General features: G+C 36.9%; 4 long non-coding RNA genes and 2 pseudogenes across 4 annotated transcripts in view; 2 read left to right on the top strand and 4 right to left on the bottom strand.

Annotated features, from left to right (window-relative positions):
• Nucleotides 1-4,199, bottom strand: part of LOC140818844 (uncharacterized) — a 6,370-nt gene extending 2,171 nt beyond the window's left edge. Inside the window, exon 1 of the long non-coding RNA XR_012115080.1 lies at nt 3,464-4,199. This is a non-coding gene — a long non-coding RNA (uncharacterized lncRNA). The remainder of the gene's footprint in view (nt 1-3,463) is intronic.
• Nucleotides 4,200-8,123: 3,924 nt separating this feature from the next.
• Nucleotides 8,124-11,288, bottom strand: LOC140817671 (uncharacterized). Its single transcript, XR_012114861.1, has 2 exons — nt 10,489-11,288; nt 8,124-8,494 (listed from the first exon to the last, which is right to left on the bottom strand). It is a non-coding gene; the product is annotated as an uncharacterized lncRNA (long non-coding RNA).
• Nucleotides 11,289-33,640: 22,352 nt separating this feature from the next.
• On the top strand, nt 33,641-40,695 carry LOC140817693 (putative wall-associated receptor kinase-like 16; annotated as a pseudogene).
• A 532-nt stretch (nt 40,696-41,227) lies between these two features.
• LOC140817692 (putative wall-associated receptor kinase-like 16) lies at nt 41,228-46,332 on the bottom strand (annotated as a pseudogene).
• Nucleotides 45,167-61,565, top strand: LOC140817695 (uncharacterized). Its single transcript, XR_012114868.1, has 4 exons — nt 45,167-45,264; nt 46,339-46,432; nt 61,052-61,190; nt 61,269-61,565. It is a non-coding gene; the product is annotated as an uncharacterized lncRNA (long non-coding RNA).
• On the bottom strand, nt 46,339-49,869 carry LOC140817696 (uncharacterized). Its single transcript, XR_012114869.1, has 3 exons — nt 48,387-49,869; nt 46,693-48,288; nt 46,339-46,511 (listed from the first exon to the last, which is right to left on the bottom strand). It is a non-coding gene; the product is annotated as an uncharacterized lncRNA (long non-coding RNA).
• Nucleotides 61,566-72,089: the final 10,524 nt, after the last annotated feature.

Here is a 72,089-nt window from a genome sequence, read left to right as displayed (position 1 = left end):
TTAACATCTCCTATATCATTCACCTTCATTACCTACATTTCCTACATCCATATGCTCGAAAATTATCAGAAGAATCAGCTGAGAAAATCGTAAGAACAGCAGCAGGAAAATTAAGAAAGAAAAGAATCCTCAACTCCGATCCCGTCGCGTCGTATTGTCGTTTTGATTTGTTTTTCTTCAAAACAAATTACAGGCATGTACATGTTGTTTCTTTGCTCTTCAATCAAGTCATATTAGATATTTAAATAAGTATATTATCAAGATTCATGAGACAAACCGAAAATGACAGCAAGTAAATGGTTTTAAGGAAATTCTGTACAGGCCCCTCGGCCATATTGTTTTTGTTATTCATGGTTGCTGAGTTTTGCTGAATCCAGGTGGGTGCTTCGGTTCCAGGCTGTCATGCCTGCATATAGGCATGCTTCAGAGCGTGTTAGGGTGTTGATAGTCCATTTGTTTAAGTCCATACACCCAGTATAAAGAATTGACAGCAACAATCCCATTAAGTTGCAGATTTTGTGTCAAAATTGTGTTATGTGGTTGCTTGGGATGAGAGTTCGAATCATGGCTGTCCTAGGGACTGTAGCCATGGTTAGAACCCTCCTTTAGCATGTCTAGGATGTGGCTAAGGAGTCCTTTCCAAGTTTGGTTCATGGGTCCATCATAATTTCATCAAAACAATACAGCTGCATTATGTTTCTTCAAAATTCTGCATGAGCACACTTTCGGTTTTGGGTGTTTTGTTTGGATTATGGTTGGCTTCTAGCCCATAGCCATGGTTTATACAACACTCCATCATGTCTAGGTCGAGCCATGGTTGATCAAATTGCCATTGGAACGACCCAAGACAGTAAAACAAGTTAATACATCTCAAGACACAGCATGCTGTATTTCTCGGCTAGTATGATGCATTGTCCTAGGTGTTGGCTCGGTTTATGGTTGGCATTTAGCCCTTAACCATGGTCCAAGCCATGCCTTAGGATGTTGATAAGATTCTAGGGTTGATGGTTCAAGCCAAGTGTCAAAATATTTCAGAGTTTGAACCCAAGCAAGCAACATAGCCGCTGCTGTATTTTTCTGATTTTTGACAGCAACTTGGGTCACGGTTTTTGGTGTTGTTTGAGTCCTTGGTTGGCTTTTAGCCCATGGCCTTGGACTGGACAGTACCTCAATGAGTTAGGAAGGTCATGTTTTTGGCCGTTCGTGATTTGGTCGAGTTTAGAGGTCGTACGAGAATTTACGGCGAAAGGTGCCAAAATGACTCTCGAAAGAGCGTTTTATGTTTTTGGACTCCTTTCACCTATTTTCGTGTTTTACACTTATTATGCATATTTTTCAGTATGTTTGTGGTATTTTAATCATGGTTAAACGTCGGTTTAATGTTGGTTCGGGTTGGTACGAAGCCATGGTTAAAAATCAAGTTGTTGGTCCGAATCGTCTCGTTTTTGGTTCCATTGTTAAATTTTTGTCAAATTAAGATTTATTGCATGTGTCCCATATTAGAAAGTCGCAGCAAGCCTGGGAGTGATCCAACTCATCCGGTAAAATAAGGTTATAATTATATTACGTGCATAAAAATATAAAATGTTTATTTTGAGATATATGCGATATGTCTTGTGGCCACCTTATGCTTATGGGTTTGGAAGTCGGTAGGCGCAACCGAGGACCTCTCCGCCCGGTGACTTACGACCGGTTTATGATTATGTATGGGTACGGACATCCAGTCCAAGAGCTGTGATTGATCTCTACCGCCCAGTATACTGTGGTTTAGTCTGATCAGGCGCTTACGCTATGTTATGGGACACTTGCTTAAAAACATTATCTCTACAGAAAATTATGACATGTTATGACAGAGCTCTATGGAGCAAAGCTTTTACGTATGATTTTCAGATATGCACGTAGTTATAATTATTCATGATACGATTTTCACCGTACGCCTTACGATACTTTATTTTTAAGTTGCACGTGATTTTACGATATATTTACTTGTTATTCACGATATATACATGTTGAGTCTTTAGACTCACTAGACTTGATTGTTGTAGGTATTGACGAGGTCGAGACCGCGGGCGGAGACCAGTGAGCGATCTTGGGACAGCAGTAGTAAACCTGAGGACCTCATGATTTAATTTATGCACTTTTTATTATTCAAACTCAGTTTTAATACGTTGGATTATTTTTAAATTGATACGTTGGATTATTTTTAAGTGATGTTTACGTTGGATTATTTTTAAATTTTTGGTTGAAAACAATATTTGCTTCCGCTGTTATTTTAAAGTTAAAATTATTTACACGTTTATTTTAATTAAATAAGACAAGATAATTATTTATTTAGAAAAATTTAATAATTCCGCAAAATTATGAATACGAAATACGGGCCTTTACATAAAAACTTAGACTTCTAATAATTATTTCAGCTTAAATATAATTTCCCATAATTTCATTAAGCGTAAATCTAGGCGTTTCAATTTATCCTTTAAATTACGTTTCGTGCGGTGATTAAATCTCGGATAATTCCAAAACTAATTATTTTGACCCTAAACTTACCAAACTTCTTAAAACATCCCAAAACTTATTTATAATCATTCCTAGACGTAAAATCGAGCTCATTTTATAACTTAACCGAATTGTTTTAAAACTTAGACCGAGATCCCATTTTTTACCCGATTCGATTCAACATTTATCCAAATCTTTCCGAACTTTGACCATATTTTAAAAACCACTTAAAAGGTCCTAACCACCCCAAAACTAAGCCCCTAAATCCCACGGACAGAACCTGCAAGGTGCTGGACCCATCTTCCTTCCCACACCCAACACTCCCATGTGCATCATAGTCACGTTTTTCTTTCCTACCTCAAAACCATTCGGACCAGCCCTTGCTCAACTTATCCTAGACCATCATAGGACTCCTCTGAACCTAAGGCAACCACGGCTACAACCCCATGCACGGAACGCAGCTCATACGCTCGAGGCTCACTCGCACAAGCTAGGCGCAACCAATCTCCCTAAACCAAGCTCGATCACTTACGGGGCTTGTCCAGCAGCGCTCGGCCTCCCTAAACCGTGTCTCAGACCCACAAGGACCTGGTCCATGGCTTGTTTCAGCCCCCTGTGCCACTGGTCCAAGCAAATCAGCCGAAACCCCTACCAGCTATCCTAATCCAACAAGAACCGAACCACCCCCTCAAAACCTTACTCTCGGCCTTTTCCTTGCAGCGTCCAGCAACTGATCTAACTCACAAGGCAACTCCTTGACATTAAATACAGCCCCTTAGCAACCCAAGTCGCAGCCCCGTGCACACCCAAACTAGAAAACGTGAGTTTAAAAGCATGGAATGCACAATTACATGTAAAAACTGAAAACCATTCTTACTCATGCTTGGTTCGAAAGTTTTCTTACACAAACCCATTCAACAGCATATATAACATGTGAGATGCAGAAAAAAATAGATACAATGCGTGCCTTGATGTATTAGACGCGAGGAGATCGAAGAACCAACGCCGGAAGAATTTCTTTTGCAAGCACAAGAAGTAACCGAGGGAAGTTTCAGCTGGGGGAGGATAAACAATGATGGAAACCGTGGGAATAATTGAGAATGAAGAGGATGTCGGTTGGTGATGGTTAAATAGGTGTGGGGTAGGCAATAATACAATAATTAACTAATTAACAATTAGGTTAATGGAAGTTTATTTGTTAATTTAAAGTTTAAAAAGATATTTAAGCCCAATAAGCTTAAAACTAGTCTCATTAAATCTAAACATACTCCCGAAAAATATTTCGTATTGAAAAGATTTTGAAAATATTAGTCGAACCCTCAAAAAGTCCCCGATTTCATAAAAATTACGTACCGGTAAAAATTAAAATCTTGCGGGTAAAAATACTCAATAAATCCAAATTCTTGAAAAATAACTTTAGAATATTTTATATTAATTAATAAAAATTAATCATGTAATAAAATAATTTTCTTGAAAATTTCTCGGTCTCCATTCCTCGTTCGAGTGCGAAATGCAACTTAAAAATCTTTAATGCATGAACCTTTAAAATTTCATGAAATAAATTCTATTATGCAATAATAATGCATAAAATAATTAAACCCATAATTTATGAAATAAACATGTATTTAACGCTTTAAAATAAATTCATAAAATACCAAGAAATTTAATAAATTGCATGCATGCGGTTTACGTGAACTTTCCGATTTTCGGGACGTTACAATCTCCCCCCCCCCCCCCCCCCCCTAAATTGAATTTCGTCCCTGAAATTCGATTATCCTAGATAATCACAAAGTCTAGACTTAGTTCTAGTATCCCAATGCTCCATGCTTCCGCAGCGCTACTCTGATAAAAATAATAAATCTTAAGATGTTCTTATGTCTCATCGGTCCCTATAAATTCAACCTTCTAAATCCTTGTTTGCGAAAATTAACTTATAATGACCCATGGTGACATAGTTTCATTTTTCTATAACTTCGAATTTCAACTTTTCTTAAACTTCCCAATATTAGAAATGATAGTCCGAATTTTATTGGGTCTTATTTTCTTATACTATACTCAGGATATTCATTGACCTATTATATTAGCATTTATTCAGTTAAACTTGAAAAACCTTAGCACCTAAAAATTACTGATCGACTTCTATCCTCGATAATACACTTAAAAGTTAACCTTATCTCAACTCCATAATAATATTAACCTAAGATCCTTGAATCAAATCTTTATCTTACGACACCAAACTTACGTCACTTAATTGTTTAAGAATGCATCCCAAATATTAAATTGTTACAAATCTTAAATTTCGAGTAGTGATAATCCATAACACCCAAAATATACAATATCAATCTTCTACCTAAACAATCATTCTAGCACCAATTACATGCTTAAACTATTATCTTCCCAATTGCAATATAGTCGAGGCCTAAAATCCTTGGACTTTCCTCGTTGGAACAAATGTCGCATTCTTACGTATCCTTAGTGCTTAATTAATATTAGCGTATAAAACTTAATAAGTTATTCCATGATAGCATTAGACTAACTTCAATAAATCACTTCACTTAATTATAATCCATAGAATTCTAGAACTCCCACATCAAGATTTTTAGATTTCTTACTCGATAAAAATCTTAACATTCGTCCTTTGGTAACCTAAATTGAATACAACTAATTCTATTTTTTTGTTTTTACCCAAAATTTCTGTATGAACAAATATTCCATAAATTTGAATTTCAAACTTACGCAACCCAAATAGTTTTGAATAACATAATTCCAACACGCATATTCACTTATTCCCAATTTGCTCAATGACTTACAAAATTCCTCAAGACAAGGTGTTTACCTCACCTCTTACATACGTCTATCAAACATCCCAACCATCAATCACACCCAACTTTCTAGAAAAATTAAATTCCAACAAAGGTATAATTTTAACTCCAAAGATTGCGATTAAAAATTATGATACATCAAACTTAAGTTCCCAAAATTTTGTTAGCTCCATGTTTACTCTTATAACTTAACTAGCTGATCAACTTCACCTTAAATTGTTATCACTCTAAATTCTTAATTTTTCCACTGTCTTACTCCATTAACACTTAGATTTTCAAACCCAATATTGAATTATCCTACAATGCCCTTGATTGTCATTCCTTATTAAATTATAACCCAGAATAACCAAGTTCTAATTATCTCTTCAAGCTCAAATCACCGAAAAGTCTTATCATTTAAATCATTCAATTCTCACTTACTGCTAAACAAATCCCTAAATTTCTTAAAAATTTCAAAATTAGTTCTTATTTTCCTCGAATATTATCCGAATTTGTCCTTAATCTCGAGAATCCAACAATTACCCATAAGTTCTTGGCGTTCCTAATCCCATTTTATCGGTTTCTTAAACATAAAGTTCAATAATCTTAAGATTATTAGACCCAAGATCAATTCCCATAACCTCGAAAAATTATTGATTTAACCCAAGTGTTCCTCAAAATGTACATTTTTTTTTCCACATAAAATCCTCTACTTAGCCTCTTTAAACCTTAAAATTATCGAAACTAAAAATTTAATCCCGAAGTTTGGTAAATTCGTAAATAGTTCCTTAGATTTTATTTTTGCACTTGGGTCCTCAAATTATTAGTTATTACAATTAGGTTCTTAAAATTCTCAATTCATGCAATCAAATCCTTAAATCCAACTAGGTAGAGCATGCATCCTAAATAAATTCTACGTTTTTATACTTCCAAAGATCGTCGTAGTCTTCGAATCATTAATCCTTACATGGAATCATCAAAAATTAATTCAACTACCAACCCCGAACCATCAATAATTTCTTAGAAATTCTACAAGTTCCAAAAGCATTCGTAATTTTCAAGATTAACTTATTATCCAAAAGGGTAGAACATCAGTACTTCTAACCTAAAAATCGGTATAAGCAAATCATTATAAACTTCTCATAAAGACCAATATTCGAATTCTTAAACACGTCCAATTCCAAACGTAACCAACATGCAATTTAATCTAGTTTTTCTAAAACAGTAAATCCTTATAAATCATAAAAATAGTTAAACATATACCGTAGATCATCATAAAGCGTAAATCATGTTAACAAGCAGGTGATATGAGTAAATCATTTAAATCATAAAAGCTTACAGACTTGAGGCTTGAAGACTGAGCTGCAGAAACTGGCGGTGGCACAACCCTATACACACTACAAGAAAAATGCTATACGACAACGGATTTTATCCGTTGTCGTAGTCATTTTAAAACTGTTGTTGAAGCCAGTGTTGTTAAATGTTCGCTCAAAGACAACGGTTTATAAGTGTTGTCGTAGCTACAATTTGCGACGGTTTTGAAAACCGTCGCAAATAAAAAACCGTCGTCGTAGAAACATTTTGCGACGGTTTAAAAAACCGTCTCTAATTATATTAGCGACGGATTATTAAACCGTCGCAAACTATAGTGGTGACGGATGCCTATATAAATCGTCGCTAAATATAGCGACAGTGTTCATGTGGAACAATGTCGCTAAATAGCGACAGTTTATAAGTCCGTCGCTAATATTTTAGGAAAAATAAAAAAAATTAATAATTTAATAAATCTGTATTGTAAATTGGTATTATTTTATAAAAGATAAAATATTTAAGTGTCGTGAAATAATAATATCGTTTAAAAAACAAAAATTTTAATTGTTTTTATGTGGTAAAAAAATTGTGTAAAAGATAAAAAATTAAGTGTTGTGAAGTGGTAAGTAAAATCATGTAAGAAATAAAAAATTTAAGTATTGTGAAGTTGTAAAATCGAGTAAGTGAGAAAACTTTTAATTGTTGTGAAGTGAAGTGGAAGAAATTGAATGAAATGTGTATGTATTTATAGAGAGTGATGAAAAACAGTGGCGGGAAGAATTGGTGGGAACGAATTTTTGAAATTAGCGACGGTGTTGACTTAAACCGTCGCAACATTTCAAATCGGCGACGGTTAATTTTTTTGTCGCTAGATGTAGCGACGGATTAAATAAAACGTTGCAACATTTAGCGACGAGTATTCTTAAACTGTCGCAAAATTAAAACATGCGACAGTTTTTATCGCGACGGTTTGAATTTAACCGTCGCCGATTTATTATTTTGCAACAGTTATTTTATACTGTCGCTATTATTAGCGACGGTTAAAGAAACAACCGTCGCTAAATATGCCACAAAACGCATTTTTTTAGAAAACCGTTGTCGAATATACCAAAAAAAGCGCTAATAGACAACGGTTCTGTAAACCGTTGTCTTTGACCCTAAAAAACACTCAAAGACAACGTTTTTAAAACCGTTGTCTTTGACCCGAAAAACCGTTGTCTTTTTTACGCAAAAGACAACGGTTTTTACAAAACCGTTGTGGTTTGCCCCTAAAAGACAACGGTTTTATAAAAACCGTTGTCTTTTTCTTAAGAAACACACTTTTAACAACGGTTTTCGTAAAAACCGTTGTTAAAAGTTTTTTAACAACGGTTTTAACAAAAACCGTTGTTAAAAGTGTGTTGTTGTTTGACTTTTTCCTTGTAGTGACAGGACGCTTGCTCTGATACCAACTGAAACGTCTCACTCCCTTTTTTTTTTTTTTAAAATTCTACTAGACATTTTTTTAAAAAAATAAAAGCTCGCATTTTCTAAATATCATTAAAAATAATCGTCTTTATTTTACAATAAAAATATCACATTTTAAAATGACTAACATCAAACATAAACATAAAGGAGTAAAAATCGTAATAGAAAAATATAACATTTAAAAATGATTTTTTATTTGTCATTAAAAATAACGCAGTTTAAAATAACCCAACTCGTCTAAAATCATACGTAAACATAAACGTATAAAATTTTTAAAATCATCAACGTATGAAAATATTCATCTTCTCTCAATCTCATAAATCGTAATGCGGAACACATGTGGTCCTCGGGTCGTGTCACCATACCAGGTCTGCCTACTCAGAGTTCGACATCTCAAGTCTCCTCATCATGAAGCTCACCTGCATCACACACGTCTAGTGAGTCTAAAGACTCAACACACCTGCACCGTTAATAGCAAATACATATACATAGCACACAACAGTGAAAAATACCATACTCAACATATCTTTCATGAACTTTAAAAACGTAACATAAACATGTCGTGTAAAATCATGAAGTGTCAAAACAGCTCATCGTTAATCATCATTCATCGTTCATCGTTATCATTTATCGTTCATCGTTCATAATTCATCATTCATTTATCGTTCATCATTGATCGTTCATCATTCATCTTTCATCATTTATCATTGGTGAATTCAGTTCATTAGAGGTGACTATCGTACATCATTTACGATGGATCCATCATACATAGAACCGCGGTACCCGGCGGCTGTCGGACAATCAGTGACAGGATCACCCATCCACTGTGCCTAGGCCTCATCATCAGCATTTACATATATGTCTTAACCATTTACATATACTTCGATAGCCACAACTAATTCGCATCATTCAAAACATTATCATTTTCATCACTTATAAAATTCATGTATAAATGCAATTTCCTTTAAATTCAAGCATGCAACGTATATTTTTATAAAATCTTAAAAATCATGAATCATGATGCGTGAACATTTAAAATATCATGAATTTGTGCTCAGGGCGCTGCCAGGACCAACATCTCACCCCAGGTGTAAAATGACCATTTTGCCCCTGGAAACCCAAAAATTACCATTTTGCCTACATACGTAAAATTTCACTTCTTTGACATTTTCTTAATTCCATTGCCTCTAACACGTCTCAAATAATTATTTAAGCTTACAAGAACTTTCCCATATTTTTATTTGGCTTAAATCTATGACTTTTAAATTAATCTTTAAATATAACCTATTAACGCGTTTTAATCCCAAATTAAACCAAACATTAGCATAAAATTCCCAAATTAAAAACTTAGACTTCTAATAATTATTTCAGCTTAAATATAATTTCCCATAATTTCATTAAGCTTAAATCTAGGCGTTTCAATTTATCCTTTAAATTACGTTTCGTGCGGTGATTAAATCTCGGATAATTCCAAAACTAATTATTTTGACCCGAAACTTACCAAACTTCTTAAAACATCCCAAAACTTATTTATAATCATTCCTAGACGTAAAATCGAACTCATTTTATAACTTAACCGAATTGTTTTAAAACTTAGACCGAGATCCCATTTTTTACCCGATTCGATTCAACATTTATCCAAATCTTTCCCAACTTTGACCATATTTTAAAAACCACTTAAAAGGTCCTAACCACCCCAAAACTAAGCCCCTAAATCCCACGGACAGAACCTGCAAGGTGCTGGACCCATCTTCCTTCCCACACCCAACACTCCCATGTGCATCATAGTCACGTTTTCTTTCCTACCTCAAAACCATTCGGACCAGCCCTTGCTCAACTTATCCTAGACCATCATAGGACTCCTCTGAACCTAAGGCAACCACGGCTACAACCCCATGCACGGAACGCAGCTCATACGCTCGAGGCTCACTCGCACAAGCTAGGCGCAACCAATCTCCCTAAACCAAGCTCGATCACTTACGGGGCTTGTCCAGCAGCGCTCGGCCTCCCTAAACCGTGTCTCAGACCCACAAGGACCTGGTCCATGGCTTGTTTCAGCCCCCTGTGCCACTGGTCCAAGCAAATCAGCCGAAACCCCTACCAGCTATCCTAATCCAACAAGAACCGAACCACCCCCTCAAAACCTTACTCTCGGCCTTTTCCTTGCAGCGTCCAGCAACTGATCTAACTCACAAGGCAACTCCTTGACATTAAATACAGCCCCTTAGCAACCCAAGTCGCAGCCCCGTGCACACCCAAACTAGAAAACGTGAGTTTAAAAGCATGGAATGCACAATTACATGTAAAAACTGAAAACCATTCTTACTCATGCTTGGTTCGAAAGTTTTCTTACACAAACCCATTCAACAGCATATGCATGTGAGATGCAGAAAAAAATAGATACAATGCGTGCCTTGATGTATTAGACGCGAGGAGATCGAAGAACCAACGCCGGAAGAATTTCTTTTGCAAGCACAAGAAGTAACCGAGGGAAGTTTCAGCTGGGGGAGGATAAACAATGATGGAAACCGTGGGAATAATTGAGAATGAAGAGGATGTCGGTTGGTGATGGTTAAATAGGTGTGGGGTAGGCAATAATACAATAATTAACTAATTAACAATTAGGTTAATGGAAGTTTATTTGTTAATTTAAAGTTTAAAAAGATATTTAAGCCCAATAAGCTTAAAACTAGTCTCATTAAATCTAAACATACTCCCGAAAAATATTTCGTATTGAAAAGATTTTGAAAATATTAGTCGAACCCTCAAAAAGTCCCCGATTTCATAAAAATTACGTACCGGTAAAAATTAAAATCTTGCGGGTAAAAATACTCAATAAATCCAAATTCTTGAAAAATAACTTTAGAATATTTTATATTAATTAATAAAAATTAATCATGTAATAAAATAATTTTCTTGAAAATTTCTCGGTCTCCATTCCTCGTTCGAGTGCGAAATGCAACTTAAAAATCTTTAATGCATGAACCTTTAAAATTTCATGAAATAAATTCTATTATGCAATAATAATGCATAAAATAATTAAACCCATAATTTATGAAATAAACATGTATTTAACGCTTTAAAATAAATTCATAAAATACCAAGAAATTTAATAAATTGCATGCATGCGGTTTACGTGAACTTTCCGATTTTCGGGACGTTACAATCTCCCCCCCCCCCCCCCTAAATTGAATTTCGTCCCTGAAATTCGATTATCCTAGATAATCACAAAGTCTAGACTTAGTTCTAGTATCCCAATGCTCCATGCTTCCGCAGCGCTACTCTGATAAAAATAATAAATCTTAAGATGTTCTTATGTCTCATCGGTCCCTATAAATTCAACCTTCTAAATCCTTGTTTGCGAAAATTAACTTATAATGACCCATGGTGACATAGTTTCATTTTTCTATAACTTCGAATTTCAACTTTTCTTAAACTTCCCAATATTAGAAATGATAGTCCGAATTTTATTGGGTCTTATTTTCTTATACTATACTCAGGATATTCATTGACCTATTATATTAGCATTTATTCAGTTAAACTTGAAAAACCTTAGCACCTAAAAATTACTGATCGACTTCTATCCTCGATAATACACTTAAAAGTTAACCTTATCTCAACTCCATAATAATATTAACCTAAGATCCTTGAATCAAATCTTTATCTTACGACACCAAACTTACGTCACTTAATTGTTTAAGAATGCATCCCAAATATTAAATTGTTACAAATCTTAAATTTCGAGTAGTGATAATCCATAACACCCAAAATATACAATATCAATCTTCTACCTAAACAATCATTCTAGCACCAATTACATGCTTAAACTATTATCTTCCCAATTGCAATATAGTCGAGGCCTAAAATCCTTGGACTTTCCTCGTTGGAACAAATGTCGCATTCTTACGTATCCTTAGTGCTTAATTAATATTAGCGTATAAAACTTAATAAGTTATTCCATGATAGCATTAGACTAACTTCAATAAATCACTTCACTTAATTATAATCCATAGAATTCTAGAACTCCCACATCAAGATTTTTAGATTTCTTACTCGATAAAAATCTTAACATTCGTCCTTTGGTAACCTAAATTGAATACAACTAATTCTATTTTTTTGTTTTTACCCAAAATTTCTGTATGAACAAATATTCCATAAATTTGAATTTCAAACTTACGCAACCCAAATAGTTTTGAATAACATAATTCCAACACGCATATTCACTTATTCCCAATTTGCTCAATGACTTACAAAATTCCTCAAGACAAGGTGTTTACCTCACCTCTTACATACGTCTATCAAACATCCCAACCATCAATCACACCCAACTTTCTAGAAAAATTAAATTCCAACAAAGGTATAATTTTAACTCCAAAGATTGCGATTAAAAATTATGATACATCAAACTTAAGTTCCCAAAATTTTGTTAGCTCCATGTTTACTCTTATAACTTAACTAGCTGATCAACTTCACCTTAAATTGTTATCACTCTAAATTCTTAATTTTTCCACTGTCTTACTCCATTAACACTTAGATTTTCAAACCCAATATTGAATTATCCTACAATGCCCTTGATTGTCATTCCTTATTAAATTATAACCCAGAATAACCAAGTTCTAATTATCTCTTCAAGCTCAAATCACCGAAAAGTCTTATCATTTAAATCATTCAATTCTCACTTACTGCTAAACAAATCCCTAAATTTCTTAAAAATTTCAAAATTAGTTCTTATTTTCCTCGAATATTATCCGAATTTGTCCTTAATCTCGAGAATCCAACAATTACCCATAAGTTCTTGGCGTTCCTAATCCCATTTTATCGGTTTCTTAAACATAAAGTTCAATAATCTTAAGATTATTAGACCCAAGATCAATTCCCATAACCTCGAAAAATTATTGATTTAACCCAAGTGTTCCTCAAAATGTACATTTTTTTTTCCACATAAAATCCTCTACTTAGCCTCTTTAAACCTTAAAATTATCGAAACTAAAAATTTAATCCCGAAGTTTGGTAAATTCGTAAATAGTTCCTTAGATTTTATTTTTGCACTTGGGTCCTCAAATTATTAGTTATTACAATTAGGTTCTTAAAATTCTCAATTCATGCAATCAAATCCTTAAATCCAACTAGGTAGAGCATGCATCCTAAATAAATTCTACGTTTTTATACTTCCAAAGATCGTCGTAGTCTTCGAATCATTAATCCTTACATGGAATCATCAAAAATTAATTCAACTACCAACCCCGAACCATCAATAATTTCTTAGAAATTCTACAAGTTCCAAAAGCATTCGTAATTTTCAAGATTAACTTATTATCCAAAAGGGTAGAACATCAGTACTTCTAACCTAAAAATCGGTATAAGCAAATCATTATAAACTTCTCATAAAGACCAATATTCGAATTCTTAAACACGTCCAATTCCAAACGTAACCAACATGCAATTTAATCTAGTTTTTCTAAAACAGTAAATCCTTATAAATCATAAAAATAGTTAAACATATACCGTAGATCATCATAAAGCGTAAATCATGTTAACAAGCAGGTGATATGAGTAAATCATTTAAATCATAAAAGCTTACAGACTTGAGGCTTGAAGACTGAGCTGCAGAAACTGGCGGTGGCACAACCCTATACACACTACAAGAAAAATGCTATACGACAACGGATTTTATCCGTTGTCGTAGTCATTTTAAAACTGTTTTTGAAGCCAGTGTTGTTAAATGTTCGCTCAAAGACAACGGTTTATAAGTGTTGTCGTAGCTACAATTTGCGACGGTTTTGAAAACCGTCGCAAATAAAAAACCGTCGTCGTAGAAACATTTTGCGACGGTTTAAAAAACCGTCTCTAATTATATTAGCGACGGATTATTAAACCGTCGCAAACTATAGTGGTGACGGATGCCTATATAAATCGTCGCTAAATATAGCGACAGTGTTCATGTGGAACAATGTCGCTAAATAGCGACAGTTTATAAGTCCGTCGCTAATATTTTAGGAAAAATAAAAAAAATTAATAATTTAATAAATCTGTATTGTAAATTGGTATTATTTTATAAAAGATAAAATATTTAAGTGTCGTGAAATAATAATATCGTTTAAAAAACAAAAATTTTAATTGTTTTTATGTGGTAAAAAAATTGTGTAAAAGATAAAAAAATTAAGTGTTGTGAAGTGGTAAGTAAAATCATGTAAGAAATAAAAAATTTAAGTATTGTGAAGTTGTAAAATCGAGTAAGTGAGAAAACTTTTAATTGTTGTGAAGTGAAGTGGAAGAAATTGAATGAAATGTGTATGTATTTATAGAGAGTGATGAAAAACAGTGGCGGGAAGAATTGGTGGGAACGAATTTTTTGAAATTAGCGACGGTGTTGACTTAAACCGTCGCAACATTTCAAATCGGCGACGGTTAATTTTTTTTGTCGCTAGATGTAGCGACGGATTAAATAAAACGTTGCAACATTTAGCGACGAGTATTCTTAAACTGTCGCAAAATTAAAACATGCGACAGTTTTTATCGCGACGGTTTGAATTTAACCGTCGCCGATTTATTATTTTGCGACAGTTATTTTATACTGTCGCTATTATTAGCGACGGTTAAAGAAACAACCGTCGCTAAATATGCCACAAAACGCATTTTTTTAGAAAACCGTTGTCGAATATACCAAAAAAAGCGCTAATAGACAACGGTTCTGTAAACCGTTGTCTTTGACCCTAAAAAACACTCAAAGACAACGTTTTTTAAAACCGTTGTCTTTGACCCGAAAAACCGTTGTCTTTTTTACGCAAAAGACAACGGTTTTTACAAAACCGTTGTGGTTTGCCCCTAAAAGACAACGGTTTTATAAAAACCGTTGTCTTTTTCTTAAGAAACACACTTTTAACAACGGTTTTCGTAAAAACCGTTGTTAAAAGTTTTTTAACAACGGTTTTAACAAAAACCGTTGTTAAAAGTGTGTTGTTGTTTGACTTTTTCCTTGTAGTGACAGGACGCTTGCTCTGATACCAACTGAAACGTCTCACTCCCTTTTTTTTTTTTTTAAAATTCTACTAGACATTTTTTTTAAAAAATAAAAGCTCGCATTTTCTAAATATCATTAAAAATAATCGTCTTTATTTTACAATAAAAATATCACATTTTAAAATGACTAACATCAAACATAAACATAAAGGAGTAAAAATCGTAATAGAAAAATATAACATTTAAAAATGATTTTTATTTGTCATTAAAAATAACGCAGTTTAAAATAACTCAACTCGTCTAAAATCATACGTAAACATAAACGTATAAATTCTTAAAATCATCAACGTATGAAAATATTCATCTTCTCTCAATCTCATAAATCGTAATGCGGAACACATGTGGTCCTCGGGTCGTGTCACCATACCAGGTCTGCCTACTCAGAGTTCGACATCTCAAGTCTCCTCATCATGAAGCTCACCTGCATCACACACGTCTAGTGAGTCTAAAGACTCAACACACCTGCACCGTTAATAGCAAATACATATACATAGCACACAACAGTGAAAAATACCATACTCAACATATCTTTCATGAACTTTAAAAACGTAACATAAACATGTCGTGTAAAATCATGAAGTGTCAAAACAGCTCATCGTTAATCATCATTCATCGTTCATCGTTATCATTTATCGTTCATCGTTCATAATTCATCATTCATTTATCGTTCATCATTGATCGTTCATCATTCATCTTTCATCATTTATCATTGGTGAATTCAGTTCATTAGAGGTGACTATCGTACATCATTTACGATGGATCCATCATACATAGAACCGCGGTACCCGGCGGCTGTCGGACAATCAGTGACAGGATCACCCATCCACTGTGCCTAGGCCTCATCATCAGCATTTACATATATGTCTTAACCATTTACATATACTTCGATAGCCACAACTAATTCGCATCATTCAAAACATTATCATTTTCATCACTTATAAAATTCATGTATAAATGCAATTTCCTTTAAATTCAAGCATGCAACGTATATTTTTATAAAATCTTAAAAATCATGAATCATGATGCGTGAACATTTAAAATATCATGAATTTGTGCTCAGGGCGCTGCCAGGACCAACATCTCACCTCAGGTGTAAAATGACCATTTTGCCCCTGGAAACCCAAAAATTACCATTTTGCCTACATACGTAAAATTTCACTTCTTTGACATTTTCTTAATTCCATTGCCTCTAACACGTCTCAAATAATTATTTAAGCTTACAAGAACTTTCCCATATTTTTATTTGGCTTAAATCTATGACTTTTAAATTAATCTTTAAATATAACCTATTAACGCGTTTTAATCCCAAATTAAACCAAACATTAGCATAAAATTCCCAAATTAAAAACTTAGACTTCTAATAATTATTTCAGCTTAAATATAATTTCCCATAATTTCATTAAGCTTAAATCTAGGCGTTTCAATTTATCCTTTAAATTACGTTTCGTGCGGTGATTAAATCTCGGATAATTCCAAAACTAATTATTTTGACCCGAAACTTACCAAACTTCTTAAAACATCCCAAAACTTATTTATAATCATTCCTAGACGTAAAATCGAACTCATTTTATAACTTAACCGAATTGTTTTAAAACTTAGACCGAGATCCCATTTTTTACCCGATTCGATTCAACATTTATCCAAATCTTTCCCAACTTTGACCATATTTTAAAAACCACTTAAAAGGTCCTAACCACCCCAAAACTAAGCCCCTAAATCCCACGGACAGAACCTGCAAGGTGCTGGACCCATCTTCCTTCCCACACCCAACACTCCCATGTGCATCATAGTCACGTTTTTCTTTCCTACCTCAAAACCATTCGGACCAGCCCTTGCTCAACTTATCCTAGACCATCATAGGACTCCTCTGAACCTAAGGCAACCACGGCTACAACCCCATGCACGGAACGCAGCTCATACGCTCGAGGCTCACTCGCACAAGCTAGGCGCAACCAATCTCCCTAAACCAAGCTCGATCACTTACGGGGCTTGTCCAGCAGCGCTCGGCCTCCCTAAACCGTGTCTCAGACCCACAAGGACCTGGTCCATGGCTTGTTTCAGCCCCCTGTGCCACTGGTCCAAGCAAATCAGCCGAAACCCCTACCAGCTATCCTAATCCAACAAGAACCGAACCACCCCCTCAAAACCTTACTCTCGGCCTTTTCCTTGCAGCGTCCAGCAACTGATCTAACTCACAAGGCAACTCCTTGACATTAAATACAGCCCCTTAGCAACCCAAGTCGCAGCCCCGTGCACACCCAAACTAGAAAACGTGAGTTTAAAAGCATGGAATGCACAATTACATGTAAAAACTGAAAACCATTCTTACTCATGCTTGGTTCGAAAGTTTTCTTACACAAACCCATTCAACAGCATATGCATGTGAGATGCAGAAAAAAATAGATACAATGCGTGCCTTGATGTATTAGACGCGAGGAGATCGAAGAACCAACGCCGGAAGAATTTCTTTTGCAAGCACAAGAAGTAACCGAGGGAAGTTTCAGCTGGGGGAGGATAAACAATGATGGAAACCGTGGGAATAATTGAGAATGAAGAGGATGTCGGTTGGTGATGGTTAAATAGGTGTGGGGTAGGCAATAATACAATAATTAACTAATTAACAATTAGGTTAATGGAAGTTTATTTGTTAATTTAAAGTTTAAAAAGATATTTAAGCCCAATAAGCTTAAAACTAGTCTCATTAAATCTAAACATACTCCCGAAAAATATTTCGTATTGAAAAGATTTTGAAAATATTAGTCGAACCCTCAAAAAGTCCCCGATTTCATAAAAATTACGTACCGGTAAAAATTAAAATCTTGCGGGTAAAAATACTCAATAAATCCAAATTCTTGAAAAATAACTTTAGAATATTTTATATTAATTAATAAAAATTAATCATGTAATAAAATAATTTTCTTGAAAATTTCTCGGTCTCCATTCCTCGTTCGAGTGCGAAATGCAACTTAAAAATCTTTAATGCATGAACCTTTAAAATTTCATGAAATAAATTCTATTATGCAATAATAATGCATAAAATAATTAAAACCATAATTTATGAAATAAACATGTATTTAACGCTTTAAAATAAATTCATAAAATACCAAGAAATTTAATAAATTGCATGCATGCAGTTTACGTGAACTTTCCGATTTTCGGGACGTTACAACTGAGACGACGTATTATTCCCTATGTCAATGTGCAATGGTCAAAACATACAGAACGAGAAAACTACTTGGGAGTTTGAAGAGAAAATGCGCAAGTAATAACCCTACCTTTTTTGAAGGTCGAGCCGACTCAAGTTTCGAGGACGAAACTTCTAATAAGGAGGGAGGGATGTGAGAACCCAAATTTTTGGGCATGTAATTATTTTATATAGACATGTATAAGAATTTATTTTCGAGTTATAATAAATTCCAAAATATTAAATAATATATGGTATTGGAAATTTCAAGACAATAAATACATGAAATTCAAAATTGAGTACAAATCATGTATTAATTTCGAAATAAGGCTGGATACCAATCAAATTTGGAAGGAAATATTACACACAAGATAGTTTTTCTCAACAAAGAAGCATCTCAATACTTATGAATGATTATCTCAAAATTATGGAAGGAGCATCTCCAAATTAGGGAAGGATATCAATAGAATTATGGTAAGATTTTCGTCTTACCCCTATAAATATCACCATATACCATTCAACATTTTACACCATTCATATACTCAAAATTTTCGAAATTCTCCCTAGAATTTTCGAAATTTTGCTCTCCAAAAACAATTCTGCACACGTCATCAAAATTCTGTCCAAGTTCAGAAATTCGTTTATCTCGCTCGGGTATTCAGAATCCGATCTCCATCGATCAGAATATGTTTCGGTATGTTTTGAATAATTGTATACAAATTTCAGTCAAATCCAACGGTTAGTTTTTCATTTATAGCCTTTGCAAAAACACTGCCCAGATTTTAGGCGGGAATTCAGCATACCTACGGTTTCTGTTCATAAGCAGGTCAAAAAGACTTCCAAACCCGATCTCCACCGTTCATAATTTATTTGACATACTTATGAACGTACCATAAAAGTTTAAGCTCGATCCAACGGTATATTAAGGCGAAAAGAATTTTAAAAGGCGGCTGATTTTTCGGTAGATGTGCTGCTGCGTTTTCAAGGTGTCGGTTGCATGATTCTTCTATGATTTACGAATTCTTCACGTTTTCTTCTAGTCTTAAGGTAAGTGGGCTTGTTTTAAAGATTAAATCTCGTTATGCATATTATCTTATTCGTTTTTTAAAATACGGTCGAGTACATTCGTCTCCTACTCCTTTCTTGTGTTGATTGTCATACGATTTTGAGCACTGTGAGGAATCGACTGGATATGGGTGGGAATCCAACCATGACGTACCCTTATGTGGTGGGGGATATAACTGCTATACGACATCGCCTCCTTAGAGGAGTAAAAATTAGGGACTGATATCAGTAAATCATAGGAAGTAGATGAATCTCAGTGCTGATAAATGTTATGCATGCGATATGAACGATGTTATGCAAGTCATGTAATTTTCGAAATTGTGCATGATGTTATATTGTGCTCGAACGACCCCCGCTTGCTGAGTATTTTCCAAAATACTCACCCTTTACTCTACCCTCCCCAGATAAGTCAGAAGAAGAAATAGAGAAAAAAGAATCGGACACCAGTTTTTGGGACTGATAGTGGACGCATGAAGAATTTTAATTAAGAATATGTTCTCGTGAGTTTTTAATTCAAGTTATAAACGCTTTCGCAGATTTTTATCGTTTTCAGAGTTACTATTGTAAAGAAGATTCCATTTTTATGATATTTATGCTATAAACTGGTTTTTGTTTATACTGTACTACGAGCTTGTTGTTTAGTAATTATGTGATTGTCGAATAACGTCGGTGTCGACTAACCCCAGTCTCGAGACGTGACAGAACGTGCTCAAACGGCCTTCAGTTACTGAGTGACGATCAAATCACTCACCTCTTACTCTACCCTCTCCTGATAAGTCAGAAGAGAAAATCGAGGAAGATGAACAAAACCAGTTTTGGGCTAATATTAAGATGGATCAAGAAGTTTATTTTGGTTTTCGCTTAGTAAGTCATAAACTTTTACGCATATTTTTATCGTTTTAAGAATTTACGTTGTAAAAACAATTTTATGATTAATTATGAGTAATAAACTGGTTTTTGGTTTATATTATACTACGAGACTTGTTATTTTCAATAGTGTGGTTGTAAAACAACATCGGTGTCGAATAACCCCGGTCTCGGGGCGTGACATGTTGCTTCTTTTTTTCTTGGGCTTGTCTACTTTTGGGCCTCATTAAAATATAGCCCCAACAGTAGGATATAGTGAAAAGATAATAATATATTTGATTTTGAAATCAAATTAATTATCTTAATTTAAAACAAAGTCTAATTAATTAAATAATATTATATATATTGCAATACGATTGGCCGAGCGAAACATGATGTAAAGCCCAAAAATCAGTATACGTAAAATCCATGCATTTATTTAATTTATGAAATTTATTATTTTAATTATTTATGTTTATTTAATGTACGTTAAAATGTTTTCTTGAGTTTTATGTTTCAGGCGATTATTCGAGGCGAGATCGAGGGAAGGAGACCGGGACGATTTTTAGTAAATTTTTATGCAGTATATTATTTAAGATAAGGATGAAGTATTTTAAATAATTTAATTAATTTTAGAAATTTAAGAGTCTAATTAAATTATTTAAATGATTAATTGATTTTAAAATTTTAGAATTTGTAGCATTTGTGCATCTTATTTAAATTAAAAATTTATAGTAAGGTTAATATGAGTTTTATTTTAAATTAGTATGTTAAATATTTTAAATATATTTTATTCATGTTAAATAACCTTAATTGATTCACTAATATACACATGTTACAATTGTTTATATATATATATATATATATATATATATATATATATATATATATATATATATATATATATATATATATATATATATATATATATATATATATCTAAAACACACTTTGACTCACACACACACTCACACATTTACACACACATATACACGCATGTCATATATACACACACACCCACACAATTCTATTATTTTATTTGACTAAAGGAGAAGAAAATTTTGTTTTAAACTCTTGTGCCATTAATCTCCATATCACTCACAAATATATTCAATTATATATATATACACTCACACACGTACATCATATACACACAAAACACATTCATATATTGTCTCTTTTGACTATAGGAATGAAATGTTTTTAAAACTCCTTTTTATCAATTCTTCTCTCCCTTTTCCTCCTCTTCCCTTTCCCCTTCATCGAGCTGATATTTTCTGAAATTTCCAACATATATTTAGTAAGTTTTCTTTGAAAAAACTGAGCGAAGTTCGTCCCGTATCGTCTCCACTTCGGCATCGTTGTTACGGTATTTTTAAATATCAAAAGGCACGTATAATCTGTTCTTGCTGCATCGATCATGTCATATTATGTGTTGAGTTGTTTTTAAGCATAAAAATATATATATGATGTAGAAGTTTGAGCAAGAAATGTATTGAATATGTTTTGAACAAATTTTAGATCCGAAAATTCCTGTTTTGATGTTCTTTCGAAAAATGAAATTTTTCGGTACATATTTTGAGAAACTTTCAACTACAAAAACGTAGATCTTTTTGATACGTTCGATTTAATATAATATTCGAGTTATTTGGATTAAAAACGAGTGAGTTATGGTGTTTTTAGTATGACTGCTCAAATTAGATCCGAAAATTTCTGTTTTGATGTTCTTTCGAAAACTGCAATTTTTCGATACATTTTATGAGAAAACTTTCAACTACAAAAACTTAGATCTTTTCGATACGTTCGATTTGATATAAAATTAGAGTTATTTGGATTAAAAACGAGTTAGTTATGATGTTTTTCGTATGACTGCTCAAATCGTGTTTCAAGAAAGTTATGAATTTTAATGTGTTCTTGAAGTTTTTATGTTGCAGGCTTCGTTAGGGATCGATGGGTGATCGTTGCTGCATATAAGAAAGTTAGTAATGATGTTTAGAGTATTTTTGAGGTTTCGATTCATGTCGTTAAGAGCTTGAATTATTAAGAAGTCGTAAGAAATAAACTTTAATATAAATGACAATATTTTTGGGTCGTATAAATTGTAGGGTGATTATAAAAGTTTAGTTCATTGTTATGGTGTCCTAGAATGGTCTCATAGTGTTGAATCTTGATGCATTATGTGTTAATTGGGAGAATAGACATGTCATAAAATTTTCATCAAATAATTCGTTGGGCAGACGGACACGGACCCGGAGACGGAGGTTAGCACGGGGTTCGTGCCTTCTCATTTCATCGACACATATTTAAACGCACAGACACAGACCACTACACGGACCTAGGGACGAGGTCCGTGCCCCTTCTTTTACATGACACATATGAGGCAGTACCTACACGGACCCGGGGCCTGACCTGGGTACGGGGTCCGTGTAGCTTCAGTTTTTGGGATAAATATTTTATCACTTAAGGTTTGGTTTGAGGTTTTATGCTATGATTTAACATTGATGTTTTACAAGGTCAAGTGGTGAGAAATTATAGAATGTTCTAAGAATTTATTTAGCTTGAGATTAAGCATGACTTTTACGTTTAAGTTGTACACGTTAAGCTTATGAATTCATGTTAGTATGTTGCAGCAACGACACGATTGACATCCAACGAATCCCTCAGCGCCAAGTAAGTATGTATGACGTGTAAAGAAAATATTTGAAGTTTTTGAGGTATGCTAAATGTCTTGTGACCAAAAAGTGAATGGGTTTGGAAGTCGGTGAACGTGGCCGAGGACCTCTCCGCCCGTTAAATTATGAACGGGTTAAATCGTGGTTGGAAAGCGTTAAATTATGAACGGGGACCAACTAGCCCGTTAAATTATGAACGGGGATCTTATGTATGTGGCAGTGGATACGTCCCTGTCAGCCCAGTACTGTGGTTTGTCTGGTCAGATATTTATTATGTTATGGGTCACATGCTTTGAAACATCCTCTACACAAAATGATGAAGTTAAGTATGTTGAAGTATGAAAGCATGTTAAAGAAAAGTTTATGTGATGGCACGTCATATTGTGTATGCAAATATGTTCAAAGTTTATGCAAAGAGCAAGTTTATGAAAGTTTAAGTTTATTATGCAAAGTTCAAGTTTGAATTATGTACGATCTATTTTGAAGTTGTATGCGATTTTATTATGTAGTACTCGTTATTCCCAGTTTATACGTGTTGAGTCTTTAGACTCACTAGACTTGATCGATGCAGGTGAGTATGTTGATGAGGAGACAGGAGGTGGCGACCAAGGGGCAGGCTTGGACTGAGCGGAAGGCTAAACCCGAGGACCACTATGTTTATGTTTTATGAAAACTTTAAAATATTATGTTTTTATGTTGGTTGTGAGATAATTTGGAATAAGTACTTTGTTGGAAAAATTTGAGTATGGGATGTTGATTTTAAATATTATTATGTTGAATGATAAGTAACGACTGTATGAATTTTATGTTTAAGAAAATTTTTAATTTTTCCGCAAATTTTGAATGGTAAAAAGTACGGTACGTTACAGTTGGTATCAGAGCGGTGTTCTTGTAAAGGGTTATGCCTACTGCCAGTCGCAAGAAGCTCATAAGGTCACACCTCAAGTCTGTAAGTTTTAAGTTTTCAAAGATTTATGTTATGTAGTATGCATTAAGTATGATTTCAGCATGTCCATATTTTTAAAGTTCAGTTACGTACATTTTATGTTATTGATATCATGTTCATATGCATGTTGGATTTACGTATTGGGGAATTTTAGAACAGTATGGCTCCTAGACGTTTGATTGCCCGTGGAGCTAGGGATGAGGACCGAAAGTCTCGTGATGGGGAAAGAGCCACTCCTCCTCCTCCACCTCCAGATATGCAGGCACAGATGCTTGCAGCTATGACACAGTTCTTCGCACAGGTTGCGGGGAACCAGGCTCACCAGCAGCAGGAGGTACAGGACCAAGGTCCCAACCGGAAGCAGTGTATGAAAGATTTCAGAAGATGAATCCTCAGAAGTTCTCAGGGACTACGAATCCTATGGTGGCGGAAGAGTGGGTTAAGTCTATAGAGGTGATCTTTGAGTATATGGAATTGCAGGATGTGGATCGAGTCCGATGTGCCATTTTTCTCCTAGCAGGGGATGCAAGACGATGGTGGGACAGTGCATCGGTGGCAGTTAATTTGCCGATGTTGTCTTGGGATGGATTCAAAGAGATGTTCTTCGCTAAGTACTTCACTGAGGAGGTACAGGCTCGTTTGACTACAGAATTCATGAGGCTACGACAGGGAGATAGTAGTGTGGCTGAATTTGTGAGAAAGTTTGAGCAGGGTTGCTACTTTGTGCCACTCATAGCTAATGATGCCCGAGCAAAACTGAGGCATTTCATGGGTGGTTTGCGGCCAGTCTTGCGCCGTGATGTGAGGGTAACTGGCCCTACTACATATACAGCTGCCGTTTCTGGAGCTCTGGCGGCGGAGCAAGACCAGCGAGACATTGACACTGACAGGTTGGGAAAGAGGCCCTACCAGGCACCACCGCAGTCGCAGCATCCGTATCAGCGACCTCAGCACAAGAAACCTTTTCAGGGGCAGCCTGGAAAGAAACCTTACCAAGTACCACCTAGAGGCAAGGGTCCTATTCAACAGCAGGGGGCGCCACAGAAGCCCGCCAATATTCCGGCATGTCCCAAGTGCAACCGACATCATCCAGGACCGTGTCTGTATGGGTCAGGTAAATGTTTTAAATGTGGATCTACGGACCACATGCTGAAGCAGTGTCCTCAGTGGAAGCAACCGACCCAAGGGAGGGTATTTGCCATGCATGCACAAGAGGCGAACTCAGACACTACACTACTGACCGGTAATCATTTATATTTAAGCTTGATATTATTTGCCTTACATGTGGAAATTTTACTTGAGATTATTAGAGTGTTAGTAAAACTTTCAAGTTAATGGAAATATATTGATTTCAACTATGCTTAATGTTAATGATAGAATTTTGGGATATAAGTTTGGTGTGGTGTTAACATCTCTCAGGAAATATTTTCATAAAGAGATTAGCCACAACTGCACTGATAGATTCAGGAGCCACTCACTCCTTTATATCGGAGACCTTTGCTAATCATTTGGATCTCAAGTCCATTGGCCTAGACGTAAAATTTTCGATGATAGTTCCATCAGGGGAAGAGCTATTAGCTACCAGTGTGGTTAGAGACATTGATTTGGAAATGCATGGTCACCTGGTATATGCAGATTTGATCATATTGCCAATGCCAGAGTTTGATATCATTTTGGGAATGGACTGGTTGACAAAGAACAAAGTTCTTATTGATTTTCAGAAGAGGTCGGTGTTGGTCAGACCAGTGGGCATGGAGCAGTTTCTATTCGAGCCAGCTAGATGGAGGAGTTTTCCTCGCATGATTTCTTGCATGCAGGCGAGGAGATTGATTTCCAAAGGGTGCCAGGATTTCTTGGCCAGTATTGTCTTAGCACCTGACGTACCCACTCCATCTATATCAGAGGTGCCAGTAGTAAGAGATTTTCCAGACGTCTTTCCAGATGACGTCGCAGGCCTTCCACCGAATAGAGAGGTGGAGTTTGCCATCGAACTCATGCCAGGCACAGTGCCAATCTCTAAGGCACCATACAGATTAGCTCCAGCTGAGATGTTAGAGCTCAAGCAGCAAATACAGGAGCTTCTAGACAAGGAATTTATTCGCCCTAGTTTCTCACCTTGGGGAGCACCGGTACTATTTGTGAAAAAGAAAGATGGGAGCATGAGGCTTTGTATCGATTACCGTGAGTTAAATAAAATAACGATCAAGAATAAGTATCCATTGCCTAGAATAGAAGATTTTTTTGATCAATTGCAGGGAGCTACTGTATTTTCTAAGATAGATCTTCGATCAGGGTATCATCAGCTGAAAGTAAAAGATGCAGATGTCCACAAGACTGCTTTCAGGACACGGTATGGGCATTACGAGTTTTTAGTGATGCCGTTCGGAGTAACGAATGCTCCTGTTATTTTCATGGATCTCATGAATCGAGTATTCCATCAGTATCTTGATCAGTTCGTCATAGTATTTATTGACGACATCCTCATATACTCGAAGAGCTATGAAGAACATAACCAGCATTTGAGGATAGTCTTACAAATTCTTCAGAGTCGCAAGTTATTTGCGAAATTCAGTAAGTGCGAATTTTGGTTGGAAAAGGTAGCTTTTTTGGGTCATATAGTATCTAGTAGTGGTATTGAGGTGGATCCAGCGAAGGTAGCAACTGTCAAGGAATGGGTTGAACCAAAGAATGCATCTGAAATCCGCAGTTTTCTGGGTTTAGCTGGTTACTACCGTAAATTCATTCAAGGGTTTTCATCCATAGCGGTGCCACTCACTTCATTGACTAAGAAGAATGCTAAGTTTGTGTGGAGTGAAGAATGTCAGAAGAGCTTCGATACTTTGAAGCAAGCTCTTATTTCAGCACCAGTGTTAGCCATGCCATCAGATCAAGGAGATTTTGTATTATACACTGATGCATCTAAGCTCGGTTTAGGAGCAGTATTGATGCAACAGGGTCGGGTCATAGCTTATGCTTCCAGACAGTTGAAGGTACATGAGAAAAACTACCCGACACATGATCTTGAGTTAGTAGCCGTTGTTTTTGCATTGAAATTTGGAGACACTATCTATACGGTGAGAAATGTCAGATTTTCACTGATCACAAGAGTCTCAAATATTTCTTCACACAGAAAGAATTAAATATGAGACAGAGACGTTGGTTAGAACTGGTTAAGGATTACGACTGTGAAATTAGCTATCATCCGGGAAAAGCTAATGTTGTCGCAGACGCATTGAGCAGAAAAATTGCAGTCATAGCTCATTTATCAGCTCAGAGATCTCTTCAGTATGAGATTCAAAGGTTTGACTTGGAAGTTTATCGCAAGGGCAAAGCTCCTAAGCTGTCTAATCTGACAGTCAAATCTTCTTTGTTAGACCGTATTCGAGCAGGGCAGTCTTCAGATGAGCAACTACAGAAATGGAGACTGAAAGATGAAGCGAAGGGCAGTGTTCTCTACACAGTGTCAGATGGTATTGTGAGATACAAAGATAGAATGTGGGTGCCTAATGGTGATTCAATCAGACAGGATATTTTGTCAGAGACACACGCATCTCCGTATTCTATTCATCCAGGAGGTACCAAGATGTACAAAGACTTGCAAATTTTGTATTGGTGGCCAGGGATGAAACGAGACATCCGCAGATATGTATCAGAATGTCTCACTTGTCAACTAGTGAAAGCAGAGCATCAGAGACCAGCAGGGATGCTTAAGTCACTTCCCATTCCAGAGTGGAAATGGGAGAATATCACCATGGATTTTGTTGTGGGTTTGCCGAGGTCAGTCAGAGGATCTAATGCCATTTGGGTTATAGTGGATCGACTAACTAAGTCGGCACATTTCTTACCAGTAAAGACGACTTTCTCCATGACGCAGTATGCAGAGCTTTATATCAGGGAGATAGTTCGTTTGCATGGGATTCCAGTTTCTATTGTGTCAGACAGGGATCCGAGGTTTACATCGTCCTTCTGGAAAAGTTTACATGCAGCCATGAGGACGAAATTGTTATTCAGTACTGCATTTCACCCTCAGACAGATGGCCAGTCTGAGCTAGTGATTCAGATATTAGAGGATTTGTTGAGAGCTTGTATGATTGATTTTCAGGGGACTTGGGAGTCTAAACTACCACTTGTGGAGTTTACCTACAATAACAGTTTTCAATCATCAATAGGTATGGCTTCTTATGAAGCTTTGTATGGACGAAAGTGCAGATCGCCAGTTCATTGGGATGAAGTTGGTGAGAGAGCAGAACTTGGTCCAGAAATAGTTCAGCAGACTGCAGATGTGGTGGTTAAGATTCGTGACAGAATGAAGACCGCCCAGAGTCGTCAGAAGAGTTATGCTGATAAGAGAAGGAGAGATCTTGAATTTGCTGTAGGTGATCATGTATTTGTTAAGATAGCACCTATGAAGGGTGTTATGAGATTTGGGAAGAGAGGTAAGCTGAGTCCGAGATTTATTGGACCGTTCGAGATTCTTGACAGAGTTGGAACACTAGCTTATCGTGTAGCCCTACCGCCGAATTTGGCCGGAGTGCACAATGTATTTCACGTTTCGATGTTGAGGAAGTATCTAGCAAATCCTTCGCATGTTCTGAGCCATGAGCCGTTGCAGTTGACTCCAGACCTGTCTTATGAAGAAAGACCGATTAAAATTTTAGACAGGCAAGAGCGTAGGCTTCGAAATAAGACGATTAAATTAGTCAAAGTCCAATGGCTGAATCAATCAGTGGAGGAGGCCACTTGGGAAGCTGAAGCAGATATGAGACTTCGCTACCCAGAGTTGTTCGGTAAGACTTAATTTCGAGGACGAAATTTTTATAAGTGGGGAAGATATTGTAAAGCCCAAAAATCAGTATACGTAAAATCCATGCATTTATTTAATTTATGAAATTTATTATTTTAATTATTTATGTTATTTAATGTACGTTAAAATGTTTTCTTGAGTTTTATGTTTCAGGCGATTATTCGAGGCGAGATTGAGGGAAGGAGACCGGGACGATTTTTAGTAAATTTTTATGCAGTATATTATTTAAGATAAGGATGAAGTATTTTAAATAATTTAATTAATTTTAGAAATTTAAGAGTCTAATTAAATTATTTAAATGATTAATTGATTTTAAAATTTTAGAATTTGTAGCATTTGTGCATCTTATTTAAATTAAAAATTTATAGTAAGGTTAATATGAGTTTTATTTTAAATTAGTATGTTAAATATTTTAAATATATTTTATTCATGTTAAATAGTCCTTAATTGATTCACTAATATACACATGTTACAATTATATATATATATATATATATATATATATATATAATATATATATATATATATATATAATATATATATATATATATATATAAATATATATATATAAAACACACTTTGACTCACACACACACTCACACATTTACACACACATATACACGCATGTCATATATACACACACACACCCACACAATTCTATTATTTTATTTGACTAAAGGAGAAGAGAATTTTGTTTTAAACTCTTGTGCCATTAATCTCCATATCACTCACACATATATTCAATTATATATATATACACTCACACACGTACATCATATACACACAAAACACATTTCATATATTGTCTCTTTTGACTATAGGAATGAAATGTTTTTAAAACTCCTACCTAACAATTCTTCTCTCCCTTTTCCTCCTCTTCCCTTTCCCCTTCATCGAGCTGATATTTTCTAAAATTTCCAACATATATTTAGGAAGTTTTCTTTGAAGAAAACTGAGCCAAGTTCGTCCCGGATCGTCTCTCGTATCGTCTCCGCTTCGGCATCGTTGTTACGGTATTTTTAAATATCAAAAGGCACATATAATCTGTTCTTGCTGCATCGATCATGTCATATTATGTGTTGAGTTGTTTTTAAGCATAAAAATGTATATATGATGTAGAAGTTTGAGCAAGAAATGTATTGAATATGTTTTGAACAAATTTTAGATCCGAAAATTCCTGTTTTGATGTTCTTTCGAAAACTGAAATTTTTCGGTACATATTTTGAGAAAACTTTCAACTACAAAAACGTAGATCTTTTTGATACGTTCGATTTGATATAATATTCGAGTTATTTGGATTAAAAACGAGTGAGTTATGGTGTTTTAGTATGACTGCTCAAATTAGATCCGAAAATTTCTGTTTTGATGTTCTTTCGAAAACTGCAATTTTTCGATACATTTTTTGAGAAAACTTTCAGCTACAAAAACGTAGATCTTTTCGATACGTTCGATTTGATATAAAATTAGAGTTATTTGGATTAAAAACGAGTGAGTTATGATGTTTTTCGTATGACTGCTCAAATCGTGTTTCAAGAAAGTTATGAATTTTAATGTGTTCTTGAAGTTTTTATGTTGCAGGCTTTGTTAGGGATCGATGGGTGATCGTTGCTGCATATAAGAAAGTTAGTAATGATGTTTAGAGTATTTTTGAGGTTTCGATTCATGTCGTTAAGAGCTTGAATTATTAAGAAGTCGTAAGAAATAAACTTTAATATAAATGACAGTATTTTTGGGTCGTATAAATTGTAGGGTGATTATAAAAGTTTAGTTCATTGTTATGGTGTCCTAGAATGGTCTCATAGTGTTGAATCTTGATGCATTATGTGTTAATTGGGAGAATAGACATGTCATAAAATTTTCATCAAATAATTCGTTGGGCAGACGGACACGGACCCGGAGACGGAGGTTAGCACGGGGTTCGTGCCTTCTCATTTCATCGACACATATTTAAACGCACAGACACGGACCCCTACACGGACCTAGGGACGGGGTCCGTGCCCCTTCTTTTACATGACACATATGAGGCAGTACCTACACGGACCCGGGGCCTGACCTGGGTACGGGGTCCGTGTAGCTTCAGTTTTTGGGATAAATATTTTATCACTTAAGGTTTGGTTTGAGGTTTTATGCTATGATTTAACATTGATGTTTTACAAGGTCAAGTGGTGAGAAATTATAGAATGTTCTAAGAATTTATTTAGCTTGAGATTAAGCATGACTTTTACGTTTAAGTTGTACACGTTAAGCTTATGAATTCATGTTAGTATGCTGCAGCAACGATACGATTGACATCCAACGAATCCCTCAGCGCCAAGTAAGTATGTATGACGTGTAAAGAAAATATTTGAAGTTTTTGAGGTATGCTAAATGTCTTGTGACCAAAAAGTAAATGGGTTTGGAAGTCGGTGAACGTGGCCGAGGACCTCTCCGCCCCGTTAAATTATGAACGGGTTAAATCGTGGTTGGAAAGCGTTAATTATGAACGGGGACCAACCTAGTCCGTTAAATTATGAACGGGGATCTTATGTATGTGGCAGTGGATACGTCCCTGTCAGCTCAGTACTGTGGTTTGTCTGATCAGATATTTATTATGTTATGGGTCACTTGCTTTGAAACATCCTCTACACAAAATGATGAAGTTAAGTATGTTGAAGTATGAAAGCATGTTAAAGAAAAGTTTATGTGATGGCACGTCATATTATGTATGCAAATATGTTCAAAGTTTATGCAAAGAGCAAGTATATGAAAGTTTAAGTTTATTATGCAAAGTTCAAGTTTGAATTATGTACGATCTATTTTGAAGTTGTATGCAATTTTATTATGTAGTACTCGTTATTCCCAGTTTATACGTGTTGAGTCTTTAGACTCACTAGACTTGATCGATGCAGGTGAGTATGTTGATGAGGAGACAGGAGGTGGCGACCAAGGGGCAGGCTTGGACTGAGCGGAAGGCTAAACCCGAGGACCACTATGTTTATGTTTTATGAAAACTTTAAAATATTATGTTTTTATGTTGGTTGTGAGATAATTTGGAATAAGTACTTTGTTGGAAAAATTTGAGTATGGGATGTTGATTTTAAATATTATTATGTTGAATGATAAGTAACGACTGTATGAATTTTATGTTTAAGAAAATTTTTAATTTTTCCGCAAATTTTGAATGGTAAAAAGTACGGTACGTTACACATGAACTAATATTTGCATTGCTCTTGAGCATAACGTCAAAATGTGACTAATTATATACAAGTGTTGTCATATGAAAAAATGTCTTGATTTGTGTAGATGCATGTATTGTGCCGATCGATAAGTAATTTCTGCAAACAAAAATGATATAAGTAGCTTAATGGAGGTCTGAATTTTCTTGATTTACTCTACTTACAAATTTAGATATTTATAATAAATTATGTAAACTCAAAGAAGATCATAGAATGCGAAACATGAACTAATATTTGCCTTGCTCGTGAGCTAACATCCAAATGTAGCTAATTTTATACAAGTGTCTTATGAAGAAATTATGTCTTGATTTTTGTAGATGTATTGTGACGATTAAGTTTTTTGCAAACAAAAATGGTATAAGTCTTAATGAAGATCCGGGTTTTCTTGATTTACTCTACTTATAAATTTAGATATTTATTTATAATAAACTAGCATATATAGCGTATTTGGTTTATAATGATTTCTACTTTTCGAAATTGAAAAATAATGTTCATAGTGCATCCACACTTTTATAGAAACCAATATGAAATACATGTGATAATAGACGGTAAAAATTTGGAGTTGAAAATAAAATATTTTAATCTTATGATGATATATAACAAATGATAATAAATATAACATATGTCGATAACAATATGAAAATGAAATAAATTTTAAAAAATATTATCCAGTAAAACCGGACATGATATGAATTAATAATATTTGGAAAATAAATTTTAATAACAAAAAATCGGAAGGTGGAGTACTATTAGAATGACATCTATTTCCAATATAATTACAAAATATATCAAATTAAAATTTTAAATATGTTTAAATTATTAAGTTTTTAAAAAATATTAAATAATCATGATAATTAATATGAATAAAATAAAAATAATATTACAAGAATGTTCTTTTAAGAATAAGATTTGAAATAGATATATTGAGGATATATATATTCTATTTGAGTGTAGAAATTACACATTTTGATGTAGAAGTTGTACTAAAATAGAGTTATGAGTCGGAGATGATCTAAAACTTTACATAAATATCTTTATGGTGCATTTTGATTTGTACAGGGAGCTTGGTAGATCATAATTTTTTCTTCTCATAATTGGAAAACAATATCTATGATCCACACTTTTTATTAATAGCAAAAACTGGAAGGTGGAATATATTATTTTATCTCTTAAGAAATGAACTTTTTATTGACTTGATATTTTTTGTGCTTCCCTTTTTTTATATATAAATGGAACAATCAAAATGATAGATTAAACGATTTATCAACAAAATTCAAAAATAAAAATATAATTACGGCGTTAAATGATAAACATAATTAAATAACCTAGAATTTAAGTGGGTATTTAAAAAAAAATTAAGTAAAACAATAAGCCATGAAAGTCCACATTTACACAATCCTAAGATGACAAAACTATATAATCAATTTTATATATTTATCATTGTGGTGCATTTTGATTTGAATAGGGACGGGGATATACAGTTAGTCTTTTCACAATTGAAAAATAATTAATATACACATCCATATTTTTAGAGGTAGATTATATATGTAACTCAAAAAGGATCATAGAATGCGAAACATGAACTAATATTTGCATTGCTTGTATAAAAATTTTGAGTGAGTCTCATTTGAGACCGTCTCACGGATCATAATCCGTGAGACGGGTTCAACCCTACCCATATTCACAATAAAAGTAATACTCTTAGCATGAAAAGTAAACTTTTCATGAGTGACCCAAATAAGCGATCCGTCTGCACAATACGACCCATGAGACCGTCTCACTTAAGTTTTGCCTAAAAATTTTATACAAGTGTTGTTTTATGAAGAAATTTCTTGATTTGTGTAGATCATGTATTGTGACGATAAGTTTTCTGCAAACAAAAATGGTATGAGTCTTAATTGAGGTCCGAGTTTTCTGCAAACAAAAATCATATAAGAAAAGGAAAAAAAAAGAAAGCAGCAAAACCCAATCCCCCAATTCATTCCCGCTCCTTCAGCTCGATCACCCGATCAGCCGTGAAATTCCGCACCGAGTCCTTCAAAACAGCTCGATTCGAAGGTATATTTTGTTGTCTCAAGAGTTATCGCGATAATTCAACTTTCACATTTCTGATATTGTCGTTATTGTATAGTGATCCGAGGAAAAGAAATCGTCGAAAAGAGAGAAATGGGGAATTTGGATGTGTTAGTGTTTTTGGGGAAGAAAAATTGAAAGGTTTAGTTGGATATTCAGCGTTTTCTTTGATTATGATTGTTCAATTGGACTTTTTTTATCACTCATTTTCCATTATTAATCGATGCAAATTTTTAGTGGGTTCAACTGATTTTAGATGAATTAAATTGATACTGTTGGTTTAAATTGCTTTAGATTAGTTCTTAAGCTTATGATCTGCCATTATTTTTCGTATGTGAACTTGTGTCTGGATGCTTCGTTTGATACCTAAATAGTTGGAAACGAGCAATGGATTTGAAGTATATGCTTATTGCTCGTAAGTTTCTGTAGTTTGAAAAGTATTTTTAGATATAGTTGCGCTCACTGGCCCAAAGTTTAGACTTCTATTATTCTAGATACATTCTACAACTTCCATTGTTCAAAATACTAGTAAGAAGTCATTTAGTATAATCGTTAACTGCTTATGTAACTTAAAAATGTCAAGGGTTCATTCTTCCTTTGACCCAAGGAATGAAACTGTAAAGCTGAAGTGAAATTAAGTGGAAAGGAATGACTTCATAAGGTTGTGCTTTTAGAAAATAAGGCAAAGAGATAGATTGTCGTGTGCCAATCTGGGTACTAATAGGTTTTCTAGATTATTGCACATACCGAATCTCAATACTTTCTGCATGGATTTCTTTTCTTGATTTTTCCACTTAGATTTCCAACAATTCAATATTGTTTATGATGCTTAGACTTGCAACGATTCTTTTTCCTATTCTTATTAAATATACAAGTAAAGGAGATGAAATCTATGCATGCTGTTCTATAGAAGTTAGAACTTGGGAAGACCTCGTTATCAATGTTATCATTTATTTATTTTCACTCTTTTGTTTCTTTCTATTCAAGTTGTTATTTGTTATTGAATATTTTTCTTTAATATTCATGGTTTGTTTGATCTCGTTTCATGCTATGTTAACAGTCTAGGGCAGAGAATAGTTGTTAGAAGCCTTTTATTTTCTTGAGTTAAATCAACAAAATTCTATTTTTTCGTCACAGATGGGCGACTATTCTATTCTTTTTTTAAAAACCAGGGCGGATTAGTGTTAATGGAAGAATGACCATTGAGGAACAAGATGATCACCCAGTGCAAACCATTTCAAGGGTAAGCTAGTTATCATTGTTTCTCGAAGGTAATGTTGATTGACTTCGAGCATCATTCTGGCTTTATCATTTTTGTCTTGTTTTTCCAGCATGCCAGAGGTAGTGAAAGGGATGGAATAGTGTCTGACCAAGTCTAATCTTAATTATTTGTTTTGCCTGCTGGATATGATTAGGTTGGATACTTATATCTATGTCATTCGATTTGCTACTAGGTTGGCTTATTATTTGTGCTTTTTGAGAATGTTCTTAGTTTCTGGGTTATTGTATACCCAATATCTACATAATTTATTTTCAGCTTTATACTTAGAACAAGATGCAATGAGGTATATGGGTTGGCATTGTAGGTAATTTAATTAATTTTTGTCCCCTCAGTACTGGTAGAAACAATTTTAACTATAGATTTTGGTCCCAATAATCAGCTTTCTCAAAGACCATGTTTTAAACAATTGACGGTATGAATTGTGCCTATGTATAAAGACATGAATGGATAGTTCTTATTATTTGGATTGTGATTGTTGCATTAACTTTTCAATTTCATTATATATAAGGTAATCTAAAACAAAGTGGTTCTGTTGAATGTGGATATTATGTGATGAGGTACATGAAAGATATAGTTAAATCTGAAAATCCACAGTTGAAGAAGATGATAAATTTCTTCTTTATGATATGCTCTGGTTTATTATTGAGATAAATTGCTGCCATTGGGATATGTGCACATGAAATCTATATAATTATTAATTCTGGAATTTGTGCTATTAGGAGAAATCAAATGAGGATAAACATTTTAAGGCTCGCAAACAGCCAAAACCATGTCTTTGAATCCATAAAAATCTAAAAAAAATGATGCAGAGGGCAAACAGAAGCTTCAGTGAAGTCTGGTTGTAGGAACTATCTTCTGCATACTTCAGGTATCAAAAATGTGAAGTATATCAATTTTTTATGAGTAATAACTAATAAACATTTCGAAAGAATGATCAGTTTTTTTTATGCAATGTTTTGCAGTTAATTCAACAAAAGATATATAGAAGTGAAGAAAAACTTCAAACATATGCGTATACATTAGAAGAAATTCCCATCTTCTTCTCTTAATTACCAGATCAATCTTATGAATCAAACATAAATATACAAAATTGATCAGATACAGTGACGACAATACACTCACACTTCAAGTTTTCCAATGCAAGAGAAGATAACAAATAAATTTCCAAAGTCAACCCATACAACACCAGAGTCAAGAGAGATTTAAGTTATACAACTTCTGAACAAAGTCATGAAGATCAAAAGCATGCTCCCTGAATCTATAATCTTTATTTTCTTGTCCCTTTCATTGTCATTTGTTGGTCATCCCCTTTCCAATGTAGCAAAACCTGGCTGCGAAGCCAAGTGCGGAGATATAAGTGTTCCGTTCTCTTTCGGCATTGGCAACAACTCAGGCTGCTCCATAGGCCTCTAGGTTTGACATGAATTGTGATAATTTTGTCACTTCGCCTAAACTCATCATTACATCCTCTAATCTTGAAGCTGTCAACATATATGATAACAAAATACGGATAAAAAACTCGGTCTCTGAAGTATGCTACTCAAAATCAGGCAATATCATTAGGCAGAACACGACAAACTTCGACCTGACAGGGTCCCCCTACAGCTTTTCTGAGTACAATAGATTTACAGCAGTGGGTTGCGACGGTGTTGCTATGATTATTGGCACCAACAACATGAACTTAACAAGCCAATGTTATTCAGTTTGTTCACATCATGATGATTTATTTGACGGATATTTTACTGGAATTGTCTACTGTCAAACTCTGATTCCAAAAGGTTTAAAGAATATTACCTTGAAACTCATGAGTATGAAATTTAGTTTGGAGTTTTGATGCTTGTGGGTACGCTTTTCTCGGGGATCATGATGTGTTTAAGTTTCGGGTTTCGGATTTCTCGAATGAGAATTTTAAGAACAGGACAATCCAAGAAGTCCTTATTGTACTTGATTGGGCATTTGGGAGTGGGAATTGTCAGGAAGCTAAGAAATATGCTGATTTTGCTTGTAGAGAAAATAGTGTTTGTGTTGATTCAAGCACGGGTCTTGGCAGATACCGATGTAATTGCGCAACCGGATATGAAGGCAATCTGTATCTTAGTCCAGGCTGCACAGGTTAGTTTATATTTCTCTAATTGTTGTATAAATATACTCTTCTAGTAAGACATGACCCTGATTTGCAAAATACAAAACAAAATATGATGTGCTCTTATCTTGATTTTTTTCACTATTTGCCTGTTACCAGTTGCTTGCTTCTCCAGTTCTCCTATTTACTATACATTTAAATATATAGCTTTATTCAAGAAACATAAAGTTCCCCAAATGGTTCACAAAGTAGTAATGGAAATACGAGGTATGACAGCAATAAAAAAAAAATAACTTGCTTTAATTGTCTCTTCAACTTAATTAATTTCCATCATCCTAGCTAACTCTATGTTTAAGTTTCAATAGCTAGCTCTTTCCTATTTTAAGCATCCGAGTCTATAACAAGAGATGCACCTGATCGAGTGCTCATATCATGTATAGCTGTTAGGTCCCCGTGTTTGCAGCGTAGACGTTGCCATAAGAAGACGAGATCTGAATTTTATGTGTTTGAGAAACGTATAAAGATCAAGACACACCAAATTAAAAGGGATCAATGATGATGTAATTTTGTAAATAAAAAAAACTATTTTAGATCTTATTAAATATAAGTGACTTTTCAAAGAATCTCTGATCGATTAGCTTAATCCGGCCGTGCACATGCCATTATATATATTGTTCGATAAATCAAGTAATTCACAAAATTTGTAGTGTTCTGCTGCTAAAAAAGGTACAATAAAACAACTGTATAATGGATGAGTACTTTACCTTAATGAAGGAAAAATTAAAAGGTGGCTCAAGTTGATTGAGCATCTTAAATATTAATGTATTTTGTTTTTTTTCTAAGACTTATTTTTCATTAAGATTGACGAAACAAGAGAAATTTCAATTATCGATCCATTGCTGTATATTTGGTTAATTATATATGTTAGCTTAAAATTGTTTAGCAGAGAAATCCCATCATCAAAAGCTCGTGTGCTGAAATAAAGAAAAAAAAAATAAAGCTCATATGTAGAAGTTGTACACCTTAATTTAGTAGAATTCGGTGACAAACCAAGTGTAGCTAGCTCAGACAAAATCTTACAAGTTCTAGAAATGGGGCGTATGGTTTCGTTCAGTCTACGTTGAGAGTATTATCCCAAATACATTTCTAACAATAAAATGTCTATTTTTAGATATGAGGTCCATAATTAGTCGGATTTCATAAATCTCAAAATAAACTAAGGTCAGATTCCCTTATTGGTGAAGTTTGGTTAATGCCTTGATCTCGAAAATTCTGTGTAATCTCAAACTTGAAGGCGACAAGTTCCATCACGAATATGTGTATTTTCAGAATAAATTAGTTAGTAACATTAAATAATAATGAAACTTTATACGATGTAAAAAAAATTTAAAATAAAAAATGCCTTAAAAATAAAATACGAAAAGTATTTAGTTTGATGAGATATGTTTATTGAGTTTTATTTTGTATTAAAACAAAATATGTCCCATTATATTCTTAGGTCGAGGTTGCACAGGCCTACATGATAAAGGGAACTGTCACCTAAAATTAATCATCTAAATTTTTTGATCTCTGTGCTAACATGCATGCTTGAGATTTTAACATATGGAAGACAAATCGATATACCTATGTTATAAAAGAAGTTTGAAGTTGAGTTCAACTACAAGTTTTTGTCCAAGACAATATAATAGATGTTCAACTTCTTTCTCTGGCCACATGCTGCATATCTTGTAAACTCATAGAAAAATATTGCAATACTTCAAAAATAATATTGTTTTCTTTCCAAGGTTTTGTCATTGCTCCTAAAAAACATAATGTGATTCCATGTAACATATATAAATGAATTCAAGGACAATCCATGTGATGAAAATGGTATTTGTTCAAACACTCCTGGGAGCTTTAATTGTGTTTGCAAAAAAAAGATACTCTGGTGATGGAAGAAAAGACGGACATGGATGCATTGCTCTAAACTCTCATTTTCCACTGATAAAATACTCCATAGGTAATTTATTTTACATGCTAGTAGCTCAGTATTGTGAAATCAAATATTATATATATGTGTTTGTGTGTATTACATAAATATATAAAGGTAAGATTGAAGATAAGTGACCACCTCAATTGACCGACTTTTGCACATTTACCTTGTTCTCTTCATAATTTTTATGTTGTCACTTGATGTTTCAGGTTTCAGTATTGTACTACTATCCATTTTAAATGGTATTACATGTCTATATTACGTAATGAAGAAAAAAAACCTTATTAATGAGAAAAAAATTCTTACGTCAAAATGGCGGACTCCTTCTGAAGCAGCTGATTTCATCTCTTGAGTCTGGAGTCGAGCCGTGTAAGATCTTCTATGCCAAAGAGCTAGAAATGGCAACAAACAACTGCTCTGAAGACCGGATCCTTGGCATGGGTGGTTATGGAACGGTATACAAAGGAATCCTACGTGACCAACGAGTTGTCGCTATCAAGAAATCGAGAATAATGGACCAGAACCAAATCGAGCAATTTGTAAACGAAGTGTCCATTTTGACCCAAGTAAATCATCGAAATATCGTTAAGCTTTTGGGATGTTGCTTAGAGAGTGAAGTTCCTTTATTAGTTTACGAGTATATATCAAATGGTACACTCTATCATCACATACATCACAATGGCGAAACGCCTTGGTTTTCTTGGAGCGACCGTTTAAGAATTGCTGCTGAATGTACTGGTGCATTGTCCTATCTTCATTCTCAAGCAGCAACGCCAATCATCCACAGAGACATCAAGTCACAAAACATACTCATGGATGAAAAATATACAACGCAAAAATTTCGGATTTTGGGGTTTCAAAATTAGTCCTCACTAATCAAACACATGTAATCACTCGAGTCCAAGGGACCTTTGGATATTTAGATCCCGAGTACATCCAAACAAGCCGGTTAACCAAGAAAAGCGACGTCTACAGCTTTGGAGTTATTCTTGCAGAGCTAATGACAGGGAGAAAGCTAATCTCCAGCACGAAACAGGTGATGAGAAGAGCCTGTCCATATTTTTCTTGATGTCATTAGAATGCAATCGCTTTTTCCAAATCTTGGATCCCCGAGTACGTAGAGAGGGGACTCTAGAGCAACTCGAGGTCGTTGCTGAGCTCATAAAGAGTTGCCTTAAGCTACAAGGTGATGATAGGCCAACGATGAGAGAAGTGGCGATGGAACTCGAAGTACTACGAAAAGCAATAGACTTGAACACAATGCAGCAACGGGGAGTATCCCTTTGATCCACGCAATAAACGACCCGCTTATAAGTATTCACCAAAGATGTTACTTCGATTACTCTCCAACGGCCAGCCTTCCAAATGTTCCAAGAGTACAAAGTCAGTTTTCTTGAACAAATCAGCAATCTAAGTGAGGAATAGGAGATAGTTTTGCCACCAGAGAGCTTTCATTTGTCACAGAGGAAATAGGTCTTTAATAACGTCAGCCGAACGCTGTACAAAGAGGAGGAATGTGCTTACTTAACTTCATATGTGGGAACCCGAAATTCCAGCAGTAGCTAACATTTTGCAGCAGCTTGCAATATTCAGCAGCAATGCAAAAATTTCAGCAGAAACCAACAATCCCAGCAGCAACTAATATTTCAGAACCTGGTATTTTTTCAGCAGATGGAATCCAGCAGCAGAAGAATTTAGTAGCGCGAGATTCCAGCAGACAGCTAATGATTCTGCTTATGACTTATAACTGAAGCATTTAACATGGAATAAAGACTGTTAATGGCACATAATGGCATATTATGGTCATTAATTGGGAGGATAACAGTCAGAATTTTGCCTATAAATAACACACTCAAATATCTGAATTGGTGTTACACAATTCTTGAGTTATCACTTGAAATTCGAGCTAAGAGAGTGTATTTTCGAGTAGAAAAATCTAACACCAATTCAGATATTTGAGTGTTAGCCTCCTAATTAATGATCATAATATGCCATTATGTGCCATTAACAGCCTTTATTCCATGTTAAATGCTTCACTTACAAGTCATAAGCAGAATCATTAGCTGTCAGCTGGAATCTCGCGCTACTAAATTCTTCTGCTGCTGGATTCCATCTGCTGAAAAAATACCAGCTTCTGAAATATTAGTTGCTACTGGGATTGTTGGCTTCTGCTGAAATTTTTGCATTGCTGCTGAATATTGCAAGCTGCTGCAAACTGTTAGCTACTGCTGCAATTTCGGGTGCCCACATGTGAAGTTAAGTAAGCACATTCCTCCTCTTTGTACAGCGGCCGACTGACGTTATTAAAGACCCATTTCCCCTGTGACAAATGAAAGCTCTCTGGTGGCAAAACTATCTCCTATTCCTCACTTAGATTGCTGATTTGTTCAAGAAAACTGACTTTGTACTCTTGGAACATTTGGAAGGCTGGCCGTTGGAGAGTAATCGAAGTAACATCTTTGGTGAATACTTATAAGCGGGTCGTTTATTGCGTGGATCAAAGGGATACTCCCCGTTGCTGCATTGTGTTCAAGTCTATTGTTTTTCGTAGTACTTCGAGTTCCATCGCCACTTCTCTCATCGTTGGCCTATCATCACCTTGTAGCTTAAGGCAACTCTTTATGAGCTCTGCAACTGGCCTGGAGTTGCTCTAGAGTCCCCTCTCTACATACTCGGGGATCCAAGATTTGGAAAAAGCAATTGGATTTAATGACATCAAGAAAAATATGGACAGGCTCTTCTCATCACCTGTTTCCGTGCTGGAGATTAGCTTTCTCCCTGTCATTAGCTCTGCAAAAATAAGTCCAAAGCTGTAGACGTCGCTTTTCTTGGTTAACCAGCTTGTTTGGATGTACTCGGGGTCTAAATATCCAAAGGTCCCTTGGACTCGAGTGATTACATGTGTTTGATCAGTGGGGACTAATTTTGAAACCCCAAAATCCAAAATTTTGCGTTGTATTTTTCATCAATGAGTATGTTTTGTGACTTGATGTCTCTGTGGATGATTGGCGTTGCTGCTTGAGAATGAAGATAGGACAATGCACCAGTACATTCTCCAAGAAAACCAAGGCGTTTCGTCATTGTGATGTATGTGATGATAGAGTGTACCATTTGATATATACTCGTAAACTAATAAAGGAACTTCACTCTCTAAGCAACATCCCAAAAGCTTAACGATATTTCGATGATTTACTTGGGTCAAAATAGAAACTTCGTTTATAAATTGCTCGATTTGGTTCTGGTCCATTATTCTCGATTTCTTGGTAGCGACAACTCGTTGGTCACGTAGGATTCCTTTGTATACCGTGCCATAACCGCCCATGCCGAGGATCCGGTCTTCAGAGCAGTTGTTTGTTGCCATTTCTAGCTCTTTGGAATAGAAGATCTTACACGGCTCGACTCCAGACTCAAGAGACGAAATCAGCTGCTTCAGAAGGAGTCCGTCATTTTGACGGAAGAATTTTTCTCTCATTTTAATAAGGTTTCTTTTCTTCATTACGTAATATAACAATGTAATACCAATAAAAATGGATAGTAGTACAATACTGAAACCTGAAACATCAAGTGACAACATCAAAATTGTGAAGAAAACAAGGAAAATGTGCAAAAGTCGGTCAATTGAAGTGGTCGCTTATCTTCAATCTTACCTTTATATATTTATGTATTACACACAAACACACATATATAATATTTGATTTCACAATACTGAGGTACAAGAATGTAAAATAAATTACCTATGGAGTATTTCATCAGTGGAAAATGAGAGTTTAGAGCAATGCATCCATGTCCGTCTTTTCTTCCATCACCAGAGTATCTTTTTTTGCAAACACAATTAAAGCTCCCAGGAATATTTGAACAAATACCATTTTCATCACATGGATTGTCCTTGAATTCATTTATGTCTGTTACATGGAATCACATTATGTCTTTTAGGAGCAATGACAAAACCTTGGAAAGAAAACAATATTATTTTGAAGTATTGCAATATTTTTCTATGAGTTTACAAGATACGCAGCATGTGTCCAGAGAAAGAAGTTGAAATCTATTATATTGTCGTGGACAAAAACTTGTAGTTGAACTCAACTTCAAACTTCTTCTATAACATAGGTATATCGATTTGTCTTCAATATGCTAAAATCTCAAGCATGCATGTTAGCATAGAGATCAAAAAATTTAGATGATAAATTTTAGGTGACAATTCTTTTTATCATGTAGGCATGTGCAACCTCGACCTAAGAATATAATGGGACATATTTTGTTTTAATACAAAATAAAAATCAATAAACATATCTCATCAAAGTAAATGCTTTTCGTATTTCATTTTAAAGGCATTTTTTATTTTAAATTTTTTTGCATCGTATAAAGTTTCATTATTATTCAATGTTACTAACTAATTTATTCTGAAAATACACATATTCGTGATTGAACTTGTCGCCTTCAAGTTTGAGATTACACAGAATTTTCGAGATCAAGGCATTAACCAAACTTCACCAATAAGGGAATCTGACTTTAGTTTATTTTGAGATTTATGAAATCCGGCTAATTATGGACCTCATATCTAAAAATAGACATTTTATTGTTAGATATGTATTTGGGATAATACTCTCAACGTAGACCGAACGAAACCATACGCCCCATTTCTAGAACTTGTAAGATTTTGTCTGAGCTAGCTACACTTGGTTTGTCGCCGAATTCTACTAAATTAAGGTGTACAACTTCTACATATGAGCTCTATTTTTTTATTTATTTCAGCACACGAGATTTTGATGATGGGATTTCTCTGCTAAACAATTTTAAGCTATCATATATAATTAACCAAATGTACATCAATGAGTCGATAATTGAAATTTCTCTTGTTTCGTCAATCTTAATGAAAAATAAGTCTTAGAAAAAAAAAACAAAGTACATTAATATTTAAGATGCTCAATCAAATTGAGCCACCTTTTAATTTGTCCTTCATTAAGGTAAAGTACTCCTCCATTATACAGTTGTTTTACTGTATCCTTTCAAGAAAGCAGCAGAACACTACAAATTTGTGAAGTACTTGATTTATCGAACAATATATATAATGGCATGTGCACGGTCGGATTAAGCTAATCGATCAGAGATTCTTTGAAAAGTCACTTATATTTAATTAGATCTAAAATTGTTTATTTTTATTTACAAAATTACATCATCATTGATCACTTTTAATTTGGTGTGTCTTGAACTTTATACATTTCTCAAACACATAAAATTCAGATCTCGTCTTCTTATGGCAACGTCTACGCTGCAAACACGGGGACCTACCAGCTATACATGACATGAGCACTCGATCAGGTGCATCTCTTGTTATAGACTCGGATGCTTAAAATGGGAAAGAGCTAGCTATTGAAACTTAAACATAGAGTTAGCTAGGATGATGGAAATTAATTAAGTTGAAGAGACAATAAAAGCAAGTTATTGTTTTTTTTATTGCTGTCATAGCTCGTATCTCCATCAGTACTTTGGGGTAGAGACTTGTGAACCATTTGGGGAACTTTATGTTTCTTGAATAAAGCTATATATTTAAATGTATAGTAAATAGGAGAACTGAAGAAGCAAGCAACTGGTAACATGCAAATAGTGAAAAAAAATCAAGATAAGAGCACATCATATTTTGTTTTGTATTTTGCAAATCAGGGTCATGTCTTACTAGAAGAGTATATTTATACAACAAGTAGAGAAATATAAACTAACCTGTACAGCCTGGACTAAGATACAGATTGCCTTCATATCCGGCTGCGTAATTACATCGGTATCTGCCAAAACCTGTGCTTGAATCAACGCAAACACTATTTTCTCTACAAGAAAAATCAGCAGATTTCTCAGCTTCCTGACAATTCTCACTCCCAAATGCCCAATCAAGTACAATAGGGATTTCTTGGATTGTCCTGTTCTTAAAATTCTCATCCGAAACCCGAAACTTAAACACATCATGATCCCCGAAAAAAGCGTACCCACAAGCATCGAAACTCCAAACTAAATTTCATACTCATGAGTTCCAAGGTAATATTCTTTAAACCTTTTGGAATCAGAGTTTGACAGCAGCCAATTCCAATACAATATCCATCAAATAAATCATCATGATGTGAACAAACTGAATAACATTGGCTTGTTAAGTTCATGTTGTTGGTGCCAATAATCATAGCAACACCGTCGCAACCCACTGATGTAAATCTATTGTACTCAGAAAAGCTGTAGGGGGACCCTGTCAGGTCGAAGTTTGCCGTGTTCTACCTAGTGATATTGCCTGATTTTGAGTAGCATACTTAAGAGACCGAGTTTTTTTCCGTATTTCGTTATCAGATATGTTGACAACTTCAAAATTAGAGGATGTAATGATGAGTTTAGGCGGGGTGATAGAATTATCACAATTCATGTCAAACCAGAGGCTGCTCCAATGCCGAAAGGGAACGGAACACTTATATCTCCGCACTTGGCTTCACAGCCAGGTTTTGCTACATTGGAAAGGGGATGACCAGCAAATGACAGTGAAAGGGACAAGAAAATAAAGATCATAGATTCAGGGAACATGCCTTTGATCTTCATGACTTTGTTCAGGAGTTGTATAACTTAAATCTCTCTTGACTCTGGTGTTGTATGTGTTGACTTTGGAAATTTATTTGTTGTCTTCTCTTGCATTGGAAAACTTGAAGTGTGACTGTATTGTCGTCACTGTAGCTGATCAGTTTTGTACATTTATGTTTGATTCGTAGGATTGATCTAGTAATTAAGGGAATAAGATGGGAATTTCTTCTAATGTATACACATATGTTTGAAGTTTTTCTTCACTTCTATGTATCTTTTGTTGAATTAACTGCAAAACATTGCATAAAAAAAACTGATCGTTCTTTCGAAATGCTTATTAGTTATTACTCATAAAAAATTGATATACTTCACATTTTTTATACCTCAAGTATGCAGAAGATAGTTCCTACAATCAGACTTCACCGAAGCTTCTGTTTGCCCTCTGCATCATTTTTTTAGATTTTTATGGATTCAAAGACATGGTTTTGGCTGTTTGCGAGCTTTAAAATGTTTATCCTCATTTGATTTCTCGACTATCTTAATTGTCAACAGAGTTCACTGACTTGAATTGGGAGGAGTTCCCAAAAACTGCTCCGCTACCACAAGAGGCAATCACAAGCTCACAAATGGCATCCTTCCAGAATCGGTAATTACAATTGTTTCTTTCTCACCAAAGATTTTGGTGTTTCGTATAGTATGCATCTCTTCTGATAAATTTGTTCGTGCTAGAGATGCTCTATGCGGTTGTGTAATTTCCAGAGATGGTCTATGCGGTTGTGTAATTTCCTCATTTGTTAATTTGAAAGAGCACTCGCAGTCCCAGGTTGCCTTGATATAAAAAAAAATCGTGCCAGAGATTGTCTATGCGGTTGTGTAATTTCCTCATTTGTTAATTTGAAAGAGCACTCAAAGATGGTCTATGCGGTTGTGTAATTTCCTCATTGGTTAATTTGAAAGAGCACTCTGCGGTCCCAAGTTTCCTTGATATAGAAAAAACACAACCATGTAGTTCAGTTTCTGAACTGGAATACCTTTAAATGGCAACAAGAGAGAGCTGTGTTTGGCATGCTACACTCCCAAAAGATTCTTCTTTTCCTATTAGGAAAAGAAATTTCCGGTGGGCATACTTTATACACTGATATGATGTGAAAGGAACGTTGTGGAACAGGAAGTAAATTACTATTTGTGTATCAGTAGTTAATGTTGTGTTTGGGTGTTGGCAACACCAGCACACAACATGCAGCGGAAATTGATTATTTAACACACACGTAAACTTTAATAAATAAACACCAAATTTAAATTATGCACAAGTACGAATACTTGTGCGATGTCTCATGGCAAAAATTCACTGAAAAAAATATGTAAATCGTTTACACCAAAACAGTACTAGTGAGAATAACAAAACTAAATTCCTGGACACTCCAAGAATTAAAATATGCATCAAAAACACAAATCAAATCTAGATGCATAAACCGAAGTTTCTTAAAACAAATAAAAGAATACTCTTCGATCAACACTCTGCGTCAGTGTTGTTCTTGACTGTTGTCAACACCAATCAGCAACATGGTAAATATGTGAATCAATCACACAAATTCTTCACACGAAAATCTTCAACTCTGAACTATGAGTGTGTTCAGAGACAAATTCCAGCAGCTCTCCTGCGCTGCAAAGTGATCACCCGATCACAAAAGCTTCTCATCAAAATAGGCTCGTCTCTTGTATTTTTCTCTTCTATGCAAGAACTCTTCTGCAGATCCTCTCAAAATCTCACACCAAAAGACTCACACGAAATCCTCCAGCAGCTTCTCACTAAAGTGATCAACCGATCAAAGAAAATTTAAGCAATTGCACAATAAAGTGATCACCCGATCACATAAAAACTGCATAGCAAATATATGTTGGACTCTTATAATTTCTTCTATGTGAAACGCTCTCTCGTCCAACTCTCTCAAAAGCCCCATATGCTGCCGTCAAGCTTCTCATACTTATAGCCATTGCTTGACCTAAAAATCTTTCCATTAAAGAGCCCTAGAAAATATGGAAACAAGATTTTCATTAGATATAAAACTCTTTTAAACATGGATAAAATATTTTGGAGATAAAAATCATATTAAAAACAAATTCTATAATATCTAGAGATAAATCAACCAAGATCTTATCATTTAGAAAAAAGTCAAGCAAAATATTATAATTTAGAAATAAATCAAATAAAATCTTATAATCTAGAAAGGCAAAATCTTAAATTGATAATATCAATTTATCAAAATAAATAAAGAATAAAATATTCATTTCAATCTCTCTCTTTTTTCCTTTCTGGACAAAACATCCAAAAATGATAATCTTGGCAAGAATCTCCGTCACTGAAGCTCCCGTTGCGTTAGAACTTAGAGTGTATCTCCACCTGAGTTAACTCCACCTGAGTTAAAGTTCGTCTCCCCCTGAATTAAACATGTTAGAGCACTGGTGTTGTCGACACTGTTGTCAACACGATCGTTAGAACACCTGAAAACATAAGAAGACATACGAAGGAGAAATTCATTAATCACACAAATAGATATAAGAGTAACCCAAAAACAGCATTACAGACAGAGCATAAGTACTCATTCTTTATCTTCTTCAGTGTATGTAAGCTCACCATTCTCAGAAACTCCAAATGCTTCAGCATCATTCCTTTGCATTTTTGGTCCTCCTACTCTTCAGTGTCTGTAAGCTCATCAGTCTCAGAAACTCTAGATGCTTCAGAATCATTCCTTTGCATTTTTGGTCCTCCTACACCCCCTTTTTGGCCAGAATTTAAGCCAACTTCCGAAAGCACCTTCTAATCAACCACATGTTCTTCTAAGTAAGCAATGAGTTTTTGGCCTTTTGAATCTGCTATAGACCAAACTCAATTTGGGCCTGTAAGTAAGAAGCATAGAGCATGAAAAATCCATCGGGAGTGGAAGTGGATATGGACTTCGTGTTGCCAACACCAATGGCAACACCAGTATCTAACCAAGGTAGATCCAGTTTCTTGTTTCCCTTGAAATAAGGCGAAGCGATCATGAGGGTTTTGCTCACATAAAAAAGGATCTCATCATCTTCTTTGAAGGGTTGCTGTGACTCCAATATCCCAAAGATCAGAGATAGAAAGAGTAGCCTCGTGATTTATTCTTCATATACGGGGGTATTGTAAAAGTCATGTATTACAGTCAGTGAAAACTTGAAAATCGTAGCAAGCAGTCCTCGATATTTTAAGAATGCCGTCAAATTTTGTTGGTCATACGAATTCATGTCAAGGTTCTTCTCTTCAATAAATTCTCTATTCACATAGAAAGGCCATAGGACTAAGGCAGCTTCAGTGTAGAACTTAGTAGAGACGGAATGCCTCACATCATTATCAAAAGAATCAATGTTTTCAGCGGTGTTGACAACATCGGACTCAACATCAGCAGTATCTTCAGCCATCTATAAAATGTGAGAGAGAATTATAAAGGGAATATCAGGAATTATGCACAAAAAGACACAAAGAAATCACGAGAGTAATGAAAGATTGTGAGAGTAAATGAGAACAAGCAAGAGTAATTATCAGGGATTCAACGACAACAAAACATATATAATCTTACTATAACAAAAAAATACACTGATTCAATCCCCTAGCTCCGAGAAATCCGCACGGTAAATGTAATATTTCCGAAATTTACACAAAATATTAATTGCGGTTATATCCAAAAATCAAACAGTAAAATTAGTTCAAACTCGTGTTACGACGATTTTAGAAGATTATCCAGTGAAAACCCACATCGATTTTAACCCACTGACAAAGTAGACACATAAATTTAAAATATAGGTAATCAAGGTTTTTATCAACTGTCATAGGTCAGATACTGATATGTCACTGTATATGATGAATTCACGAAAAAAAAACCAATATGCATGTCCTAAAAATGCCTCCAATATGATGAATTATCGAAATGTCTGGCAGTGTATAAATTGTGCTATGTTTGAACTTGGTGTTAGAAACACCTCCTGGAAACACCGTTGAGTTTTAGTCAAACTTCCATAAACTTTCTTTTAATTCAGAAATGGTAGCTCCCACACTAGAAGAACGGTCTTCAATGGACTCTCCTAGAAGTGGTAGCTCTCACAGTAGAAGAACGGTCTTCAATGGACTCCTCTAGGTAGTTTTTTCCATTTTCTTCTAAACAATTTTTTTTATTATTATTATTTTCCTCTATTCTGTTTTTCTCCTTATGCTCATATTTTCCAAGTCACTTTTCACATTGGACAAAATCATGATTTCTATAAACATCCTCAAGCATAATTCACTCTTCAATATTTGATTGGAAGTATGAACACTCAGAGAATACCTTTCAGAAATTGCCTTCACTGTTCAGACTTTACACTAAAAATAGGATAGTTATGATTAGGGCAGTATGCCCAACATCCTAAAAATAGACATGCAAAAATGGTGTTGTCACCGGAGTTGGCAACACCAATGAAAACATGTGAAACGTCTACTCGGTTTTTAAAAAAATGCGAATTTTTTTTAAAAATCTCGCAATCGCAAAATAACATTCAAAATGATCGTATTTGTTTGGCAATAAAAAATATTGTAGTTAAAAATAACCAACAATAAATGAATACGTAAATGAGTGAAAATCGTAAAATCTTCGACGTATATAAAATGTTTAACTCCTTTCCAAACTCATAACTCAAAGTGCGGAAAAACGTGCAGTCCTCGGGTTATGTCACCGCACCAGGGCTGCCTACTCAGAGTTCAGTAGCTCCTGTCTCCTGCTCAAAATGCTCACCTGCATCACATACGCCCAGTGAGTCTAAATACTCAACACACCTGTACCCGTAATAACAAGTACATATACAAGCACACAGCAGTGAAAAATATCATACTCAACATAACTTTCATGAACTTAAAAACATGAACATAAACGTGTCGTGTAAAATCATAACGTGTCAAATCATGTCATCTCATGTCATCATAAACGTAATGATTTTCTTTTTAATTGAATTCAGTTCATTAGTTGTGACTTTCATATCAGCTCTATCGTATTAGCTCTATCGATGGATCCATCTACGTATAACCACAGTAGCGGGCGGCGAGCTACATCAGCGACAGCATTACCCGTCCTCTGAGCCCGAGCCTCAGCTCATCATATATCATGTCATCGTATACATATATATCGTCAGTCACAACCAAATCTCATCCTTCAAAAATAGCATCATAATCATCACATAAAAAAAACATGCATATACGTAACTTTTCCTTTAAATCAAGCATGCAACATATTTATCATAATTGCGTGAAAATCGAAAACATGACGCATAAACATTTAAAATATCATGAATTTGTGCTCAGGGCGCTGTCTTGGCCAAAATCTCACCCCGGGTGCAAAATGACCATTTTGTCCCTCGAAACCCAAAAATTATCGTTTCACCCATGGACCTCTAAAATTGACCCGAAGTTTACGAAACTCCTTAAAATGCCCCAAAATTTTTTTAAAAGCATTCATAGACATAAACTCAAGACAAATTCACAACTTATCTAATTCGTTTTAAAACTTGGACCGGGGTCCGGGTTTTAATCTGAATCGAATCGAAACTTATCCAAAATTTCCCCAACTTTTACCACACTTTAATATCATCTTAAAGGCCCTAAAACCTCAAAAAAAAAACAGACTCCTAAATATTCGAAATTTAGGCCAAGAAGCTGCTGAATTTCGCCCCTTCCTATTACACCTACCCTAGTACACTCATTTTCCAATTTTTGGCGTTCTAACCCACGAATGATGGAACCAACCACGACTCAACTTTTCCTAGACCACCCTAGGACGTCCTTGAACCTTTTGAACCTACGAAAACCACCCCATGCACGAAGCACAGATCACCCGATCGAGGAACACCACACACGCGCACCACACTCCATCTTCCTACCCCATACTAGAACGACTTCGTGGCTCGTCCCAGCAATGGTCGAGCCTTCCTAGGCCATGGTTCAGACCCCCCAGAGTCTGGTTCATGGCTCGGGCTGGCCCTTGCACCGGTGGTTCATGCCACGCACTCGATCTACCCTCCCACGATCCAAACATCAAGGAACTTCCACGGCACTTTCCCAACTCGACAAGGCTTCAACTCCACCCTATTTCTCTTACTGACAAACATGATTTAGACCCCTCATTACAGCAATCCTGCAGTCCCCTCGCAACAAAATCAAACAAACGTGAGTTGGTAAAGAAAAACAATGCAAGGATGAACAAAACCAAAGCCTTTCTTTGCTACATGCTGAATCGAGAATTACACAAACAAACAAGCATAACAGCATATATATCGTGTATGATGCATGAAGAAAAAAACAAATGCGTGCCTTGGTGAAAAAATCTTGGACAATTGATCGAGGGACACGGCCGAAGGTATGTGTACTTTGCTTGAAGGAGAAATGGTGCCACCGAAAGCTTAGTTGCAGCAAATCACGAGGATGTTGCTGATAGGAGGGGGTGTCGGCTGTGGGAATTGTTTAGGTTTAGGTTAAGATGATAATTAGGCAATATTTAAATAGTTAACAACCAACTAATGGGCCTAATTTTGATAATTAAAAGTTCAAAAAGAATTTTAAGCTCAACAAGCTTAAAATTAGGCTCATTAAGTCCAAACGCACTCCCAAAAAATATTTCGTGTTGGAAAGATTTTGAAAATATTATCCGAACATTTAAAAAGTCTCCTGATTCGATAAAAATCGTGTACCGTTAAAAATAAAATTCTACGGGTAAAAATACCCAATAAAATCCCATTTTTTAAAACTACACTTAAAAACGCTTCAACTTAATTTATAAAAACAAAATCATGTAATAAAATAATTTTTTTGAAAATTCTCTGGTCTCCGATCCTCGTTCGAGTGTGAAATGCATCTAGAAATCTTAATGCATGAACTTTTAAAATTTCATGAATTAAATCCTATCATGCATGAATTATGCATAAAAATAATTAAACACATAATTAAAAATAAAAATCTAGATTGCATTCATTCAGGCTACGTTAATTAAATTCATGGACCTTACAACATGAGTGTGTGATTATCATGATGAGAGGCTTCCGAAGATTGAAAAATCTCTCAAAGTTCAAAGGTTTTGTGATCCCCGAGAAAAGCGTGCCGACAAGCATCAAAACTCCAAACTTTTGTATGAAATTTCATATTCTTGAGTTCCAAGGTAATATTCTTTAAACATTTTGGAATCAGAGTTTGACAGCAGCCAATTCCAATACAATATCCGTCAAATAAATCATCATGATGTGAACAAAGTGAATAACATTGGCTGGTTAAGTTCATGTTGTTGGTGCCAATAATCATAGAAACATCATCGCAACCCACTGTTGTAAATCTATTGTACTTAGAAAAGCTGTAGGGGGACCATGTCAGGTCGAAGTTTGTCGTGTTCTGCCTAGTGATATTGCCTGATTTTGAGTAGCATACTTCAAAGATCGAGTTTTTTTTATCCGTATTTCGTTATCAGATATGTTGACAACTTCAAGATTAGAGCTGGACAAAGATGAATTACAGCGTAGAGCAGAACACTTAAGAGGTGATGTTCAACGTTATGATCACTATCTGCATGAGGCAAAAGAGAGGAATAGGAAAGCTCAAGAAGAGTTGGAAACCTCTCAAAAGACTGTTGCAGAGTTAATCGAGTTACGTGATAATTTTGTTGAGAAGATCCAAGTGCTTAAGGATAAAAAAACAAACTCATGCTCCAGCATAATTAGTATTGTGAGCAGACTGATGCTCAGATTCAAGAGTTGCAGAACACTGTTGAATTTCTTAGCGACCAGAATGCAGTTCTGCATGGTCATATTGAACATCTGAAAACAGTAATAGCCAACCATGAAGAAGAACCCGAGGAGGATCCCGAAGAAGAAGTCGAAGAGGATCCTATGGATTTGGGATTGGGATATGAGATAGATTAGACCATCAGTAGTAGTTCTTTGTAATAACACATGTTCCATTTACATTTCTGTTAGCATTTTCGAAGTTTAGTTGTAATTGCACTTTCGTGAGAAATCAATAAAATTTATTTCTATCCATTGGTTTCACATTTAAATTTTGAGCAATTACTCTATCATTTTGATTCTTTTTTTAGTCTATATTCTGCCAAAAAACCTTAGAACTTTCATATTTGTAGAAATGGATTGAAGACCCGTGAGAAACAATCGCAACCCTCGTTATGGAAACCGCAACAACAACCACAACGATGAGGATGCACAACAACCACTACCAACAGTTGGCCTCAGTCAAACAGATTTGATGGCTATAGCCACGATTGTGGCAACCACGCTACAAGGGTTTGTCAACCCTAATGCTAATCAGCCACCGCCAGCACCTCCAGCTCAGAATGAGACTAAACAAGATTATGAGACAGAATTAGATGAAGGAGGTGAAGAATCATTTTCGACTACTTGAGGTTCCACAAGAGATCAAGGTAGATGTGATTACACCTTTTCTTGTGGATAAAGCAGCCAAATAGTGGGAATGAGTCTCACTAGCAATGTTAGGGACGGGACCTATCACTTGGCAAAGGTTCCGAGAGACATTTCTGAGGCAATACTTCTCGACAGCAGTTGGAGTGCAGAAGCTATGAGAATTTGAAAGCTTGGTTCAAGAATAAAACATGACAGTGGTGGAGTATTCATCCAAGTTCCACTCATTGAGAACTTACTCCCCAACCATCATGGGAGACGATGCCTTGAAGATACATCGCTTCAAGAAAGGGTTGAACAGCCGCATTCAATCTGTCTTTGCTGTTATCTAACCCAATAGTTTTGACGAATTGATGGGAGCCGCCATCAGGGCTGAGAACGACATTAAGAGGCGTGAAGGTGAGAACAAACTCAAACGTCCTCAGTCAAGTCAGTACCAACCGGGCCAACAATTCAAAAAGCCTAGGTTTCCAAGCAATCAATTTACCAGTGCTCCAGCCAAAGGAACCACTTCTTCTCAATCAAGCAAAGAGGGAGTCAATTGCCAATCTTGTGGAGTCACTCACACTGGTGAATGCCGTAGGAATTCTGGAGCTTGTTTCCGTTGTGGAAAGATGGACCACCGCATTGCTCAATGCCCTTTTCCATATCCAAGGAATGGTCTGACAGGTGGAACAACTTCAAACAAGCCTAAAGAGAACAAGCCAAATGCTCGAGTATATGCTCTCACTCAAGAAGAGGCTGACAACTCAAATGATATCGTGGTCGGTACCATTCTAATCAATAATATACATGCTTATGCGTTATTTGATTGTGGTTCTACACATTCATTCATGTCTAAGAAATTTGCCCAAGAAGTTAGGAACTAAGCCTGATAACTTAGAAGAAGCATATATAGAAGAAACTCCTGAAAATCGGATTTTAGAAACTCGCACTCTATATCGGGATATTGGTGTTCTCATAGTAAATCAGAAGTTCAAGGCAAACCTAATCCAACTAAACATGGTGGAATTCGATGTAATTCTTGGAATATATTGGTTAGCCAAGAATCATGCTTTAGCAGACTGTCATGGAAAGATGGTAACCATCCAAGCTCCACGCTAAGGGAAACTTTTATTTCATCGTAAGACAAAAGAACAAAATGCTCTTCTTTCTGCTTCTCAAACTTGGAAAGCCATGAAAAGTGGAGAAGAAGTTTACCTAGCTATGTTGAGCGAGGTAAAAAAAGAAACCACACTTGCACTAGAAGATATTTTGGTAGTACAAGAGTTTCCGGATGTCTTTCTTGAAGAACTCCCTGGCACAATCCCCGACCGCGAAGTGGAATTTGAGATTAGTTTAGTACCCAATGCTACACCAACCTCAACAGCCAGGCCCTCACGCCTGCTCGCCCCTCGGCAACCGAGTTCTCGCCCTCGCCTTGCACACCAGCTCTCCATAGCAGCCTCGCCCCATCGATCGCCCAGCCGCCTCGCCGTAACACTCCCTCTCCCCGCCGCCTGCACGGACGCACATCGCGCGACCTCGCCCCTCCTCGCCCAAACACCCCAATAGCTTCTCCCTCACCTCGCCCCTCCTCGCCCAAACCCCCAACAGCTTTGCCCTTCGCCCGAGTTCGCCTCGCCTCGCCTCGCCCTTCACTAGCATGCTCGCCCTCGCCCCCAAGCCTTGCCCTCGCCGACCACTGCGCGCCTCTCCCCAAGCCCCACCCCAAGCCTCGCTCTCGCCCTTGCCTTCCCCCCTTGCACTCCAGCGCCTAGCCTCATCATCACCCTCACCCTCACCGTGCACGCCAGTGCCCAGCCTCGCCCTACAGCTTCAAGCCCCAGCGCGCGCCACGCTCGCCTGAGTGCGCACGCTCGTCTGTCGCGCCCTCGCCCCCAAGCCTTGCCTCTCCCTCTCGTCCGCGATTCCTCGCCCCCCCTCGCCTAAGAGCCTTCACGCTCGCCCTCCTCCTTCGCAAGCCCTCGCCCAAACCCTCGCCCAAAGCTCTCTCGCCTCGCTCCTGCACCAGCCTCGCCAAGCATGCCCTCGCCCAGCACGCCGAGCGCTCGCCCTGCACAGCCAAGCATGCCCTCACCCTGCACAACCTCGATCCCCGTAATTTTCGCAGCGACAAACTTCGTTCGTTATCGAAAAATCAAATAAATTTTTCTAATATGGTATGCCGTCGTCACCCCCATCTTCAAGGTCCTCTACTAAGCTTTTGAAGGAAAATAATTTCCACTTCCCCGCGCCCTTGACTCCTCTGCTAAAATAGACCTTAACGTGAAAAATAAAACTTCAACCTCCTCACCCCCTAACTCCTCTGCTAGGCGATGTCTTAGTAGGAAAATAAAACTTTCACCTCATCATCTCGTAACTCCTTTGCTAAACCGGGTCTTAGTATGAAAATAAAACTCTCGTCTCATCATCTCGTAACTCCTCTGCTAAGTCAGGCCTTAGTAGGAAAAATCAAACTTCAACCTACTCCCCCTCTGACTCCTTTGCTAGGCGATGTCTGAGCAGGAAAATAAAACTTCCACCTCCTCACCCTCTGACTCCTCTGCTGGGCGATGGCTCAGCAGGAAAATAAACTTCCACCTCCTCATCCTGTGACTCCTCTGCTAGGTGATGCCTCAGCAGGAAAATAAAATTTAATTTCCAACTCCTCACCCTCTGACTACTCTAGGCAATGCCTCAACAGGAAAATAAAAGTTTTTCTCATGCACGCTGCTCCTCTACTAGGCGATGCCTTAGTAGAAAAAATTAATTTTTCTCCTGCACGCTGCTCTTCTACTAGGCGATGTCTTAGTAGGAAAATTTAATTTTTCTCCTGCACGCTGCTCCTCTACTAGGCGATGCCTTAGTAGGAAAATTTAATTTTTGCAAGCTGCTCCTCTACTAGACGATGCCTTAGTAGGAAAATTTATTTTTCTCCTTCCCAACTCTGCTCCTCCACTAAATGATGCTTTAGTAGGATAATATGCTCCTCTACTAGGCAATGCCTTAGTAGGAAAATTTAATTTTTCTCATGCACGCTGCTCCTCTACTAGGCGATGCCTTAGTAGGAAAATTTATTTTTCTCCTTCCCAACTCTGATCCTCTATTAAGCGATACCTTAGTAGAAAATATAATTTTTCTCCTGCACGCTGCTCCTCTACTAGGCGATGCTTTAGTAGGAAAATTTATTTTTCTTCTTCTCAACTCTGCTCCTCTACTAGGCGATGCTTTAGTAGAAAAATTTAATTTTTCTCATGCACGCTGCTCCTCTACTAGGCGATGCTTTAGTAGGAAAATTTATTTTTCTCCTTCCCAACTCTGCTCTTCTACTAGGCGATGCCTTAGTAGGAAAATTTATTTTTCTCCTTCCCAACTCTGCCCCTCTACTAAGCGATGCCTTAGTAGGAAAATAAAGTTTTCTCACTTTCATAATACAACAACATTCATGAACTGAAAAGAAAAACTTGATTTTATTGAATTCCAACTATTTACAAGAGAAAATTGAAAGATGAAATACATCAACGATAAATTCCAGAATGATATTTCCTAAGGTGGTAAGCTTTCTAGAGCCTCTTTAAAACCTTTCCTTGAGCATTCTTCAAGTAATAAGCTCCAGCATTAAATTTCTCAATCACTCTAAAAAGATCCTCCCACTCTGGGTCCATCTTTCCCCTCTGCTCTTATTGCACCTTCAACAGGGCCAAGTCACCCACTTCTTCCTTTCCTAATAGTGTTAACCTCCACACGCGCCTTTTTTTCCTCCTCCCTCACTACCCCTTCATAACACCGACGCGCGACTTTTTGGTCATCGCATAAGACTTCATCTCCTTTTCCCACAGGAAACTTAAGCTTCTGATGATAAGTGGAAGCTACGGCTCTAAAATCCTTAAGGGCTGGCCATCCTAGAATTTCATTATACGCTGAAGAGGTATTCACAACGGTGAAGGCTATCAATTTTGTTATCCGTCGAGGATCGGTCCCCAAGGATAGGGGAAGAACAATCTGACCCAAAGGTGGGATGGCGTGTCCTACAAACCCATACAGCGGGGTGGAGACCGGCTCAAACTCAAATCCTTCCACCTTTATTTGATCCAACGTGCTCTTGAACAAGACGTTTACGGAGCTTCCATTATCAATAAATATAATCGCCACATCATAATTGGCAATGGTGGTCGTCACCGCCAAGGCATCGTTATGTAGAGTCACAACGCCTCGGAGGTCTTCTGGCCCAAAGCTGATGACGGGGTCTTGTGGTGAGTCTGCACCCCTAGATATCTCAAAGTTATCCAACCTTCTCCCATGTGCCTTCCGAGCTCGCCCAGAGTCTCCATCAGTAGAACCTCCCGAGATCATATGAATCATTCCTCTCGTAGGATGGTTATCTTCATTCATTCTCATCCTCGGTTCGACGGGCTCCTGAGGGACATCTTGACCTCGACCTTCCTCTCTCTGCTCCCCGAACCTCTGATTTATCCACGGAGAGCCTTGAACATGCCTAGGGGACGGGCGAGACCTCTGTCGACTCCCAGATGAGGATCCTTCTTGTCTATCCCGCGAAGGCAATCTAGCACTGCTCTCAACTCTTTGCGACTTCTCCCACCTCCCCTATGGCTCTATCACCTCCATCACCTTGTCACGACTCCTATACAGAGGAACATGGGATGATAATTGTCCTCTACCCCTAACTTTATCATCTTCCCTCTCGCCCGCACCTCTTTTCCTACCTCCTCTTTCCGCTCCCTCAACTCTACTTCCCCCATGCCGCTGCTCCATCCTCTTATGCCACTGGCCCTCTTCTAGATTTACTTTTTTTTTCGCCCGAGATAACGGATCATCATAACTTGATGGAGGTATCTTGACCAACGATTTAAAGAACTCCCCTCCCCTCAGTCCTTGTGTAAAGGCACTTATGTTAGGAGAAGCAGCGGGTATATCCAGTGCTGCATCGTTGAAACACCGGATAAATTCTCGCAGAGTTTCAGTTTCTTGCTGCTTCATCACAAACAAGGTCAAATAATTTTTTTGGTGCCTCTTGCTGCTAGCTAATCTGTGCAAGAAAGCAGCGGAAAAATCCTCGAAAGATCATAGAGAGTTGGGCTGCAAGGTGTTAAACCATTGCTGGGCTGACCTCACCAACGTGCCCATAAACACCTTACACTTAACTCCATCTGAATACTGATGCAACAGAGCTACGTTCTCAAACCTTCCCAAATGTTCTTATGGGTCAGTACGACCATCGTACTCTCCCACATTTGATTGTCGAAAACTTGGAGGAAGCCCTTCCTCCAAAATAGCGGGGGAAAAATGACTCTCTTTCTTGGACACTGGAGCTCTGTTTCCCAATTGCTGCCTCAATATTCTTATCTCCTTCCACATCTCCTCCATCTCGGGATTCTCCCCACCTTGGAGGGGTTGCGTCTCTTCAAATCTGCTCTGATGACCCTCAGCATTCTTCTCTCGCTCCTGGTGAGTGGCTTGTCCTTCAGCAAACATAGACTCTTGGTTCCTCTTCATGGCCTCGTCCACTGTCCGGGTAATAAATTGGCCCAATTGTTCCAGGGTAAAGTTCCCCACGTTAAGACGCAGTTGTTCCTGCCTCATCCCAATACGCGGTTTTTCATGTCTCATCTCAACATAAGATTGTTCGGGTCTCATCTGAGGAAGCGACGATGATGTGTTAGTTCTTCTGCTCCCTCTCCTACTTGCCATATTTACGTCTCAGCTCAAACTTCCCACAGACGGCGCCAAGTGATACTCACGAAAAATTTAGGGTCCGATTCCAGCAAGTGTCACTAGTCCAGACACAGGCTTCGAATTCGCCCTGAGCCTGAAATCACGAAGAAGACTGTTAAAAAGGGGTCGGGAGGGTGTCTCAGCCTAGCCCCTCCGACGCTCAAGTTAGAGACTGAGGATATAAGGGGGAGCAGCTAAGGGTGCTGCTGAAAAATAATATAGTGAATGAATAAATCATACGATAAACCTGGTATTTATAGGAGGTTACATGGGCTCTTGATGGGCCTGTCTTCCATTTGGGCTAAGGATGGGCCAGGGGTAATGGGCTCATCCATGAGGTATCACCTTAAAAGCTAGGTCCTACATTATTTTCTATCCCACCAAATTGAAGTTGCGACAGGTGGCGGGGTTCTGTCTGTCGGATTCTTGGACTGGCATGGTCGGGGTCCTAATTAATTCTTCCTTTTTATAACATTTGAAGTAGGGTGGGGAATTTTTTTTTAATACCGGCATAAACCCATATATCTCTCTTAAAACATAAAGCTTTATATCACTTCAACCAAATAATGACAGTGGACTTTTCAATCTAACAATTTTTCTTTAGATTTAACATTGAATTTGTAATGTGTAGCATTATAATGCTACAATTGAATTTTACGGCGCCAATCCTGGTTTAATCAAATTCAGATGATCCACGAAATCACAGCATATCCCAAAGAACAAAATGACATAATACATTTCCAAGCATGGATTCCATTTGAAGGATACAGATATTCTAGTCTTTAATACTTACATATGGTGGATGATTATCCCCGACATTAAACTCATGTTAAGTATCGATAACACTATATCAATTAACCCAGAAACAAAAAAAATTTGGTATCTCAAATATTTGTCGTCAAACAAAATACTCGACAAATTTAAGTAGGAGGCAAGAAAAATTTAAACTTTCCACATCCACAACTATGAAGCACACATCATTTATGTTGGTCCTATTTATGCCATCATCCTCATTTGTTTGATGATATCAAATGGAAATTGGAATTTTTGGTTTCATGGAACATAAAAGGGCCATTTGCTGCAGGATCAATAGAATACGACGAGGTTGAACTATCCCAAGCATATGAACGAGTTTTGACAACATGGACTAGGTGGCTGAAGCAAAATGTTTATCACAAGCATATCTCATCGTTTTTCATCACCGTGTCTCCAGTCCATCAACAGTTATAGCCCCTACATCATCCTAATTGTTTGTTGGATCCATAAAGGTGAGACTAAAACGTTGCAATGTAAATATGCAGGAGCTTGAATTGGAACAATCACAATGAGATTTATTGTTGATTGTTCTAGAGAGACGACTCAAATCACTTCTATGGCATTAACGGTGGGCACATACAGACGGTTGCTTGATGTAGCAAGAAATGTGATCAGGGCTACACAAGTTCCGGTGACCTTGTTAAGACATTACTACTGTTGCGTGTTTTATTGATTGCTCGCAAGCGCACAACGTCAAGTTATAGTAAAATGTATATTTGAATACGAGTGTCGATCCCACGAAGAGTGTTTGTAAAAACGTATATCAGTGTTTGTAATTAAAATAGTCCAAAATTTATCTAGACAATTCGATAAAATGGTTGATTTACTTAAAATAATAGATTGAAAACAAATAATTAATCTAATACCGGATTGAAGAAAATATCAAGCAGAGAAATTATCTAGAGAAATGACTTCACTAAGTTTTCACGACAATTATCCCAAGTTGAATTTATATTCCTGAATTCCAATTATTTAATGACCAAGAACACTTAATTATTTTATTCTCCCTTTCCCAAGTGACGAATAAATTGTATCTATCAAACTTCGATTCAATTATTCCTAATAAAAATCTAAGTTTAATTGATAAAAACAATGTTCTTACATAAGCATCGCTAAAGTTATACGTCTTCCGAACGCTATAAACATTTAACGATGTGTCTCTAATGATCTATAATCCTAGTCCCTCTCCCGAGTTGTAGAACTAATCAGACATCATACAATTTATGGCCAATAAATTGCAATCAAATCAATACAAAGAAACACAATTAAACAAAAAATGAATTCAGTCATATAAATAACCGAGTCAAATTATCGTTTCCACAAAGCTACGTCATTCTCTAGACTAGAAAATTAGTTCATGACGACTTTGAAATAAAAACAATGAATGTTCAAAGTTTTAGACATTGAAATACGAGAAATTATAAATACGAAAGGACAGATAACCACTCCGAAGTGTCTTCTCTGTCCCCAGATTCGTCGCTCTTCGTCTTTGTCGTCGATTTTCGCGTCTCTTCCTTCGTCTCGCCTTTGCTCCGAATTTTCTCCCTGATTTCTTCTCCAAAAACGGCGTCCCTGATTTCTGAACCCTTGTCTTTCTTTTATTCCCTCGTCCGGGCCGTAAGTCGAAGCCCATTTAGTCGTGTTTCACCAACATTAGCGCCACGGCGCTGAGTAAGTGGCGCCTAGGCGCCCGTCGTTTGTGAGTATTAGTGCCGCGGCGCTTGTTCCTTAGCGCCTAGGCGCTTGTCATAACGCAGTGAGGCACCACGGCGCTGCTTGGGCAGTGCCTAGGCGCTTGTCTCTCGGCACGCTGGCGCTGCGACGCTGAGTAAGTGGCGCTGCGGCGCTTCTCTTTCGCACATTGTGGCGCTGCGGCTCTGAATCTTTCGCTGTTTTACGCCCAAAAACGTCTCTGATTTCTCTAAACCATCCCATATTTGTATATCCCCTGCACTACACAAAAACAACAAAAACCAAGCATAAATCTGCTCAAAACCAACATAAATCAGATGGATTAACGTATAAATTAAGTGCAATTCTTGCACTTATCAACTACACTTAATACAAAAAAGATGCACATACCTTAGTTTACACCATTCGCCAAGGAAATCTTTTGACACCCAAGCAGAAAGCTGATCCAGCTAAATTCGTTGATTGTTTGCATTTGTGCCTTCTGTCGACAAAGAATTCAAAGAAAGGGGGCTGAAGAACTTGAAAACTTGGTTGGCAGAAATTTCGTGGAAATTTCATATAGAAGATGGAAGACCCGTATTATACGCGTCTTCAAACGGACAAGGAGCTCTATAAATATATCTCTTCCTTTCATTCTGAAATCATCCATTCTTCGAGTTTTCTCTCATCTTATAGCATTTAAGTGCTCAGTTCTATAATATTTGTGAGGTGTTTGTTCTCCTGTATTAAGAGAGTGTGTGTTCTCTTTGGAAACACAGTGAGTGAGTTGTACACCATAAAAATATTATAGTGAAATTCTTTTCATCTTGCCCGTGGTTTTTACCCTAATAATTTTTAGGGGTTTTCTACGTAAATCTCAGTGTCTGGTTTATTCTTTATTTTTGGGTTTTATTATCTAAAATTACCGCAAGTGGGACCAACAAGTGGTATCAGAGCCTTGGTTTAAATTTTTTTAAAATTCTAAGTATGCTATATGATTGCAGCCTAAACTGATCTTCCACATCAGAAAAGATTTTTTGAGATTTTTGAATTAAGGCGGGATTATTTTTGTTCAGTCTACTAAATTGTTGTAGACATACTGGCGGGCAGGTATAAGATAGCAAAGTTCAACGGAAGCAATTTTATGCTATGGAAAATAAAGATACAAGCAGTTTTAAGAAATGAGAATTTCTTGGCGGCTATTGGAGATAGACCGATGGAAATTACGGACGATGGAAAGTGGAATGAGATGAATGATAATGATGTCGTCAATTTACACTTGGCTATAACAGACGAAATATTATCAAGTATCTCTGAGATAAAAACAGCAAAAGTTATCTGGGATACTCTGACAAAGATGTACGAGGTCAAGTCATTACACAACATGATTTTCCTAAAGAGAAGGCTTTATACTCTTCGGATGGCGGAATCATCATCGATGACCGACCATATCAACACACTGAATACTCTATTTTCCCAACTCACTTCTATGGGGCATAAAATAAGGGAAAATGAACGTGCAGAGCTTCTACTTCAAAGTCTGCCAGATTCATATGATCAACTTATTATCAACATAACCAACAATATTCTTAGGGGTTTTCTAAGATTCGACGATGTCTTAACTGCGGTTCTCAGAGAAGAAATCTGGCGCAAGAATAAGGAAGATAGTTTGGTAACCTCGAAGCAGGCAGAGACTTTACCGATGATAAGAGGAAGATTTATGGACCGTGACTCCAGTGGGAGCCAAAGACAAGGTTGATTAAAGTCGAGAATTAAGAAGAAAAATATTTACTGCTTTAAATGTGGCAGTAAATGGCACTTCAAGAAAGAGTGTACGAGTATCGACAAGAGTTCTCAAGGAAATGTGGCCAGTACTTCAGGCGATGGTGAAATATGATTCAGCGAAGCAGCAACTGTTGCAGAAGACAGACACAAATTTTGTGACACATGGATTATGGATTCAGGAGCGACATGGCACATGACGTCTCGAAGAGAATGGTTTGATCATTATGAACCAGTCTCAGGAGGATCATGCATTGGAAATCGTTGGGGTCGGTACTATCAAAATAAAAATGTTTGATTGCACTATTCGCACCATACAGGAGGTACGACATGTGAAATGACTGACGAAGAATCTTTTGTCCTTTGGGCAATTGGATGACATCGGGTGCAAAACACGTATCGAGAATGAGATCATGAAAATTGTGAAAGGCGCGCTTGAAGTTATGAAGGCGGAAACGTTGCTGTAAATCTGTATGTACTTTTGGGAGAAACACACAAAGAGGCAGAACTAGTTGTTGCATCAATTGTTTCAGGAGAAGAATTAACAGTGTAATGGCATAGAAAGCTCGGACATAAATCAGAACGGGGGTTGAAAATTCTCTCAAAACGGAAGCTGCTGTCGGGACTTAAAAAAGTGTCATTACCCTTTTGTGGACATTGTGTTACCAGTAAACAACAAAGATTAAAGTTTGGCACTTCTACTGCCAAGAGAAAAAGTATATTGGAGCTGATTCATTCGGATGTTTGGCAAGCATCAGTTGTATCCCTAGGAGGAGCGAGATACTTTGTCTCGTTCATTGATGATTTCTCTAGGAGATGTTAGGTGTATCCAATCAAGAAGAAATCAGACGCTTTCCAAATCTTCAAAGATTTCAAAGCGCGGGTTGAAATTGATTCTGAAAATAAAATCAAGTGTTTGAGAACTGACAATGGAGGAGAATATATCAGTGACGAATTTGATACATATTATCAACATGAAGGCATCAAAAGACAATTCATGACGGCTTACACACCTCAACAGAATGGAGTGACAGAACGGATAAATAGAACCTTGTTGGACAGAACAAGAGCTATGTTGAGGACTCCGGGTCTAGACAAATCATTTTGGACAGAAGCAGTCAAAACCACTTGTTATATTATCAATCGTTCTCCTTCAGTGACTATTGATCTGAAGACTCCGATGGAGATGTGGGCCAGGAAGCCGACAGATTATTCTCATTTGCATACATTTGGAAGTCATGTGTACGTTCTGTACAATGAGCAAGAAAGATCGAAGTTGGATTCGAAATCCAGAAAATGTATCTTCTTGGGCTATGCTGATGAAGTAAAGGGGTTTCGCTTGTGGGATCCTACTGTTCACAAGCTTGTCATCAGCAGAGATGTTATCTTCGAGGAAGATAAAGTAAAGGGAGACAAAGGCACACTGAATTCAGAAACTACTATTTTTCAGGTGGAAAATAAGACGGACGAAGGTCAACATTCTTGTGAAGTAGTACCAGAGCACAAAGAACAAGAACATGTTGAGTTTGAGGTTTTCAATGTGAGGCAGTCAACTCGAGACAAGAAGACCACCAGGTTGGCTTTCAGATTATGTCACTGAAAGCAACATTGCATATTGTCTATTATCAGAGGATGGTGAGTCATCGAGTTTCCACGAGACTACTCAAAGCTCGGATGTATCCTTGTGGATGATAGCAATGCAAGAAGAATTGGAGGCATTAGACATGAATAAAACTTGGGATCTTGTTACACTACCACGAGGAAGGAAAGCCATTGGTAACAGATGGGTCTATAAGATCAAGCGTGATGGCAATAACCAAGTGGAGCGGTATCGTGCTAGATTAGTGGTAAAAGGGTATGCTCAAAAAGAAGACATTGACTTCAATGAGATATTTTCTCACGTGGTTCAGCTTAAACAGTCAAAGTAGTTCTGGCATTATGTACGGTGTTTGACCTACATCTATAATAGTTAGATGTGAAAACGGCGTTTCATGGAGATCTTGAAGAAGAAATCTATATGCTCCAGCCAGAAGGTTTTGTGGAAAAAGGCAAAGAGAACTGATCGAGCAAAACTTACACTGTGGAATCCTCAGTAAAAATATTATTTTGTATGCTCAAAATTAATCGCAAGTGCACGATGTCAAGTAATAGTATAATAGACGTGAGTACAAGTATCGTTCCACTGAAAACTGTGTTTAACAATTATTATTTTCAGTTATTTAATCTTTAGCAACGAAAATTGGTTGATTGATTATTACTACTATACTTAAATAAACATGCAAATAAAATGAGTCAAGAATTGAATAATGAACTATAATATCTAAAATGGTTGATTAAAATTCAATGAGAAATGAATTTGTTGGGAATATCAGTTCACCTACCTCTCGTTAATTAATTAATTCGTTCGATAGTGATTGTATGCTTCCGACAGGATTTTCTATTCAATTGAACACACTCTCTCGAGCTATGTCAAACTAATTCTACTCAATGAAGTAATTAAATGTCTTTAATTATTTATCAAGAGTAAATCGCATTTCGATCTATGAAATCCTCTAGTTTTCGCCCTATCAGACTATGACTATCGGCGCGTATCCAATTTCATATATCTATGTAAATTTTAGATCCACAGATTATACTACTCGTTCCTATCACAAGTTATTCTCTCGAACTCACTCGCAATATAAAAACGTTGTTAGAGTTAGTTACGCTCTAACAACACGATAAAACAATAGTATAATCAAGAATAATGCAGCAATCGAAATATAAATTAATTAAAACAAAGTTTGGGGTAGGATCTCCTTAAATCCCAACAAATATTTAAAGTTAGCTACTAGAATTCATATTAGAAATAAACAAAACAAAGTTTAAATGATAGAAACTAGATTAGAAATATTAGGCGTGACAAAAATCGCAAAGAACGACGCCCGAAAATCTTCAAATCTTCAACTCCAAGTGCAAAATGCTCTCCAAAGCTTGTGGTGGCTCTGAAATTATGTCTGAATGTCCTTTTTTCGTCCAAAAATCCTCCCCATATCATCTACCTTCCGCCCATAAGGTAAGGAATCGGCCAAGAATTATTTCCAAAAATAAGCGGCGCCCAGGCGGTAGAAAATTACCGCTCGAGCGCCACATCTTTTGTAATTCTGCTTGGAGAATGCGGCATTCACGCTCAGGCGGTAGAAAATTACCGCCCGAGCACTGAGTCTTCGGTAAGTTGGCTCTTCGGAAGATAAATCTCGCGCCCGGGCGGTAGAAAATTACCACCCGAGCGCGACATGTTCTGGACATCACCTTTGGCATTCACCTCTCGCTCTCGGGCGGTTGTTTTCTACCGCTCGGGCGCCACCTTTTCTGCTCATTTTCTTTTTCGATTGCATATTTCGCTCCAATTTCGGTTCTCCGGTCGTTTTACCTGCAAATTTGTCTCGCACAAGTAAGAAATGATCAAATGCATATGCTTACTCTAAAATGAACAAAATGTAAATGAAATGGACGCATGCACAATGCAAACACACACAAACTAATGCACTAAAACACGTAAAAACCACACCTATCAACCCCCTCATACTAACTTTTTGCTTGCCCTCAAGCAAAATAGGTTAACAACCACAACTAAGACATGAAACAAACACAAAAGGAGAGTATTAAAATAACTAAACTGATGGTGAAGTAGCAAACTGACATCTCCTGTCTCAGCGGGTTTGTGAACTACATCCACTTAGTCACATCACAACATGCATTACTACCCCTTTCAAAACCTCACAACACAATTGTATTTTTCCAAAAGGTGTGGTCGTGTGTGCTGTGGATTTTTCTAGTTTGTGTTTCAGACAGTTTTATTCGCAAATCACGTGGGTTGCCGAATCAACCAGTCAATGCAAGTTTCTCTTTTCTGAGTCTTGTTTCTATTTGGGACCAACCAGTAAACACATAAAGTTGTAGAGTTTCATAGTTGAGCAACAAAATGTAGGTAGTCAATGGCCATAAGTGTTCAAGTGGTTCAGAAAGATGGGGAGTACATAGATCATTTTCACTATGCACTTGTCAGAAATTTTCTCCGACATTCCTCAACACCTTACATCTCCATCTTTTTAGCCTTAGGATAGGATTTCATCCTTTTTTGGCTCCCCCTCACCTTACATCCCCTTTTTCTATTCCATTTTTTTTTTTGCATAGTTTTCTCATGCGTACTCCCTAGGCTTTGGATATAGGGCATGTTTATTTATCTGGCCTAGGGATGAATTTTTAGGTCCTATGCATGATTGGGATGAAGGATGTTTGAGGAATACTTTTGATTTTCTACTCGAGTTCATGCCACTCGTTAGTCACTCATTTCAACAGGCACTCATTCAAGTTCTACTCGCATCTTATGTTTCTCCAGTTCCCCTCACTGATTATTTTGAACTTAAATGTCATTGACACCACTATCAACATCCACTATATGTGCATAAACATAATTCAAAACACCGGGGGATTCATAACGAGTGATAAGACTAAGCAACATGAAGTTCATTTAGCCCAAAATCATCACTGGCTACCAATTGACTAATTTCACCATCAAATGACACTCATGCAAGACAAATACGAAAGACAACAAATATGAAAATGACCACCCCCTCATACTAAAAGTGTGCAATGTCCCCATTGCACAGAAGTGCAAACACAAATTCATACACAGAAAAATAAATGCTAAAACATGTCAGACGGAAATAACGGTAAGAAAGAAAATAGAAAGCAGTAAAGAAACAAAAGTGCAAGGAAGGGGAAACAGTGAACTCCCCTGATCAAGGCTCCTCCTCGTCGTGCTCCGGCGGTGGCACTCCTGCTGCATCCCCCTAATGAAGATAGTCATATTGAAACTGGTAGGGGGGAATAAATGACGGAGGCGGTGGGATGGTCCCGGGGTCTACGCCCCCGTGGATGAGCATGGTGCGCATCATGGAGTCGAGATGGGCAAGATGTGCCACGACGTTGGTGTTGACCTGCTCCTGGTGAGCCATGAAGGCAAGACCCTCATCAATCTTTTCGTTCTGAGTACGCCTACGGGGTTGTGGGTGACGAGGGACGGCAGTTCTTGATCCACCAGCTTCCTCCTCCTGATTGGGGAAGTCCATCTGTCGTTTTGCCCTCTTCCGCCGCTCATCCTCCCCACAAATTGGCTTCATCGGTTGAAGCCACTCCTCGTCGTCTCGGAAAACAACCCCCGCCCGTGCACACAACTCGGATATGATGGTCGAAAAGAAAAGACCGATGTGGCTGTTGTGAGCACTCAACATGATCTGAGAAGTTATAAGTTTGGCCACATTTATGTCATATCCTTGGCTCAAAGGAAAAAGTAGCACCGCTCGTTCCTTTTGCACCTCGCTCTGATGCGAGACTGGCATCATCCTTCGGGCCACAAATAAATACCACATGGCAACTTCAGCTTTCAAGTATTTCTCGTCAAAACAGCTTGGCGATCCGCCCAACGGTTTCCACATCACAATCGGATGGCATAACGCTTCGAGAATCATATCATAATTTGGGTCGGCGACTAATGCCGCGAAGCGAGAATCGTCAACTTCAGCTGTCTCTAATAGTGCATTAATCGTAACCGAGTCACACGGTACATGTTTACCCCTAACGAAAACCGTACCATCTCTCCCTTCCGCCGCATTGGCGTAGAATTCTCGAACCACCGAGACCACCGCCGCCTTAGGTTGATTACCAAAATTTACCCATCCACGCCTTTCCAATTCCACACGAGTCCCTATGTGTCTATCCTCATATTGTCGATGGAATCCCCTCTCAGCTATGTGGTTTCTGTGAATCTTGGCATTATCATATCTAGCCCTAGCCGCCTCACTCACAAAAAGATGTTTATCAAATGATGAAGAAGAAGAGGAGGAGCCAGGATTACCTCGTTGTTTCTTGGGAGCCATGGTGTTTGATGATGGAGAGGGTGATTGGAGTGAAGAAGCCACTTGATTCTTACGGAGGAGTGTGCGCACGGTGCTGGAGTCCGAATCTGTGGAGGATTTCGCTGCAAGAAAACGAGAAGGGGCGAGAGGATGTGTTAGGGATTTGAGGAAATTGCAGAATGAAAAGGGGGAAAGGCTTTTCGCGTTCCTTTAAACTGCAGGCGCGCTCGAGCGGTAGAAAAATACCGCTCGAGCGCCAAGTTCTCGGGAAAATTTTTTTGGGGCAAGCATTCGCGCTCGAGCGACAAAAAATTACCGCTCGAGCGCCGAACTCTCTGCCCAAAATTTCAAAATTTAATTTTTTTTTTCAAAACAACAAAATTAACTTAAACATTACTACATAAACAAAATATCTAATTGAATGTAAGATAAGGGCAAAAGAGGTAGTTCTCAATTTATTGTCGAGAGCTGGACTGTCGGTCGGTCTCAGTTCGAATTGTCTTGGAACCGGGTGATTCCAAGTTGTGGCTCAATTATGCCACCCATGTAATGCTTTAGTCGCTGGGCATTGACCGTAAATGTCCCATCCTTCCCGTCTTGCAATTCTACTGCCCCCGATGGGTAAACTTTGGCAATGACGAATGGACCAGACCATCGCGACTTCAACTTTCCGGGAAATAGTCGTAATCGAGAGTTGTAGAGCAGGACGTTTTCACCTTCCTTGAATTCCCTCTCGATAATCCGCTTGTCATGAGCCTTCTTTGTTTTCTCCTTGTATGACAGTGCAAGATCATATGGCAGGTTCCGGAATTCCTCCAACTGATCCATTTGCAGCAGACGTCGTTCACCTGCGTCAGTAAAATTAAAGTTCAATGCTCTTGTAGCCCAGTATGCTCGATGCTCTAACTCTACAGGTAAATGACATGCTTTACCAAACAACAACCTATATGGTGTAGTGCCTATAGGTGCTTTAAAAGCAGTCTTATATGCCCAAAGAGAATCATCTAATCTCACTGACCAGTCTTTCCTACTGACACCTACAACTTTCTCCAAAATTCGCTTTATCTCTCGGCACTTCCACTTGACCACTCGTTTGGGGGTGATATGGATCTTGTGTGTGACACAGTATTTGCTCAAAATTTTTTCAAATAATTTGTTGCAAAAATGGGTGCCACCATCACTAATGATTACTCTTGGTGTCCCAAACCTGTTAAAAATATTTTTCTTTAAAAATTTCAGGACCACTTGAGCATCATTAGTGGCATACGCTTCTGCCTCTACCCACTTAGACACATAATCAACCGCAACCAATATATATTTTTTCGTGAACGAACTTGGAAACGGTCTCATGAAATCTATCTCCCATACATCAAAAACCTCACACTCAAGAATATTATTTAATGGCATTTCATGACGATTAGAGATGTTACCTGACCGCTGGCATTTATCACATGTTAGCACATAAGCACGAGCATCTTTAAAGAGGGTTGGCCAATAAAAGCCACATTCAAGTACCTTAGATGTCTTCCTTGTTGGTCCAAAATGACCACCTACCTCACGGTCATGGCAATGGTTGAGGATTTGACCAAACTCCTCCTCTGCAACAGACCTTTTTATCATGGAATCTGCACAAATCTTAAACAAAAACGGTTCCTCCCAAAAATAATATTTCACGTCAGAGAAGAATTTCTTTCGTTGGTGAAACGATAGATTTGGTGATGGTGTGCCTGTGACAAGAAAGTTAGCGAAATTTGCATACCAAGGACAGTGTCTCACCTCAAAGAGCTGCTCATCAGGAAACAAATCATTTATAGCTTGATCTACACAATCATCACTAATTAGCTCCAACCTAGACAAGTGATCTGCTACCAAATTCTCGACACCTTTCTTATCTTTTATTTCTAGATCAAATTCTTGCAATAATAAAATGCACCGAAGTAATCGTGGCTTTGC

This window comes from Primulina eburnea, chromosome 17, assembly GCF_022965805.1.
Source record: "Primulina eburnea isolate SZY01 chromosome 17, ASM2296580v1, whole genome shotgun sequence".
NCBI classification, from domain to species: Eukaryota; Viridiplantae; Streptophyta; class Magnoliopsida; order Lamiales; family Gesneriaceae; genus Primulina; species Primulina eburnea.
Note: the sequence above shows the minus strand (reverse complement) of the source record. Positions and strands in the feature narration are given on the sequence as shown.